We start from the raw sequence: 72,089 nt of genomic DNA on the forward strand, positions 1-72,089 counted from the left end.
ATAAAACTTCTGCTTGTAGATATCCAGTTTTCCCAGCACCATTTGTCAAAGAGGCTGTCTTTTTTCTCCAATGTATGTCTTTGGTATCTTTTCGAAAATCAAGAGGTTATAGTTGCATGAGTTTATTTCTGGATTCTCTATCCTGCTCCATTGATCTGCATGTCAATTTTATGTCAACTCCATCATCTTTTAGTTCCTTTGGCTTTATAGGCTCTGTACAATGACTTGAAATCAGTTATTCTGTTTGTTCCAGCTTTGAATTTTTTTGCTTAAAGATTTCTTTGGCTATCAGAGTCTTGTGTTGTTACCTAAAGTTTTGTCATATTGTTTCTAGTTCTGTGAGGAATGTCATTGATATTTTCATGGGGATTGAATTGAATCTATAAAATGCTTTGAGTAGTGTAGACATTTTAGCAACATTAATCTTCCAATCTGTGAATGTGGAAAGTCTTTTCATCTTTTAGTGTCTTCAATTTCTTTAATCAGTTTTTAATAATTTATATTGTGGTGGTCTTTTACTTCCTAAGTTAAATTTATTGCTAGGTATAAATTTTTTTGGTTATTGTGAATAGAATTACTTTCTTGATTTTTTTTCCTCAGCAAATTTCTTATTGATGTATGGAAAAGATACTGATTTTTGTGCTTGATTTTGTATCCTGTGATTATACTGGTTTTTTTAGTCTTGGTGGAGTCTTTAGGTTTTTCTATGTGTAGAATCTTATCATCTGTAAACAGGAAAAAAAAATTGACTTCCTCTTTTCCTATTTGTGTGTCTTTTTCTTGATTCTCTGGAGAGATTTTTCTTGCTACAACTTCTAGAATGATATTGAATGATAGTGGTGAGGGTGAACTTTGTTATGTTCTTGATCTTAAAGGAAACGTTTTCAGCTTTTTCCTCATTCACTGTGATGTTGGCTATGGGTTTGTTATATATACCTTTTACTTTGTTGAGGTATGATCTTTCTATATCTAATTTGCTCAGGGATTTTATCATGAAGGATGTTAAATTTAATCAAAAGCTTTTTCTTCATCTATTGAGATGATTGGATGATTTTTGTCCTTCATTTTGTTTATGTGATGTACTACACTTATTAAGTTGCATGTGTTGAACCATCATTGCATCACCAGAATGAAACTCACTTGATTGTAGTGTATGATATTTTTGATGTGCTGTTGCATTTGATTTGCTAGTATTTTGTTGAGGATTTTGTATCTATGTTCACCAGGGATATTGGTTTATAGTGTCATTGTTTGTCTTCTCAATTTATGGTAATAGGATAATGATTATCTCAAAGGAAGAGTTTGGAAAGTTTCCCTCCTTTTCAATTCTGTAGACTAGTTTGAGAAGCAATTAATGTCAGTTTTTCTTTAAAAGATTAAAAAATTCAGTAATAATGTTATGCAATCATGTGCGTCTCTTTTTTGGGGGAGACTTTATTACTGATTTAGTTTTATTATTTGTTGCTTATTTATTCTGGTGTTTAAATGACCTCTTTATTAAGTTTTGTTAAGGCACAAATGCTTGGAAATTTATCCATTTCTCTAGATTTTCCAATTTGCTATTATTTTGATTATTTTGAATTATTTTCAAAATAATTCTTAATGATCCTTTGGTGTTCTGTGGTACCAGTTTTAAGACGTCCTTTTTCATTTTTGTTATTATTATTCTTCTCTGTTCTTGTTAGTCTAGCACAAATTTGTGATTTTTGTTTTTTAAAAAATCCTTTATTTTATTAATTTTGTAAGTTTTTTTTAAAGATTTTATTTCATTTATTTCTGCCTTGATCTTTATTCTTTCTTTTCCTTAGACTGGTTTTGTTTGTTCTTGATTTTCTAAGTACTTGAGATGCGTATTAGGTTTGATCTGTTTATCTAATTTTTAAAAGTTTATTTTTTAATTTATTCATTTGTGCATACATTGTTTGGGCCATCTCTCCCCCTGCCCCCTCGCCCCCTCCCTCTCTAGCCCACCCCCCCTCGCTTCCAGGCAGAACCTGTTCTGCCTTCTCCAATTTTGTTGAAGAGAAGCAATAATAAGAAAGACATAGCATTTTTGCTAGCTTGAGGTAACAATAGAAATCCAGAGAGATTCCTAGCATTGCTTCCATGCATATGTGTATTGCAACCCAAAGTGATTCATCTCTCCCAGACCTCTTCACTACTTCCCCATCACCTTCCCATACTAGCCTCTGTCAGTCTAAGGTTTCTATATTAGGTCCACTACAGTGGGCACATTAAACACTTTCAAGTTTTAGGTTTCCTACGATTCCCTATCCCTCCTGTGTGTGTTCTCCCCTTAGCGTGTGACCCATGTCCAATAATATTACTGCATTTGTTTTAGGTCTATAATCTGCATTTGAGGGAGAACATATGATTTTTGGCCTTCTGAGCCTGGCTAACTTTGCTTAGGATGATGTTCTCCAGTCCATCCATTTACTTGTGAATGACAAAATTTTGTTCTTCTTCATGGCTGCATAAAATTCCATTGTGTATAAATAGCACATTTTCTTAATCCATTCTTCAGTGGTGGGGCATCTTGGCTGTTTCCATAACTTGGCCATTGTGAATAGTGCTGCAATAAACATGGGTGTGCAGGTGCCTATGCAATAACCTGTGTTGCATTCCTTTGGGTTTATCCCCAGGAGTGGTACTGCTGGATCATATGGCAGATCTATGTTTAGTTTTTTAAGTAGCCTCTGTATTGTTTTTGAGAGTGGTTGTACTATCTTACATTCCTACCAGCAGTGTATGAGGATTCCTTTTTCCCCACATCATTTATTATTGGTGGTGGTGTTTTTGATGACAGCTATTCTAACAGGGATGAGGTGGAATCTTAGTGTGGTTTTGATTTGCATTTCTTTTATAGCCAGAGATGGTGAGCATTTTTTCATGTGTTTTTTGGCTATTTGGATTTCTTCCTTTGAAAAAGTTATGTTTAGTTCAGTTGCCCATTTCTTTATTGGTTCATTGATTTTGGGGGTGATTAGTTTTTTGAGCTCCCTATATATTCTGGTTATCAGTCCTTCGTCTGATGTATAGCCAGCAAATATTTTCTTCCAGTCTGTAGGTGGTCTCTTCAGTTTAGAGACCATTTCTTTTGTTGTGCAGAAGCTTTTTAATTTCATTTTTCCCATTTGTCCATCCTTTTTCTTAGTGTCTGAACTGCTGGGGTTCTATTGAGGTAGTCCTTGTCTGTACCTCGTGCTTCCAAAGTATTCCCTACTCTTTTCTGTATTAGCTTCAGAGTTTCATGTCTGATTTTAAGGTCCTTGACCCATTTTCAGTTGATACTAGTATAGGGTGATGGACATGTATCTAGTGTCAGTTTTTTGCAGGCAGATAACCACTTGTCCTAGCATCATTTGTTGAAGAAGCTATTTTCCATTGTATGTTTTTGGTACCTTTATCAAAAATAAGGTGGGTATAGCTGTGTGGATTCATATCTGGGTCCTCTATTCTGTTCCACTGGTATTCATGTCTGTTTTGTGCCAGTACCATGCTGTTTTTATTGCTATTGCTTTGTAATATAGTTAGTTTGAAGTTGGGAATTGTGATACCTCTAGCCCTCTCTTTTTGCTGTGTATTTCCTTGGCTATTCACAGTCTGTTGTGTTTCCAAATGAACTTCAGGGTAGATATTTCAATGTCTGTGATGAATGTCATTGGGATTTTGATGGAAATTGTGTTAAACATGTCAATTGCTTTTAGTAGTATAGCGACTTTATACTATGGTGATTCTACCAATCCATGAGCGCAGAAGATCTTTGAACTTTCTGTAGTCTTCCTTGCTCTCTTTCTTCAGGGGTTTGTAGTTCTCCTTGTAGAAGTCATTCACATCCTCTTTTAAGTTTACTCCTAGGTATTTGATTTTTTTTTGAGGCTATTTTAAATGGAATTGTTTCATATATTCTTTCTCAATTTGCTCATTGTTGGTGTATAGAAAAGCTAATGATTTTTGTAAGTTGATTTTGCATCCTGCCACATTGCTGAAGCTGTTTATGGTGTCTAGGAGTTTCTGGGTAGAGTTTTTTGGGTCTTTGAGGTATTGTATCATGATGTCTGCAAATAAGGATATTTTGACAGTTTCTTTGCCTATTTGTATTCCATTTATTTCTTCTTCTTGCCTTATTGCTCTGGCTAAGAATTCCAGGACAATGTTAAATAGGAGTGGGGAGAGTGGGCACCCTTGCCTCATTCTTGATTTTAGGGAAAATGGTTTCAATTTTTCTCCATTAAGTTGATGTTGGCTATAGGCTTGTCATATATAGCCTTATATATATATATTCCTCCTATTTATAGTTTTCTTAGAGCATTTATCATGAAGAGGTGTTGAATCTTATCAGAGACTTTTTGTGCATCTATTGGGATGATCATGTGGTTTTTGTCTTTGCTTCCACTAATGTGCCATATTACATTTATGGATTTGCATATGTTGAACCACCTCTGCATCTCTGGGATGAAGCTGACTTGGTTGTGGTGAATGATGTTTCTGATATGTTGTTGGATTTGGCTTGCCATTATTTTATGGAGGATTTTTGCATCAGTGTTCACTAAGGAGATTGGCCTATAGTTCTCCTTTTGTAGGTATCTTTGTCTGGTTGTGGGATGAGTGTAATGCTGGCTTCATAGAATGAGTTAGGCAGTATTCCTTCCCTTTCTATTTTGTGGAACAGTTTAAGGAGGGTTGACATTAGTTCTTTAAATGTCTGATAGAATTGAGCTGAGAATCCATCAGGTCCTGGACTTTTCTTTTTTTGGAGACTCTTTAGATGCTGCTTCAATTTCATTTTGTGTTATAGACCTATTCAGGTGGTTAATATTCTCTTGGTTCAATTTTGGATGGTCATAAGTATCTAGAAATTTGTCCATTTCTTCAAGATTTTCAAATTTATTGGAATATAGTTTTTCAAAGTAGTCTCTGATGATTCCCTGGATTTCTGTGGTGTTTGTTTTTATTGCCACTTTTGTTTTTCTGATTTTACTGATTTGAGATTTTCCCTGCTCATTTTAGTCATATTTGCCAGGGGTCTATCAATCTTGTTTATTTTTTTCAAAGAACCAGATTTTTATTTCATTGATTCTTTGTGTGGATTTTTTAGTCTCTATTTCAGTAACTTTGGCTCTTATTTTTAATATTTCTCTCCTGCTTGTTTTGGGTTTTGCTTGTTCTTGTTTTTCTAGGAGTGTGATGTTTATTTGAGATACTTCTGTCCTTTTAATATATGCACTCATTGCTATATACTTTCCTCTTAGGACTGCCTTTGCTGTGTTCCATAGGTTCTGGTAGGTTGTATTTTCATTTTTATTAACTTCCAGGAAACTTTAAATTTCCTGAGGTCAATTTCATTGAGCAATGTATTGTTCAGCTTCCAATTGTTTGCATGTTTTTACTATTGTTTTTGTTGTTGAGTTCTGGTTTTAATTCATTGTGATGAGATAGAATGCATGGGATTATTTCTATTTTCTTATATTTGTTGAGGCTTGCTTTGTGCCTTAAGATATGATCAATTTTGGATAAAGTTTAATTGGCTGCTGAGAAGAATGTATATTGTGTAGATGTTGAATGAAATATTATATAGACATTAGTTAGGTCCATTTGATCTATGGTGTTATTTATTTTAGAAATTCTTTATTGATTTTTCGTTTGGATGACCTATCTATTGGTGATAGGGGGTTATTAAAGTCTCCCACTACCACTGTATTGGAGTCTATATGTGCTTTTAATTCCTTTAAAGAATGTTTGATGAAATTGGGTGCACTGAGATTGGGTTCATATAGGTTGATAATTGTTATTTCCTTTTTATTTATTTCCCTTTTTATTAGTATGGAGTGTCCTTCTTTATCTTGTTTAATCAATGTAAGTTTGAAGTCTACTTTGTCTGAGGTAAGTATTGCTACTCCTGGCTGTTTTGAGGGGACATTGGCTTGGTAAATCTTCTTCCAGCCTTTCACTCTAAGTCTGTGTTTGTTTCTGTCAATGAGATGGGTCTTCTGTAAACACAGATTGTTGTATCCTCCATTTTAATCCAGTTTGCCAAATGTTGTCTTTTGATGGGGGAGTTAAGTCCATTAACATTCAGTGTTAATATTGATAGGTATGTGGTGATTCCTGTCATTTAGTTGTTTTATTGTTTAATGGTTTGATTGTGTGCAGCTGAATCAATGTTACTCTTTGATTCCTTGTCTTTTCTTCTCCTGTGGCGTCATATTGCCTGTCCTCTCATTGTTTTGTTTGCTTTCATTTTGTTTTTGTGCAGAATTCCTTGGAGAATCTTTTGTAGTGGTGGCTCAATGGTCATATATTGTTTTAATTTCTGTGTACTGTGGAAGACTTTTATTGCTCTATCTATTTTGAATGATAGTTCAACCCTAGGATAGTACCGTATCCTAGGGTTGAAGTTATTTTCATTCAGTGCCCAGAATACCTCACTCCATGCCCTTCTTGCCTTTTAGGTTTCCCTTGACAAATCTGTTGTGATTTTGATGGGTTTACCTTATATCTTACTTGTTTTTCCTCCCTTACAGACTTCAATATTCTTTCTCTGTTCTCTGTGCTTATTGTTTTTATCATAATATATTGTGGGGAATTTCTATTTTGGTTAAGTTTGTTTGATGTCCTGGAGTCTTCCTGTACCTGAATGTGTATAACTTTCTCTAGATTTTTGAAATTTTCTGTTATTATTTTGTTGAATATATTACAAATCCTTTTTGCTTGTACCTCTTCTTCAATGCCCATGATTCTTGATGGAGCTGGTGAGTTCTTGCATATTCCTCTCACAGGTCTTGAGTTGTTTGACTAACTTTTCTTCAGTTTTTCTTTTAATTTTATTTTATCTTGAAGTTCTGCCATTCTGTCTTTGACTTGTTCTGGTCTGCTGGAGTGGCCTTCCATTGTGTTTTGTGCTTCTATTTGATTCTTTTTTCTGAGATTCTCCATATCATGGGTCACTTACTCTTTAATATTTTCTATTTTCATCTTTAATTCATTTATCTCTCTATTTACAGTGTTCTCTGTTTCACTTTGGTGATAATTTAGGGCTCCTATGAGTTCATTTATTTGTTTTTGTGTCTTTTTATATTCTTTACTTTTGGTGTCTTGAAATTTCTTGAGTGCATCTTGTACTTTTTGGCTAACCACGTCTAGTATCATCTCCATGAAATTCTCAGTGATTACTTGCAGGATTTCTTCTTTGAAGTTGTTCTTGTGGGCATTGCTGGATTTCTTGGTGTTATTTATCTTTGTTTTGTTGGTGTCAGCAACTGGTATCCATTTTCTTCATTTCCTTCTGGATCCTGTATTAAATTACTTTTATGGGAAGAGTGATTTCCAACCTTTTCTTCTTCCCATTGCTCCCTTGGTACTATGTAACTATGTTCTTGATAGGCTAGTTGGTGGTTTTAGTCACCTATTTATTTTACTTATTTAATTTTTGTTTTGTGGCTGTCTTGGGTTTTTAGCTAGGTTGGTGTGCTATTTCTGTCCCCGGTCTGTGTGTAATTTTGTAATAACTAATTCACAGGTTCAATACCCACCCAGTAGTTATGTAGAAGATCTCTTGGTGGTAACATCTATAAGCAGTGGGAGTTGTGGGATTAATGTTTGTAAGGCTAGCTATAGAAATTTGGGGAGTTGGATAGTGGCACTATAGGGAGATTCAGGAAGTGGCATGGGTGAGTTGGGGGAGTAGTGCAAGGTTGCTGGATTTTGTGGTCCTTGTGTGTGTTTGGATGTGTTTCTGTTGTTATAGTGGAGGGTGCTTGTGTCGGGAACTGCAGGAGTTTGGGGTTGTGTAAAGTTGGTGTAGTAGGATGTTCAGCAGGTGATGAATGTTTAGGAGGAGGGGTAGTCTGGTGACAAGTTGGGGGAGAATGTGAGGGGAAAGTGAAGACAGGGGGAGAGAGTACTGAGGGGGGCAGAATGAGTTGTTGGGGATAAGAATGATGGATTTTAGCATAGGAGAAGGAGGGAGAGTGAAGGGGGTGAAAGTAGGGATGAGAAGATTATGATGGTAAGATTGATAGTATAGAAAAAAAAAGAATAAAAATAAAAGTAGAAAACCCACAACAACAAAACCAACCAACAAACAAAAAAATCAATGGGGAAAAAAATGAATAAACAAACAAACAAAAAACCAGAAACAAACAAAAAATCACCAAGTTCAGGAACAATAGAATTTCAGTCTTAGTTTATGTTCTGGAGTTACTCCTCCGTCATCCAGTCCTGGTATTGGCATATAAGCAGAAGGTCTTATGTTGCCTCACCAGGTGATTGACTTGTGAGTAGTGTTTTGTTCTTTTGTCTACCAGTTAAATTGAAATTGTATGGTGAGGTAACTTTGCCAGATAATGCAGGGTGGTCAGAGTTATTGATTTCCCTAGGTGATAGCTATATTCCCCTTCAGCTGCAGCTGCTTTGTCAGCTCCTCCTCCAGTGAGGTGGAGCAATTCAAATTTGAATGCTGCTCTCAGGTCAGGAGATCATCTCTGTAGTTCACTAGTTGCCCTGCTTTGAAGGTGGCTTTTCACTGTCCTTGTTTACTGGGATTTCCATGCTGGGGGTTTACCTTTTTTCTCTGCTCTCTTTCTCTGGAGTAGGTTCAGTGTTCCACCAGCCCCCTCTGTTGTCAGTGTGTTATGATGGTTTGCTGTTTGTTTTTTCAGTTTTGCAAGGCAGTTTGGCTTTGGGTACTGCTTACTGGGTCAGGAGATGATCTTTGTGATCCACTATCTGCCCTGCTTTGGGGAATGGCTTATTGCCTGCCTGCTCTCTGCCTTCCTGCCTTTCCAGTTTTTGTTTACTGATAGCTTGCTCTGAGATTAGCTCCTTACTCCTCCCTCTTTCTCTGGTGCACTTTCAGTGTTCCTGCCCCCTCTGCTATTGTGCTTTTTGTTATTCAGCTTTTCTTGGGGGGGTCAGTCTGCCTAGGGGCTGTGCTGGTTTATCCCAGGGGTGGATAGGGGAATTCTGTGTGAGTGCCAAACAGGCACTCACCTGTTTGGTCTATTGAATATCTTGTGGGCAGGTTTGGAGCCAGCAGTGGCAACTATGGTGGCAGTAGCAGCCCTCAAATTTTCTTTGTGTAATATGTTGTGGGAAAGCTTTCCCATTCTAGGGGTTCAGGGCATTGAAGGTTTGATTCTGGTAGGTGCTTTATTTCCACTTGATGGAGGAGGAGAAAGAAGAAAAAAAAAGAAGATAAAAGAGGAAAAAAAACAGGTTTCTCCCCACAATTCTGAAATGCCAAGGTTCATAATTAGACAATGGATTGATTATTCCTGACAGCAATAAAATAGCACTGGTGTTGGTCACTGATAAGCCCTCTGGCATAGTTGTTTCAAGTGTTGAGGCCAGGTCTAGCATAGGAATGTACAGAAAACTCACTCTCCCCCAGTGACCCCACAACATAGGATATTTCTCCTGTGTTCTGTTCTTCAATGTCATGGGCCAAATGTGTTCCCTCAGTGATTGTATTTGGAGATGAGGCCTTTTAGGAAGTAATTCAAGTTAATGAGGATCTAAGAGTGGGTCCCTGATCTGATCTGATACTACATATTTACCACTTATTACCCTTTCTCATCCTGCCTGATGCTTTTGTCCTTTCACATCCTTAACAGATCCCTCTACCTTCACATCCTTCTTCCCACTATAGATCAGTACATGAGTGAAAACAACTGATACATGTTTTTGTGAAATATGTCTTTGTGAAATTGTGTTATTTTACTTAACTTGATGCTTTCTAGTTCCATTTATTTTCTTGCAAATGATGCAATTTCATTCTTCTTTATGGATGAATGAAAATCCATTGTGTATAAATACCACATTTTCTTTATCCATTCATTTTTTAATGGCACCTAGACTGATTCCATAACCTGCCTCTTTAATAAATGATGCTAAGAAAACTGGATATCCACATGTAGAAAACTGAAGTTAGATTCTCATCTCTTACTCTATATAAAAATTAATCTAAAATGGATCAAAGACCTTAAAGTAATACTGAAACTTTGAAACTACTAAAGGTAAACCTAGTGGAACCACTTCAGAGAAAGGCATAGTCAATGAGATTCTGAATAGGACTTCAGTAGCTAAGCAAAAATTGACAAATGGGATTGCATTTAATAAAAACCTATTCACAGCAATGGAAAAAATTACCAGAGTGAAGAAACAGCTTACATAATGGATGAAAATCTTTGTTAACCATTCTTCTGACAGAGTATTAATATCCAAAATAAATAAAGAACTAAAAAAATTGAACACCAAAAGTAAAAATAATTGTCAATAAATGAGCAAATGTACTGAAAACTTTCAAATGAAGAGATACAAATAGGCAATACATACATAAAAAATGTCCAGCATGTTTAATCATTAGGGAAATAAAAATCAAATTGACATTACATCTTACCCCAGCTGAATAGCTATCATCAAGAAAACAAAAATCAACTTTTGTTGGTTAGGGTACTGGAAAAAGAAGCCATTTTGCACTTCTGGTGGGAATGTAAATTTGTCCAGCCACTGTAAAATCAACATGGAGATTCCTCAAAAAACTAAAAATAGAACTTCTGTATCATCTAAGTATATACACAAAAGAATCAAAGTCAACTATATCATTCTTTTGAACTATTTATCAAGCATCTCATCCATTTTGATTTTTTTGGAATCTGTTACTAGAGAGTTATTATCTTTTGAAGGTATCATATTATTTTGTTTTTATTTTTTATGTTGATCCAGAAATCTGTTTTCTTATTTTATTTTTTTATTATTTTGCTTGGTGTACATTGTGGCATTTACAAAAGATCTTACAGTGTATCAAATATATCATAGTTGAATTCACCCCCTTCATCATTTTCCTTTATCCCCTCTCCCTGTATTCACAGAAGAGCTTCATCAGGCCACATTTTCCCACTTACATATGTGTGTACACAGTATTTTCACCAGAGTCACCCTCCCAAGCCCTTTTGCCACTTTGTTTCACACACACACACACACACACACACACACACACACACACTGGTACCAATCTCCAGGACAGGACCTGTTCAGCTCTCCTGGTCTCTGATTTTGTTAAAAAAAAAAAAAAAAGAAAAAGAGACATAAAAAGAGACATTTGTGTTTGCTTAAGATAGCTATACAAGGAGTTTCTTTGTTCTGTTTCCATGTGTACATGCATTATAACCCAAAATGGTTCATCTCTTCTATTTTTCTCTATTCTGCCTTAGTCCCCTTCTTGTTAAAAATATAGAATTTTTAGTAGGTTTAAAAATTCTATATTCATTTTTGTATAGGTATTACATCAATCATATTTACCTTCTTAACTTTCTTCTTTTACCCTCCCTCTTTCATATGTGACCTCCCCTTAACATGACCTGTTTTTCATAACATTGTGTTTGTGTTAGGTCTATATTCCACATATGAAAAAAAAAACAAGTGACCTTTGGCTTTCTGAACCATAAGATGATGTTCTCTGGTTCCATCCATTTACCTGCAAATGACAAAATTTGTTTTCTTTTTTATGGCTGAACAAAATTCCATTGTACATAAATCCCACATTTTCTTAATCCATTTATCAGTAATAGGGCATCTTGGCTGTTTCCATAGCTTAGCTATTGTGAATAATGTGCTGCAATAAACATGGGTGAGCAGGTGCCTTTATTGTAATCTGACTTACATTCCTCTGGGTGTATCCCTAAGAGTGATATTGTGGGATGATGTAGCTGTTTTGGTTTTAGTTTTTTGAGGAGCTTCTATACTGTTTTCCATAGTGGTTGTGCTAAGTTATATTCCCACCAACAGTGTATGAGAATTCCTTTTTCCCCACATCCTTTTAAATATATCATATTTAATTTGTTGTTGTTTGTGTTCTTGATGATAGCCATTCTAAAAGGAGTGAAGTAGAATCTTAATGTAGTTCTGATTTGCATTTCTTTTATGGCCAGGGATGTTAAGCATTTCTTCATCTACTTTTTGGCCACTTGTACTTCCTCCTTGGAAACACTCTGTTCATAGAAATGCCACAGGGAAACTCCCTGTATAGCTATCTTAAACAAACAAAACTAGTTTATTTTTTTCTACAAAATCGCAGAACAGGAGTTTGGGACAATTCCTGTCTGGGGAAGATGATGCCAATGGAAGAGAGGGAATGTGAGAAAGGGTGTAAGAGGGTGAGTGTACTGCAAATACTGTGTACATATATGTAAATGGAAAATGATACCTGTTGAAACTACTCCAGGAATGAGAGGAAGAGAGATAAAGGAGAATGATATAGTGGGTAAGTTCAAATATGATATATTTGATATATTGTAAGAACTTTTGTAAATACCACCAAGCACAATAAAAAAAAAGAGAAAAAATAAATTAAAAAAAAGAAAATGCTCTGTTCAATTCATTTGCCCATTTCTTCATTGGGTCATTGATTTTTGGGAAGTTTAGTTTTTTGAGATCCCTGTATATTCTGGTTATTAATATTTCATCAGATGTATACCTGGAAAAGATTTGATCCCATTCAGTGGCCTGGTTCTTCAGTCTGGTGGCAATTTCTTCTGTTGTGCAGGAGCTTTTTAATTTCTTTGTTTTTTTCCCTTTATTGTTGTGCTGGGTGGGGTACATTATGGCAGTTACACAGGTTCCTTTCTAAAAATTTATTAGTATAACTTAATTGTACAAAGGAGTTTCATTGTGATATTTACATATATTTAGAATGTACTGTGATGAAATTCATCTTATTTATCTTACTGTTTATTTATGTAATTTTTTGTTGTGCTGGGTGGGGATACATTGTAGCATTTACAAAGATTTTCATAATATTTTAAATATATCATAGTTAAATTTATCCTCTCCACCATTCTCCTTCATCCTCCTCTCCCCAGATTCCTGGACTAGTTTCAACAGGTATTGTTTTTTGCATTTAGTTCCAAAACAGGGAGATTTTGTGTTCTTTCCATGTATATATGTATTATAACCCCAATTGGTTTATCTCCTCTAATTTTCTTCATTCTGCCTTAGTCCTTTTCTTATGGTAGTTTCAGTAAGTTTAATATTTCTATATTCATTCTTGTATATCAACTCTGTTCAAGTTCTTAGTTTCCTACCCTTACTGAGCATGATCTCCCCTTAGTGTGACCAGTGTTTTGTAATATTGTTGCAATTGTGTTAGGCTTATATTCCACATATGAGAGAGACCATGCAGCTTTTGGCCTTCTGAGTCTGGCTAACTCCACTTAAAATGATACTCTCCAGTTCCATCCATTTACCTGAAAATAACAAAATTTCATTATTCTTTGTGGCTCATTAAAATTCCATTGTGTATGAATACCACATTTTCTTAATTCATTCTTCAGTAGTAAGGCATCTCGGATGTTTCCATAGCTTAACTATTGTGAATAGTGATGCAATAAACATGGGTGTACAGGTACTTTTGTTGTAAGCTGACTCGCAATCTGTTGAGTATATCCTTAGTAGTGGTATTGCTGGATTGTATGGCAGGTCTATATTTAGTTTTTAAGAAGCCTCCATACTGTTTTTCATGGTGGTTGTTCTAGTTTATATTCCCACTGTCAGTGGATGAGGGTTCCTAATCCCCATATCCTTGGCAACATTTGTTCTCATTTGTGTTCTTGATGGTAGCTATTATAACAGGAATGAGGTGGAATCTTAGTATGCATTTGATTTTTATTTCCTCCTTTCTGGTCAGAAATGGTAAGCATTGTTTCATGTGCACTTTAGCCATTGAGACTTCTTCCTTAGAAAAGGCTCTGTTCAGTTCATTTGTCCATTTCTTCATTGGGTTATTGATTTGGGGGGATTTTTTTTTTTGAGCTCCCTGTATATTCTGCCTATCACCTCTTGTCATATGTACAGCTGGCAAAGATTTTCTCCCATTCTGTGGATGGCCTCTTCAATTCAGAGACCATTTCTTTTGTTGTGCAAAAGCTTTTCAATTGAAAATAACCTTAAAAAAATCAAATACCTAGAAATGAACTTAACAAAGGATGTGAATGAACTCTGCAAAGAAAACTACAAATCGCTGAAGAAATAAATCAAGAAGACTACAGTAGATAAAAAGATTTTCCATGCTCATGAATTAGTAGAATCAACATAGTAAAAATGGCTATACTACCAAAAACAATTTACATGTTCAATGCAATTCTCATTAAAATCTCAATGACATTCATCACAGACATTGAAAAATCAACCCTTAAGTTCATCTGGAAACACAAAGGACCACAAATAGCCAAGGCAATACTGAGCAAACAGAGCAATGCTAGGGTTATCACAATACCCAACTTCAAATACTACAAAGCCATAGCAATAAAAACAGTATGGTACTGGTACAAAAACAGATATGGAACAGAATAGAAGACCTGGATATAAATCCACACAGCTACACCCACCTAATTGTTGACAAAGGTGCCAAAAACATATGATGGAGAAAAGACAGCTTCTTCAACAAATGTTGCTGGGAAAACTGGATATCTGCTTGCACAAAACTGAAACTAGATCCATGTCTTTCACACTGTACAAGTACCAACTTGAAGTGGATTAAAGATCTTAGTATAAGACCTGAAACTTAGAAGGTAGTGCAGGAAACAGCAGGAAATGCATTGGAAGCAATAGGCATAGGCAATGACTTCCTCAATAGATCTCAAATGGTTCAGAAACTAAGAGAAAGGATCAACAAATGGTTGCAAAGCTTTTTAATTTTTTATATTTAAATAAATTGGAAAATTTAGAAGAAATGGACAAATTTCTAGACAAATATTACCACCCAAAATTGAACCATGAGGATATAAATCATCCAAACAGGTTTATTTTGTTTTTAATTTCTCATGGTCCTTCACTGTGATTTTTACATATAGTGGACTGGCTATCTCTACCACATTAAAAATAGCCTTCTTGGGATGGCCTTCTTAGTGAGCAACACTGTCCTGAGATGTATCTTGGGGTATTGATATTATACAGTGTTGGCTTTATTTCTCTTTGGGCACTGTAGTATAGTCTCCCTGTTGCTTCTTTATCTCTGAATATCACATTTGAGTACTATACTATGATGCCTAAGAATTGAAGAGACTCATTGCCTATGCAGGTCATGCAAGAGTTGGGGGTTTCAGACAGGTAAGGTATAGAGAAAAGAATGTGTGGATAGTCCTTCAATGGGAGTGGTAGCTCCTATCAGATGATGTAAGTTTCATCAAGTACTGTTAATGTTTACCCTATTACTTGTAAGGGTCTCTGACACTGGTGGCACCATTACTGGTGTGGGGCCTGAAGCACTTGTCCTCTGACTACACAGTGATACAGGTCCAAGTTCTTATTTTTTTTCTTTTTCTTCTTTTTCTTTATTCATATATTCATATGTGCTTACATTGTTTGGGTCATTTCTCCACTCTGCCCCTTGCTTCCTCCTTCTTCTCCCCATACCCCTTGCTTCCAGGCAGAACCTGTTCTGCCCTTTTCTCCAAATTTGCTGAAGAGAAGATATAAGCAATAATAAGAAAGACAAATCACTTTCGCTAATTGATGTAAGGATAGCTATACAGAGAGATACCTAGCATTGCTTCCATGCACAAGTGTATTACAAACTGAATTCATTCATATCTACCTGACCTCTTCACTTCTTCTCAGTCACCTTCTCCTATTGACCTCTGTCACTTTAAGGTTACTGTATTAGCGCCTCTACACTGGGGACATCAGACACTTTCAAGTTTTTGGTTTCCTACCTATCCCCATTCCTCCCATATATGATCTCCCCTTAGCATGTGACCCAAGTTCAACAACATTACTGTCTTTGCCCTAGATCTAAAGTCCACATATGAAGGAGAACATATGATTTTTGGTCATATAAGCCTGACTAACCTCGCTCAGGATGATGTTCTCCAGTTCTATCCATTTACTTGTGAATGATAAGATTTCATTCTTCTTCATGGCTGAGTAAAATACCATTGTGAATAAATAACACATTTTCTTAATCCATTCGTTAGTAGCGGGGAGAGTGGGCACCCTTGTCTCTTTCCTGATTTTAGGGGAAATAGGTTTAGTTTTTCACCATTAAGTATGATGTTGGCTGTGGGTTTGTCATATATAGCCTTTACAATGTTGAGGTACTTTCCTTCTATTCCTAGTTTTCTTAGAGCTTTTATCATGAAGTGGTGTTGGATCATATCAAAGGCTTTTTCTGCATCTATTAAGATGATCATGTGGTTTTTGTCTTTGCTTCTATTAATGTACTATATTACATTTATAGATTTGCATATATTGAACCACCTCTGCATCTCTGGGATGAAGCCAATTTGGTCGTGGTGAATGATCTTTCTGATATGTTGTTGGATTCAAGTTGCCATTATTTTATGGAGGATTTTTGCATTGATGTTCATTAAGGAGATTGGCCTATAGTTCTCCTTTTTTGGAGGTGTCTTTGCTTGGCTTTGGGATGAGTGAAATACTTGCTTCATAAAATGAGTTAGGCAATGACCCACTGATCATTGAACAATGTATTATTCAGATTCAAATTGCTTGCATGTTTTCTACTGTTGCTTTTGTTGTTGAGTTCTAGTTTTAATGTATTGTGATCAGATAGAATGCATGGGATTATTTCTGTTTTCTTGGATTTGCTGAGGCTTGCTTTGTGCCCTAAGATATGATCAATTTTGGAGAAAATTTGATGGGCTGCTGAGAAGAATGTATATTGTGTGGAAGTTGTATGCAATATTTTATAGACATCAGCTTGGTCCATTTGATGTATGATATGATTTAGTTCTAGAATTTCTTTACTGATTTTTTGTTTGGATGATCTATCTATTGATAGTAAGGGGGTATTAAAGTCTCCCATTACCACTGTGTTGGACTCTATATATCCTTTTAGGTTCTTCAGAGTATGTTTGATGAAATTGGATGCATTGACTTTGGGTGCCTATAGGTTGATAATTGTTATTTCCTTTTGGTGTATTTCACCTTTTGTTAGTATGGAGTGTCCTTCTTTTTCTCATTTGATCAATGTAAATTTGAAATCTACTTTGTCTAAAATACGTATTGGTATTCCTGGCTGTTTTGGGGGGCCATTGGCTTGGTAAATCTTCTTCCAGCCTTTCACCCTAAGCCAGTGCTTTTTCTGTCATTGAGATAGGTCATCAGTAAACAACAGATTGTTGGATCTTCCTTTTTAATCCAGTTTGCCAAATGGTGTCTTTTGATGGGGGAGTTAAGTCCATTAACATTCAGTGTTAATATTGATACGTATGTGGTGATTCCTGACATTTAGTTGTTTTTTTTTGTTTAAGGGTTTGATTGTGTGCAACTGAATTAATGTTACTCTCTGATTCCTTGTCTTTTCTTCTCCTGTGGTTTTTGCCTGTCCTCTCATGGTTTTGTTTGGTTTCATTTTCTATGTGCAGAATTCCTTGAAGTATCTTTTGTAGTGTTAGCTTGGTGGTCATATATTGTTTTAGTTTCTGCTTATCATGGAAGACTCTTATTGTTCCATCGATTTTGAACAATAGTTTTGCTGGGTTGAAGTTGTTTTCATTCAGTGCCTGGAATACCTCACTCCATGTCCTTCTTGCTATTAAGATTTCTGTTGAGAAATCTGCTGTGATTTTGATGGGTTTACTTTGCATGTTATTTGTTTTTTTCTCTTTTACAGCCTTCAATATTTTCTCTATTCTCTGTGCTTATTGTTTTAATGATAATATGTCATGGAGTAGTTCTATTTTGGTCAAGTCTGCTTGGTGTCCTTGAGGCTTCCTGTACTTGAATGGGGGTAGCTTTCTGTAGATTTGGAAATTTTTCTGTTATTATTTTATTGAATATATTATGAATCCCTTTTGTTTGCACCTCTTCTCCTTCTTCAATGCCTGTGATTCTCAGGTTTAGTCTTTTGACGGAGTTGGTGGGTTCTTGCATATTCCTTTCACAGGTCTTGGATTGTTTGACTAATTGCTCTTCAGTTTTTCCTTTAATTCCATTTTATCTTCAAGTTCTGAGATTCTGTCTTCAACTTGTTCTAGTCTGCTGGAGTGGCCTTCCATTGTATTTCTGTTTCATTCTTTTTTCCAAGGTTTTCCATATCATGGGTCACTTCCTCTTTAATATTGTCTATTTTTGTCTTTAATTCATTTATCTCTCTATTTATAGCATTTTATGTTTCAGTTTGGTGTTTATTTGGGGCTCCTATGAGTTCATTTATTTATTTCTGTGTCTTCTCATATTCTTTATTTTTGGTGTCTTGAAATTCCTTGAATGCCTCTTGTATGTTTTGGTTGATCATGTCTAGTAATATCTCCATTAAATTCTCAGTGATTACTTGCAGGATTTCTTCTTTGAGGTTGTTCTTGTGGGCATTGTTGGGTTCCTTGGTGTAATTTGTCTTTGTTTTGTTTGATTTCGAAACTGGGTATCCATTTTCTTCATTTCCCTCTGAGTCCTGTATTAAATTATTTTGGGGGGAAGAATGGTTTCCATTCTTTTTTGTCTTCCCATGACTCCACTTGGTACTATGCAACTATGTTCTTGATAAGCTAGTTGGTGGTTTCAGTCACCTGTTTTCTTTCCCTTCTTTAATTTTGTTTTGTGGATGTACTGGGTTTGTAGCTAGTTTGTGTGAGCTATTTCTGGTCTCAGTGTAATTAATATTAGCTAATTCACTATAGTAAAACTAACACCACCAACAACAAAAAAACTGAAGCAATCAATGGGGAGAGATGAACAAACAAACACAAACAAACAATAAATAAAACAGACAAACAAACAATAATTTGAGGTTCAAGAACAATAGAATTTCAGTCTTAGTTTAAATTCTGGTGTTACTTCTCCAGCATCCAGTCCTGATGTTGGTATTTAAGCAGAAGCTCTGTTGAAGGCTCGCCAGGTGTTTGGGTAGTATTTCTATTTTTTTTTCTTCTTTCTTTCAGAGGCAGCTTCTTGGTCAGCCCCTCCCTCAGTGGGGTGTGGCCATTTAAGTTTGTATGTTGTCCTAGGTTCTGGAATCAGCTCTGTAGCCCACCAGCTGTCCTGCTTTGGAGTTGGATTTTCACTGTGCTTAATTACTTTCTTTGCCTTGTCCCCTTTCTCTGGTGCAAGGTCAGTGATCTATCAGCCAGCCCCCTGCTGTCAGAGTATTGTAATGGTTCATTGATTGTTTTTCAGTTTTTCAGCATTGTGTGATGTTGCTCACTGGCTCAGGAGATGAGTTTTGTGGACCACTACTTGCCACTGTGATAAGCAGTGGCTTATCACCTGCCCATTGTCACCCCCTTTGCCTTTCTAGACTTTGTTTACTGAAAATTTGCATAGAGATCAGCTCCTTGCTTCTCCCCTCCTTCTCTGGTGCACTTTCAAAGTTCCTGCCCTCTCTGCTGTGTGCTAGTTTTCAGTTCATTGTTTATTCAGGTTTTTTTTGTGTGTGTATTGGGGGGATGGGGTAGGTCTGCCCTGGGGCTATGCTGTTTATCCCAGAGGTGGCTAGGGGAATACCATGTGATGTTTTGTGCTCACCTGTTTGGTCTGCTTAATGTCTCCCAAGCAGGTTTGGAACTGGCGTCTGGAGGCCGAGGGAGCCCTCCTGTTTTCTCAGTGTAACGTGACATGGAGAAGCTTTCTATGGGCTAGGGGTTCAGTGTGTCAAAGTTTTACTCTCCTTGGTGTTTTTTATCCACCAAGTGTGGCTCCATCATCTCAGCAAGAGTTTTGATTCACAAAGCTCATGCTGTCTTCTTCTATGTCCTAGTCACCATCTTGGATCCTCTTCCCAAGTTCTTCATGGAGAGAGTCAGTTTTGCTACTGTGAGAATGCTTGACCAGGATAGGGACCTCAGTAGTACTACATGCAGCCACACATGTCTGGGGATAAGGTGAAAACTGGGCTTTTCTCCTCCCAACTGTTTCAGCTACAATGCTTGCTGAGAAATGAGTAAGAGTGGGTTGTGGCTGGTATCGTGCAAAATTTCTCTCAGGGCCTTACTTTTATCTGTGGGCCCAGAGACAGGGTGATAGTCATGTATTTTCTTCCCTTGACTCTTTCATCTGTATTTGTTTCTGGTAAGTGAGTTGAAATGCTAATGGAGCCAAGCAAAATTCCATCATGAGCTTCTGTTGGTTGTGGCTACTTAGGGATAGCATGAGGTTCATGTTTATTTTCTCCCCATTCCTTTAGCTAAAGGGTCCATGGTAAAATACTTCAGTTAGATAAGTTAGAGCAGAATGTAGCCAGCACCAGATAAGTTCCTCCCTGTAGCTCTTTACATCATGCATAGGGAGACAGCAAAGGGAATAAGGGTTTTCTCAAGATGCTCTGTACACAGAGGTATGCTGGGGTTAGGCTAATAGAGAATCATGGAATTCTTTCCTTGCCCCATTAGTGATAGGACCCTATGGGAGAGGTGAGAGGGAGAAGAAACCACATGGGCTATAAGTCCTGGAACACATGTGAAATCAACAGGACTGGCCATACCCCTGGTCTCAGAAGGCAAACTCCCTGTTTCCTGGGTCTTGAGAACCCTTTGTTCTGCATTGCAACACCCATCCACCATCTCCTGAGAGAAAGCACTCACCAGGGTTAAGTCAGAGTCTTTACAGACTTCTGAGAGGCAGCTATCCACTAAGCCAATACAGTGGAATGTGTATGGGTTATCAGGATTGGAAATATGCAGTGTTTTCTGAACTGATCAACAATCCCAATTCTTAAAATGGTTCATGGTTATAGTACACTAGCCATTGAGATACTTTTCCAAGAGACATCTGCTATGTAGATTTTCAGTTATTTAGTTAGGCTGCAAGCCTGTGATTGTTGTGAATGTTCCAATAGAAAGGCTTACTAATATCAAGCTGATAGATTTTGCTGGGCTTTATCTTTCACTCTTACCCAAGCAGAGGGAAGACACCCCCTGCTTAGACTATGAAGCTAGAGGTGTGTACCAGCATATTTTGTTTTTCTTACTGTATTTTTGTCCCATGTCTGGATTTCACAAGTTTCTGTTTTACTCCTGTTGATTACCATTGTTTTCCCATAATGACTCACTATGAAATGCAGCTATCCACTTATTGCTTTGGTTCATTATAGAAGATCAGGTAAGTGCTGGGTGCCTCTGTTCAGTCATCTTGAATTCCATGACATTGGTTTAAAAATGCTCAGTTAAACAACTGCTTTGGAATTTTTCTTGATATATAAATTATCTCAATGAATAATGTGAAATTTATGAAAAAAATTATATGAGATATTCAGAGGTACAGTGTCAAAGCTGTTTTAAAGCATCCTTGAGTAGATAGACAACCAATTACTTTCTTCTTATATTTCATCTACTGACCATCACACATTATTATTTGGGGAGAGTATCTATGACATAGAAATATCACTCTTTTCAGTAACTCTTCTCAAAGCCTTAGATATTTTCAGATTCTAATCACCTGGAAAGTGAAACACCAATTTTTCTCTAAGTTGACAAGAAAATAACTTCTGTAACAGGTACAAAGATCAATACTGAAGTTATCATATAGTATACAAAGTTTATTTTTCTTTACTCACCTCAAAAACTTCATTTTGACTTATATGGTTCTGGGTAGTACAAACAAAATAAAGCAAAAATCCTATATGTCTAAGGAAGCAAGACTTCCATAAAACCATAATATATGGTAGCAAGAATTCAAAAACAGAAATTCTAATATCTGTCATCTACTAAATTAACTGGGAAGGTTGGAAAATACATATCCTGGGTCTTCTTCCTACATCTAATGAACCAGAATTATCAGAGAGGATGCCTATGAGTTGTGTATAATTTTTTCCCATCTCATTATTATGAGCTCTTATACATAAATGTGCTCTCAGTACTGCTGCCCTGTTGTACAACACTGAGAAGTCAAAAAACCATATATTCATTGACCGTGTACTTGCTAGTATGGAGAATATCTTGACATATTTAAAGAAATAAGTGTTATGCTTACTTAATGATTTTAAATTCTTAGCCCCAAAGAAGACATTTGTCATTATTCTCTGTCCATGACTGAAACTGACTATATTTGTGTCAAACTTGTTTCAGCACCTCACAGCTGAGCTTGTTTAAGGAACAGACACTAAGTAGGCATTTGTCAGCGGTAGTCCAATACCACTCAGTTGCAAAGAAATAGATAAAATTGATCAAAACTCTTGTGAGGGAGTTCTGGGTGTGTTTGGAAGTGATATTTTGATAAATTTCTTGCTGGTTGTATGGGGGTTGAGGAGGGATGGACTCTTGGTATATGACCTAAAAGTAATGGACAGCTTCTCTCTGCAATAGTTATTGTAGGATAACCATCCCTTTGACAAACACAAAGCAAGCATCATGCACAACTGGACTGGTTAATAGTTTGATATACAAAAAAGTCTAAGTAATCAAAACTTCTTTAGGTTGGAAATTAGAGTAATTAAGAGAAAGTCTGGAAATTTACTTTGTGCTATTTATAGTGCTAATGTCTCAAACAGCAAAAGTGTGAATTTTCCTTTTCATTAGTAGCAATCATGAATCATGTGTACTTGTTTTCCTTGATCAAATTTATATGGTATCTTTAATTTAGTGTTCTTGATTATGTTAGAATAATTAAACTTGTTGAAGAAGACAAATTTTCCAAGCATTTAAAGTACAATAAATCCTTAAAATCGATAGAATAAACTACTTTCAAATAATTCATGTCTATTTGTTGGGATATACTGTTTAATAATGTAGGTGGGTTACATATACATTTGAGCTTATCTTTATGTTCAGCAGTTAAAATATTAAATGTGAAGAATCCTTGAAATAGCTATAAATCAGTTTCCTATTTTTTCATTTTCAAATATCAATTTCTTAGCTTCATATTTCTTACTCTAAAATGTTTACATTCACTTTTAATGTAAAGTGTCCATAAATAACATTGTATTGTTATTTATTCAATACTTTAAAATTTTTTTCACTCATTTTCTATACTTGTGCAAACTCATGGTAAAACTGTAAGAAATACCTTGAGCTCTATGTGAGTAATGTCCTGGAAAGTAACAGGAAGATTTATGGTTATTTACAGTGATAAATGATGTTTGAGACATTTCATCGCTCTCTCCTCACTATTGCAGGACATCATAGCAATGGAAATAAACTTTCCTATGTTTCTGCAAATCAGACTAGCTCTCTTTTACTCAAAGACCCCAAGAATCCCATAACTAGTAAGAGGGCATCTTTTTATAGTTGACTTTTTCAAGAATTGATTATTCTACTTTTTAGTGGTTACTTTGATAAACATATCCAATATTAACATCTAAATTTCTGTATTGCTACTATTATTTTTAATGAAGTAATTCTCTTCTATATAATAGGGGAATTATTGTTTCAGGAATACAGTCTTGTAGTCTGTGCTATACTGTAGCTTTTAGGATTTTGAACACCATGACACTTTGACTTTTATGTTCATATGAGACAAAGCAAATGACACAGCATTTTTATGGACACTTAGTTTTTTTGCTTTCTTATTTCATTGTTAAACTATTTGATCAGAAAATAAAATTTAATTTATCTTAGCATGTTTTATATTCTGAAGAATTATTTTTTCGAACATCATCACTGAAATTTACATTTTACTGTATGTTTTGGAAGATGAAAACATGCTACATATTGCTACAGTCACTATGGTATGGATATGTTGCTTAGCTATTCCAGTGAGATTTTGTCTACATTAGCTTGAATTTAGATGGTATCAGTGATCAGTGTTTTTTTTTGGAGACAATGGGGTGTGAACTTAGGGCCTCATGCTTGCTAGACAGGTGCTCTACCTCTTGAGCCACTCTGCCAGCCCAGGACAGTAAGTTTTAAGATAATATATTTACTATGAAAGTAGAAGTTAGTTTATATATTATGTCAGCAAAACTACTCGAAAACGGCTGTATTGTTCAAAATAAATTTTTAATAAATGTTTGAAAACAGCAGTGAATAACTGGAGAAATTTTGGATTCAAACAGACATTTCTATTTGAAAAATACCTTTCTTACTTTGCCCCCAAATACAAAGGAAAAACAAATTGTGGGTGATTCTTGTGAATATGCCATATTTTCTAAAATTTGATGTGATTTTCCTAATAAAGTGACTTGGAGGTATGAATAGGAATCAGGCTATCTTTGCTACCTGGTGTTGGTCTTTCCACCTTAACCAGAATATATCACCATGCTTGAACCTACTTTCCAAATGGAAGATATTGTTACAGCTAATATCATTAACAGTTATATGAAAAACAATAGTTATGAAATCATAATCTCTTGTAATTGATGTACTATCCTAAGTAGAAATTTAGTTCATAATGTATTGTATTACATTATGTAACATGTAATATGACTGTGTAGTATGACTGTGGAGAATGTCAATGTGAAAGATGTTGATAATTCATTTTGTCTTCTATCATGTACTATAATGCCTCTCATATAGTGATCTACCTATAATTTAGTGAATATCATTGGTGTGCTAAATCTTTTGGTAGTTACTCTATGTAACTTCTACTATGGAAGTTGAGTTAAGAATTAATGAGGAGGAGGTGGCTTAAATAATGTATACATGTGCAAGTAAATGTAAAAACGATAGAAGAAAAGGAAAAGAACCAAAAGGAAAAGAAGAATTAATGTTTGATGAATAGAAGAAAGGGGAAAAGAAGCCATTTTTGCAATCAAAGTGTGAGAAAATTAGTGTAATTAATGATGCGTATGGACAATAGCAGAATTACAGAGGCTGGCCTAACATATTATCTCTGCTAATATGCTGTAGATAAAGGTGGAAAGATGCTAAAAAAGAGAAAACATTAGAAAAAATAAAGTATCTGAGGAAATAAGTAACTACTCTTTGAAATATACCTAATGGAATTTAAGGGGTAATTATTGCTATTGAGCAACGTATTCACAAAACTGGAAGAATGTAGGATAGCATTGGACTACAATGGAAATATTTCTTCATGGATAACTGTTATTTATTCATATTTTAAAAATAAAGCAATGTCAGGAAACAATAAAGGACAGGAATGTAAAGCAGTTCATGATAAGGGGAAGGTAGTACAGGGAGCATTATAAATATTTACTTTATATAAAACTACCATCATTAAACTTTGTGTTCCCTAAGCTCAAATTAATGCACAACTCCTGTAATGTGGTCCTATGTATATATCATTTGGTCCTCTTCATGTTACCCGGCTTGAATTGGGGAAAAGAAGATCAGTGTAATTAAACAATGATATGCTAGCTGCTGCTGTTGATCAGAGCAATAATAAACTGTTGTCTGTCTCTGACCCAGGAGTCTTATGTTACTACCAATACCCATGAAATGGTGGCAGTCTAGCATGATAACCTGAAAACAGAGTAGCATTAGAGTTCCTTCAGCTGGGTAATACCCAGAATTACCTGAATGAGTTAGGTGCTTATTAACATGAGCCATATTTTATAATATGTTATCATCTTTCCCATGTTTGAGAATTTTCAAACAGATGGATAAATGTAACATTTACTAACTTACAGGCTCTCCCTAAAGGTACAACAGAACTATCCACTTTGGTATTAATATACAATTTTATATAGAAAAATAGGGTATGGAAATAGATTAGTGTAGAAATTTCATCATAAAGTTAGAAACTGAGCCAGACTTACATTTTCAAGGACCCAAGTAAGGCAGAAGTAACTTCAATAACTATTTTAAGAAGGCAGTTGAATGACTTTTTTGATACTTATTTGCATAAAAGCTATTTGTAATGTATTTGCTAAAATAAAAAGAGGGTTTTTAAAACCATAAATATGTATCTTATTCATATGAAAAACTTCTATGGCTGATGGGCTTATGATGACTTATTTAATTTTCCTCACTGAATTTTAAAAAATTTAAGAAAGTGTACTCCTCTCTAAGGAGTACAGAAACATTATTTTTAAGGTGTTTCTGCAGAACACATTATATCTCCACACATTACTGCAGACTCTAGACCACAAATCATGGCAGATTCTCACACTGAAATTGTGAAACTAAACATTGTTGTAAATGACTGCAGCCTCATATATTTCTGTGACCTAGTCTCTCACTTCTAATAATAGTCTTGTTATAATTGCACCACAAATGTGTCAGTTTTAAAATTTAGGATTATTTAGAAAAGTTTCAATTTAATATTGTAAAGTTTTTAAATAATTAAAAGTGTTTAAAAGAGAAATGGGGCAACTGAACTAAGAACTTTCTCAAAAGAAGAAATTCAAATGGCCAAAAAACACATGAAAAAATGCTCACTATCTCTAGCCATAAAGGAAATGCAAATTAAAATCACACTTAGATTCCACCTCACCCCTGTGAGAATAGCCATCATCAAAAACACCACCACCAACAGGCGAGGATGTGAAGAAAAAGGAACCCTCGTACACTGCTGGTGGGAATGCAAGCTAGTGCAAACACTCTGGAAAAAAACTTGGAGGCTTCTTAAAACATAAATCTGCCATTTGATCGAGCAATCCCACTCTTGGGGATATACCCAAAGGAATGCAACACAGGTTACTCTAAAGGTACCTGCACACCCATGTTTATTGCAGCATTATTCACAATAGCCAAGTTATGGAAACAACCAAGATTCCCACTCCTGACATATGGATTAAGAAAATGTGGTATTTGTACACAATGGAATTTTACTTGGCCATGAAGAAGAATGAAATCTTATCATTCGTAAATAAATGGATGGAACTGGAGAACACCATTCTGAGTGAGGTTAGCCAGGCTCAGAAGACCAAAAATTGTATGTTCTCCCTCATATGCAGACTTTAGATCTAGGGCAAATACAGCAATGTTGTTGGACTTGGGTCACATGACAAGGGAAGAGCACATATGGGAGGTATGGGGATAGGTAGTAAACCCAAAACATGAAAGCGTTTGATGTCCCCACTCCAGAGGAACTAATACAGAAACCTTAAAGCAACAGATGTCAACATGAGAAGGCAATCAGGAACCAGTGTAAAGATCAGTTAGAGATGAATCAACTTGGGTTGTAACACATTTGTACATGGAAGCAATACTAGGAGTCTCTCTGTATATCTATACTTAACTTAACCAGCAAAATCACTTTGTCTTTCTTATTATGCTTATGTCTTCTCTTCAACAAAATTAGAGATAAGGGCAGAACAGGTTCTGCCTAGAAGCTAGGTTGGTGGGGTAGAGAGTGGGGGACAAGGGCTGGGGTGGGGGGAGGGGAGAAATGACCCAAACAATGTATGCACATGTGAATAAATGAATAAAAAAAAACTATATCATAGGCTGGGCACCAGTGGCTTACACCTATAATTCTAGCTTCTTAGGAGGCAGAGATCAGGAGGATTGCTGTTCAAAGCCAGTCAGGGCAAGTAGTTTGTAAGACCTTATCTTGAACATACCTAACACACACAAAAAAGGGCTGGTGTAGTGACTCAAGGTGCAGGTCCTGAGTTCAAGCCTTAGCACTGCAAACAACAACAACAACAAAAACTATATCATAGGCTTTAAAACAGTTTAAATTTCTTTCCCTTTTTAAACATTCCTTTAAAAACATTTCTTTGCACTCTTAAGGGAATGCTTACTGTATATATGCAGCATCTTTGAGGAAATTCCTATGTGGTCAGTCTGGTCAAAAGTTATATAATAACACTATATAGTATATGCACTTCCTTTCTTTTAAAGGGCTCAGAGCATGTAGTTTTTATGGAGTTAACACATAATCTACGTGAGGTCAAACATATAATGATAAATGATAAATGAGATCAGTATTGGGATTCCTTCTCTTCCATTTAACCATTTTATGCATTAGAATATGAAAATATGAGAGCAAAGTCTAGTGTTTATGGAACATTGTATTCTAAGTAATGTCTCTTTATTTATTACCCATTACATTAGAGCATAATTTATTAAGGATCCAAGATTATCGTTGTCATTGATGATTTACTAGAAGAACACACAGGCATAGGACTTACATGCTGCTGGTTATGGCTCAATCACAACAAAAGGATAAAGATCAAACCATAAAAGAAAAAGATGCATGGGGGACAAAGTCTAGGAAGAACTAGTAGCAAGATTCCAGGTGTCTTCTCCCAGTGGAGTCATATGTGTTTGTACTACTCTTCCAGCAGTAGGATACGACAACATGAGTAAGGTGGTGGCCAATCTGTGAAGTTCACTTGCATCTTTGTCCTGGGTTTTTACTGGAAGTCTGTCATGTACATATAACTGACCTCAGACACTCAAATCCCAGCACCATCACCTCCCTGCCCACATTCTATGCCCCAAGCAAAAATAAGCATTCAACTTAAGTCACAGCATTAGAATAAACCACTGTTACTGTTGAGTGGCTCTAGATAAACTGACAAAGCAAGTTAGTGAAGATAAACTTATTGGCATAAATGAAGAACATTTGTGAGACAAAAAGGATCACAATGTTCTATAAAAAGTGATCTGGGGAAAAAATGCAGGAAAGGCACTCTTGGAGATATTTCTGGCATTTAAATTGCGATTGATAAAGTATTTTAAGATGATCCTAACTTGGGAAGGAGTGTGCAGTTTATCAGGACATAGAAGATCCTAACTTTGTATCATAAGTTATAGGCAAGTAGGAGGAAGTAACCAAATACCTTTGATGTTTTTTTCCCTTTCTCTATTTCCAAAATTCTTAAAGTTTTAATATTTTAAGCTACAGTATACTAAATAAATACTACTTTTATTAATATTTTCATTTTCCTATATATTATAGTAGAAAAATTTGAGAAAAGTTTTAAGGTCATGAGATAATGAAACCTTTTCCCATTAATTATAAAAATAATTTTTAGTTATGATAATAAGCACATAACATAAAAATTTGTTACCTTAACCATTCTAAGTGCACAGTTGAGTAACATTAAAAATATTCACATTGTTGAGCAATAGATCTTCAGAACTTTCTCATTTTGCAAAAGTGAAACTCAGTCACCATTAAATAATAATTCTCCATTTTGCCCTTCTCCTATCACCCAATAACCACCATTATACTTTCTGTTTCTATGAATTTAACTACTTTAGATACTTCATATATTTGGAATCAATTAGTAGTTGTCTTTTTGTGACTGACTTATTTCAATAGTGTAATGTCCTTCATTACATGTTGATCCTTTTAAAAGGTGAATACCATTCCATTTCCTTGGAAATGGATCCTTGGTATCCATGGGTATACGATTCCAAAGAGATCACCATTGAGGAAAAACTGTGATTGATCAAGACACATAAAATCCACTACTTTGCTGTGGATGCTTGACTTACTTTTCCTGTTACGCTGCCCAACTTCCACTGAAGGCATGCTACTTTTCAACAAATCTAAAATTTTCACTTTGCCACTTAAATTAACCATATTTACTTTAACCTTGCATAATAGGCACCATTTGCTTTTCTGGAAGCATATTTTCACAAAATTAAGCACAGGAAAGCACTCAGCAGATCACATAATTATTTAAACACAACTGCTGATAACATGGGGCTGACTGAGCTGTATCAACTGAGCTGTGCAGTGTGCATGCAGGAATTTAAAGCTTTTATTTGTAAAATCTCTTTTTATTTTTTATTTATTATTTTTTGACCATGCTAGGTCAAAATCACATGTAATAAATCCTCAAGTGGTAAAATAAGTTCTATAGAATGTGCACATTCAGTAGAGAAAATTTGTACATTCTGACACAATGCACACACATGTCCAGATAATATCATAGAGAAATATATCTTACAGATATTCCCTTTGTTTATTTACATGTTATATGAATTTCAAGCTTATTATCTAAATCATTATTAAAATATGGATTACTTTATAACCTTTCATGTTTCTAGGATTGATATTTTGCTCTGGAATTTGAATACTCATTCATCCATCAGATGTTTACTTGACTCCCATTTCGTTTCAGATTCTGTGCCAGGTGCTTGGAATACAGTGCTAGACAAGGTCTTTGTCATCTCAGAATACATTTATACATGAGAAGACAGCACACAAATAAGTACAGTAAATAAGCAAGTTAGCATGTTAGATGCTAGGACTCTGGAAAAACCCCCAAATCTAGAGCAAGTTAAAGCACATTTGATGTGCAGAGGAGAGTGGATAAATTGTAGGGATTAATAGGATGTCCAGGATCAGCTACATTGACCAAAACTTGGAGGTGGTGAAGGATTTGTCCTTGCAGATATTAAGGTGGAAATTATCCAAGCAGAGCAAAAAGCCAGTGCACAGTTCCTAAGTCAGGAGCAACCCTTACGTATTTGAAGAAATTAAGGAGTCCAGTGTGGATGGAACAGAGGCAATAGGGATAACAAGTGGAATAAGTGAGGTCAGAGAGGAAGGAGCCAGATTCTTGAGAGGACTTGGACTTTCATTCTGAGGTTGTAGCAAGGAAGTCACACTAGGATTTTGTGTAGAGGACTATGTGAATTGTTTCCCTTCATTAAATGATTCACTCCAGCCACATTGTTCAGAAATGTCCTGTAGCTACCATAGCTATCAAATAAAAGATTGGTGGAAAATGGAGAGGTTTCACTGTTGTTTGTGGATATGTGTGCAGAATAGAGAATACTGTGCTTTATAAATGAATGGATTTGGAGTTTGGGAGAGAAATAAAGGTTGATGACAATTTGGTTTGATTATTTACATGTATCAAATTGCCTGTATCTGATTCCCTCCAGTAATCCCTTTTTGATGTTCATGTCCTTTTTAAAAATATGGATTCCACATGTGAATGAAAACGTATCTGTCTTGTCTTTCTGTGACTCAATAGTCAACACTGAAAATATTTTAATATAACATTCTAGTATAGAATTAATATATGATAAAATAGTTCTTATTTAAAGAATCTACCCTATTAAGTTTAATAAAATACATTTTAAAGCATGATTATCATAAGCTCTGACATCTTTCTCCATTTCTTTCTCTGTCTTGACAAAGAAATGCCTGTTGGTTCTGTGACCTATCCAGTTGCATGTTCTCCTGTAGGTTGAGCATTCTCAAGGACTGATAAAACACTTTGAATGAAATGAACCCCATTCCTGACCCATTTCCTTAAAACATCACATAAACTCCACATCTTGAACACCTTGCTGTGGATGTACTTAGGTAGAATATCCCTTCTCTTGCTGATCATTGGGGGTATGCTGCAGCCTCTGTCTGATCTCAAGTTTGCAAAATAAGTGCTTTGGAGTGATAACCTTGATGGTAATATTGATGTCCTGAACTTTGGAAACCCAGCCAACACCATCTCAGTACAATTTGGGGCACTCTGTCTTAGGAATTTCCCAGACACTGTTTGTGGCCACTCTAGCCTCACTTTTGGCAGTACAAACAAATTATACTCAAATACTGTGTACACAGTATATAAATGGAAAAATGGTACCTATTGAAACTATTCCAGGAATGGGGGGAGGGGAGTATGAAGGAGACTAATGGAGGGGGTACATTGTAAATGCTGCAATGTATACCACCCAACACAATAAAAAATTGCATAGAAAATCTTTGCAAAATACAAAAGATATTTCATAAAAAACAAAAGAATAAACCATTGTAATAAACAAGCAATTATTCTTTGGTGCAGGATTTAAAATAGTCATTTTAATTAAAAGCAAGAAAATAACCACAGCCTTTGCCATTATTTTCCCTTCTTTTCTTTCTCCTTTCCTGGCTTCTCCTCCCTGTATTCTTTCTTTGTTTTCTTTCTTCCTTTTCCCTCTTTCCTCATTATTTTTTATGTATAACAAATTAATTTGATGTTTATTGTTTGAATAATCTTTTAATGCATTTATTTTTCTTTTGATGTCATATAATACATATCATTAAATTTCTATTTTTTCACTCCTTCAAATTTCGAGATTTGAGGTTTTTAAACTATAATTAAGATCATTTACAAGGAGCAAAATTTATTATTTTTATTTTGTCTTAACCATCAAAAACTATTAAATACAAATTTAAACAGTTTTCATGATTGTTTTTGTGTAGTGGAGATTGCTATCAACAAAGGCTATGGTTTGACTAAAGTCACCCTAAGTACTCCTCACTTAGAGAAATGTTACTGTGAGTAAAAGATCTAACTAATAATATATCAAGTAAATAATTTTGGAAACTTTAACTGAAATTTATAAAATAATTAACATATTGATAAGATAAATTGCCTGGCAACTCTACATCAGTCAAGTGCATTACAAATGCCCCTTTAGTGAACACTGACTGCTATCCCCAGATGTGTTTTACATGCTCCTATGAAGGGAAGTGCTTAAGAATTCTGCTCTGAATGAAAATTCACACGGATCTATTATATCATGTGTCCTCATAACATCTTCTCAAATTTAGGAAAAAAGCAAATGAGTATGAATAATAAATCAGTGAATACGTTTCAATTCTCTTTAATTTTTATGTTAGGTTAGAATTTAAGACTTCTTTAATATAGCAAGCTGTCACTTCTGTATGTTACTAAAATATCCCAGATTCAAGAGACTTATAATTTAGACTCATTTCCTCCATTCTTAAAAATTGAAAGCACTCAATCCTGTACATAAAACATTCTTCTTTCTTATAAAATAAAATCAAAATCATGCCTGTCTAAAAGCAGAAAATTTAGTTACATTGTGAATGTGACTCATTTAAAGCAGCTCTATTTTGTGCCTTGCAGTTTTAAATGGACCAACTTATTTAACTAACTGAACATAGACAGGTTTAGATGGAAAACCTAACAACTGGAGCAGTGTAATGATGATATCTTATAAATTTTCTTTCTTTGTAATTCATTGTAATTCATTGGCTTGTTTAGCTCTATTTTAAAATTTTTTTCTCTTCTATAGAAGTGATTTCTTGTAGACAGTAGGAAAGAATAAGGGTATTTGATGTGTTCTGCTCTGAATGTCTTAAGTAACATGCATCTACTTTATAGGTATTGATGAAATCATAAAATAATATAAAACAAAATTAATAAAATGGATGGAAAATTGCTTTCTCAGTTCTTTTTTGAGGAAAGTGTCAATGTTTATGAAAATAGTAAATTGACTGCAATAGCTAGACTAGTTCAAGTTATTGTTTTTTTGTAGCAGAATTGTTGGACTAAAATTGTTTGGAGGCATCCTCACTGGAGGTCTTTCTGAGGACAGCCTGTTATTGATGCCATATCAAAAAATGCAGGCTAATGTTCTGGGATCCTCTGCATATCAAAGCCAATAGAGCAGGCCTCAGTTTAGTACCCTGTTCTTGTCAATGTTAGATGGGTTGTATAAGCTTTGTCTGGCCAGCTTGTGAGATCACCCTTCCAAAAGAGACAAGAAGGGTGGACATGTTGTTTAAATAAGCATCAAAAGTGCCCTCTGCTTCTTTTTTCAGAGCCAAAAATTAGCATAAATATCTTAATTCTGTAAAAATGTACATTTCCTCAAATAGCAATAAGCAATACAGACGCTTTAGAAAAACAACTGGCATGTTACTTCTGACTTGAAAAAGTGTTAGCTTACCAGTTATAATACTTGTCTACTCATTATGGGTCATAGCATTGGTGTGGAGTCTTCCATTCTTCTTCATGGAAGTACCAACAGTAAGAGGGGCCAGTATGTTGGGGCTTTCAGTAGTGTTCAGGTCTTAGTTATGGCTCTATATAGTCAGGAACATGTCAAAGTACTTGGCAATATAATGACTAAGAACTGCTATGCCTGTTGGCAGAATGCAGGCCAGCATAAGGCTGCTCCATATGTGCTTCCAACAAAATGCTGATTTGCCAGATCTGTCAAGCAGACTCATACAGATTGGAGAGCCTATCCATGAGCATATCTGGCATGAAATAGTAAAATTGCCTCTCCTTTTCCACACATTTGAACTTTGGGACAAAATTCTAGGTTATTGAAATCCAGTCAAAATAATTTATGACTTACAATAATTGAGTTCAGGAGGAAACATTTGACATAAATTCATTTCAAGTTCCTCACATTTAGATAAGGAGACTGAAACTCAGAGAAATTAATATAATGCCCATAAAATTAAACATAATCTAAATTCTCCAATTCTTGGGTAACAAGTTCTCCTAATTGTACAAAAGTGAATTTATATTTCTGGGAGTTGAATGAGTAGATCCTTGATTTAGTCAACCTGTACTGATTGTTAACTAACAATATTCCATGGATCACATCAGGAACTAAAGATATGAAGGCAAATAGAATGAAGGGAGCTTATGGAACATTTATTCCAGGGTGGAAAGAGAAACAATAAATATGCAAATAAATTAATAAAATAATTTCAGGTGAAGAAAGGCTTCCAAATTATACAATCAGTCAAGTAACTAATAACAAACCAGTGTAAAGAAAGAATGGGGATTAGTGGCATTTCTGAGAAGATATTTGAGTGACATCTTGATAAAGATAAATCAATTGTACAATCTTAAGAAGTACATTTCAGCTGGGCAGCAGTGTCTCAGCTTGCATTCCCAGCTACTCAGGAGGCAGAGATTAGGAGGATCACAGTTTGGAGCCAGCCCAGGCAAATAGTTCTCGAGACCCTATTTCAAAAAAACCCTTCATGAAAAAGTCTGGCGGAGTGGCTCAAGGTGAAGTCTCTAAGTTAAAGCCCCAGTACCACAAACAAAACAAAACAAAACACACAAAAAAGTACATTTCAGACAAAAGGAACATAAAGTGTTAAGACTTTAAGGTGGAAAATAGTCCTCATGAAAAGGAATAAAATCAAAACAAGGACAGCAATAGTAGAGTTATAAGAAGGAAGCTTTTAATTGCATGAAGTGACAGAGGGAGCTGTTGTTCAGACCATGAAGAGTTTAATAAGATTGTTATTTTGTTTTAAATATGATGGAATTATTTCCTGGAGTGTTAAAGAGGAGACCTACATAAACTGATTTTCATTTAAAAAGATTATTGTACCAAGAAAATTAGGGAGGGATAAGAATGTATATATTTAGATCATTTTGGAGTTCATGCAGGAAAAATGGTGACTTGTCTTAGAGTTTTAATGTTAGAAATAGAAAAAAATAAGAATGGAGGTTAGATATGTTTTGTAGTCAAAGACTTTATTGATGAATGAGATTTGAGGAAAAGAAACATATCTGGGATTATTTGACATTTATTGATATAGAGAAAGCAGAGAGAGAAAAGCTGAAATTTTATAGGAGACGTGTAAAGATAATCCAGAGTTCTATTTTGACTGTAAAAAAATTGAGGCAGCCATTCAAAATTGATGAAGAAATGTTAAGAAGGCAATAGCAAATCAACCATGCAAATCAAAGGAGCAGTGAGTGGTATGCAGGCAGTTGTCTGAGTTGTTGGCATTTGCTTGGTATGTTTTGATTAGTACCTGTAGGTATATTAGAAATGCAGGGGAATGTTGTCCTTTTTCACTGCTACTTCTAGAGTATTTTCTCCATCATCTTTGAAAATCTACACCCCCAAATTCAAGCACACAATATTAGTCTATACTGTCTGATATTGTTCCTTCATGTAGCCCTCTACAGATTCCCAGATTTTTCTTTGTGATTCCCTGAAAAATTTATGATGCAATTTATTTTCTCTCTCCATTACTACTCTTGTTCTAAGTATCATAATTTTGAATATCCACTTGGGAAATCCTAACTTCAGAGTGTCATTACCAGTAATGATCTTCTGCTTCAAACATGATTTGAGATGGTAGAGTAGCTCAAGCAGTAGAACACCTACCTACCATGCATGAGTTCCTGAGTTCAAACTCCAGTACTGCCAAAATAACCCCAAACAAACAAACAAAAAAGCATGCCTATTTGCTTGCTCAATTTCCATCTAGATTTGCAAGCCCTTCTGGGAACTCAATTTCAGCATCCTATTTTCCATCCACCATTTTCTATTTTTCTAGTCATCCCTTTTACACTTGGGTTCCAGAAATTCTTCCATTAACATTTTATTTTTTTTTTCTCATTTTCCTTTCATGTTTTTCATAATGGTCCATCATGAATATGGCTTTCTTCCTTATACCTTTTCCTCATTTGCTGTACATTGTTTTTGCCTGAAAACTCAATATAAATTAACAAAACCATTCCCCTACTCTAAATTGGTCTCATGTCAAATGAATGTGGCTAGAAATAGCCATCCTTATATGTCTCAATTTATATTTCACAGCCACTAAATTTAAATGGCCCTTAGGTTGAATACCCATTGCCAATTCATTCTTTCACAGGTCCAGACAATTCTTTAACATTGTTTATCTCTTGCAACTCTTAACCCCTCTGTCTTTCCATCAGTCTAAGCTGATGACCTTGTTTTCTGTTTTACTGGAAGGAAAAATATTTCAGATGGAAAAATTTGGAGATCTCATCAAATCTGGTCAACTACCTGAATCTAGCATCCATGAACTCTTTCATTTTCCCATTATGGAAAAATCTTCATGCTCATGAGAAAAGGCCAATCCATTTGTGCACTAAATCTCATCCCTCCCAGACTATTCTGGTTATTGCTAGGAATCACACCTTCTCTTTTCGACATCACTACCTTACCCTCATACTAATCAATCCTGACATAATAAGCTGATGTCTTGGTAAGGCTCCTCTTCTTTGATGCTACATCTTCCTTCGGTATCACCCTGTATTTCTGGCGAACTCTTTACAAAACTGCTTAAAACAGCTCTCTGGATTCAGCCCCATAATCATCACACAAGGCTTTTGTACTTCTTGGTTGATTCTACCTTCCAAACATCCATTAAGTCCATTCATTACTCTCCATCTCCTCTATTGTCAAGACACTCTTGTCTCTTTGGCAATACTGGGGTTTGAACTCAGGGCTTCATGCTTGCTAGGTAGGCATTTTACTACTTGAGCTACTCTGCCAGCCCTCTTTTTGTGTTGGGTATTTTTGAGGTAAAGTCTCTAGAACTATTTGCCTGGGCTGGCTTCAAACTTCAATTCTCGTGATCTCTGCCTCCAAGCAATGCTAGAGGTATCACAATAGCTGACTTCAAACTATACTATATACTACATAGCAATAAAAAGAGCATGCTACTAGCACAAAAATAGACACGAAGACCAATGAAACAGAATAGAAGACATAAGTCTATGCAGCTACTCCACCTGATTTTTTGACAAAGATGCCCAAACATATGATAGAGAAAAGACAACCTCTTCAATAAATGTTGCATGTGGAAAACTGAAACTAGATTCATGCCTTTCACCTTTACAAATATCAACTAAAAGTGGATCAAGGATCTTAACATGAGGCCAGAAACATTAAAACTAGTACAGGAAAGAGTAGGGAGTATAGTGGAACATCTAAGCACAGAGATCATCTTCCTAAATAGAATTCAAATGACTCAGTAACTAAAAGAAAAGGTTGACAAATGGTATTACATGAAGCTAAAAAGGTTCTGCACAGCAAAGGAAATGGTCAACAGATTAAGGAGGCAGCCCACAGAATGGGAGAAAATCTTTACCAGCTGTATATCTGACAAGGTATTAATAATCAGAATATGCAGGAAGTTCAAAAAATTAAATTCCCAAAGAATCAATGACCCAATGAAGAAATGGGCAAATAAACTGAACAGAGCTTTTTCAAAGGAAGAAGTACAAATGGCCAAAAACAACACATGAAGAATTGCTCAGTATCTCTGGCTATAAAGCAAATACAAATCAAAACAATAAGACTTCATCTCATTCCTGTTAGAATGGCTATCATTAAGAGCACAAACAACAACAAATACTAGTGAGGATGAGGGTAAAAGGAATCTTCATACACAGTAGGTGGTAGGAATGTAAATTAATACAACCACTGTGGAAAACAGTATGGAGACTCCTTAAAAATCTAAAAAGTAGAACTACTATATGATCCAGGAATACCACTTCTAGACATATACCCAAAGGAATGTAAGTCAGAGTGCAATAAAGATGCTTGCACCCTCATGTTTATTGAAGCATTATTCACAATAGCCATGCTATGGAAACAACAAAGATGCCCTAAAAGCTGATGAATGGATTAAGCAAATATGCTACTTATGTGTAAAAGAATTTTATTTAGCTATAAAAAAGAATGAAGTTCTTTCATTCTCAGGTAAATGGATGGAACTGGAGAACAACATCTTAAGTGAAGTTAGCCAGCTTTATAAAGGCAAAGTCACATGTTTTGTCCTATATTTTGAAAATAGATCCAATAGAAATACAAGCATTATCATACCTACATATAAATATATACAGATCATATTTCCAAAAGTGGTATTGCTAAAGGAGACTAAGGGGGAAGGAAGAAAAAAATGATAGGGAATGAAATGAAAAACATCGTATCTTTGTAAGGAAAAGTCATAACAAAGCATGCTGAAAACTTGAACAATATAGGATAGGCAGAAAAGGTGAAGAATAGTGGAAGGTGTGAGACAGACTTAAGCACAATATAATTACAGTTAAAATATCAAGGCAAAATCCCCATTGGAAAATGAACAGATGCCTAAAAGCTAAGAACAAGAATATAAAACAGATCATGTTCAGAGAGGACACTGGTGGGAGGGGGAAGGTAAAAAAAAGAGGGAAAAGGTGGGTGAGTGTGGTTGATGTACATTCTATACAGGAATGAATATGGAACATTGAAACCTATTGAAGTCACCTTACAGAGGGGAATAGAGGAGGAAGGGGAACAATGGACGGGATAAACCAATTTGGGCTATAAAACATGTATGTATGGAAATGTCACAGTGAAACCCCTTATATAGCTATCATATAACCACAATTTTTTTTTAATGAAGGACAGGAAGGTAAAATAGGGAGTGGGTTCCAGTGGGAGGAGTAAGGGCAAAAGGAAAGGGTAAAGGAGACCAAATGTGGTGGTTATATTTTGTATTCATGTATAAAAACAGAGAAGAAACCTGTTGAAATTGTTCTATGAAGGATAGAGGGGGAATAAGGGAAAAAAAGGAATGATTCTAATTAAGTTATTGCAAGCACATACATAAATGTCACAATGCATTCCCCTATACAACTGTATGTAATATTCTAATACCATTTTTTTTAAAAAGAAAAAGAATTGAATGGAGCATGAAGATCTGGATATGGAAACTGAAGAAGATTCTATTTTGTGACATTATTTAACGTCTAACATTATTTTTGTATTTCTTGCCATTTGAGAATTTTTACAACCTTGTAAAAAGCTGAAGTCTCAGACCTGAAATGTAATTTATAACATAATGGGTATAGTTTTTCATATTTAAGATAATTGTCATTTTACTTTTTTTATTGCACTCAGAAATTAATACAGGCATATAAAATCTAAACATTTTTACAAATTAGTATCTTAGCCAGTTTTATTTTTATGCATTGCAGGTTTTTTAATCAATAGTGGGATTCAAGTGAAACAATTAAATTATTTTCTAAAGTCAAATAAAGATGTTTACATAATTTTTCAGTGTTTTTATTATTACATTTTGGTTGTTTGTTTTATTTAGAAAGTATTATCTAGACATTCAAAATAATTTCTAGCACTCCAAATATGATGAACTTAATAAGCTTTCTTTCATACAGACTAATTTCATTTACCAATAGAAGATGAAAAGTTATACTTAAAGAAATAAATAATTATTTAATGTCACACATCAGCCCTGAAGATTGATAGAAAAATTATTTCTCAGAATTACTCCCCCCACTGATTACCCACACAACACTCACTGCTTGGATATTTTGGCTATCCTATCTCTATATCAATCATCTACTCATCTATCTATGTGTCATCTATAAATTTTTACTTGTTGCCAATTTATAAATTATGAGAAAAATCATTAAAAGTGCCATGGAGAAGAATTATCACAGTCCTGTGCTGGGATAAAATGTAGTGGAAGGGAGAATAACATTGCCTTGCCAGATATTCCATGATGTTTTCCCTTTCCTATAAATTACAACTTAGTCTTCTTGTTACCACAGCCCAACTGCTGATTACCTGTCAACTCAAAAAACATACCCTAGACAGTTTCAGGGTAGTTCACTCACAACTGCTAATCCTTTTGAATATACTGGTGATTCAAAAATCTAGACTTGGCAATACACTTACAAATACTTTCCAGAGTTATGATAATGCATTATTTTTTTAACCAGACTTGTTTTTATTTTTCTTTAAAAATTAATAGTCTTATCATTCTCTTTTATTTAAATTATTTTATTACATTTATCTAAAATACTAAGCTCTTATGCATGAATCCCCCAAGAATAATTTACGGCAGTTCTATTTGGTTAAATATTCCTTGTAGAGAAGGTGATTACATTATTTATTTGAACCAATTTACATATGCTAGGGGATCTAGATAAAGTAAGTCCTAGCTTGTAAGATAGTACTATTGACATTGATTTCAGAAGATCTTTATATAATTCAATTTTTAAAGCTTTTGCTGAATTTTATTTTATTATTTATAAATTATAAGCTTCATATGACTTCATGTTATGTATTAATATAGATTCAATTTTGAATGACATTTGTAAAATGAACTTGAATTTCCCTATGTTCATTATGCATTCTTCCATTTATTTGACATGTTAATGTCATATTAAATGTATTTTAATTAACTGTACTTTAATTTAATTTACATTAATGGTTTTCTTATTGTTAGTTCTTCATTGTAAGATACATGTCTTTAACATTCATAATTATAGACAGTCATACATATATAACTACCCATAAATGTATACAAAAAAGTCCATATTTAAAGACTATCCACATGTAATTCAGAGCCTTAGGAAGTAACCTAAATGAATGAATGAAGTGTTTCCAAGTCATGGAATAGAACACTTCTCTTTAGAAAAATAGTCATTTATCTCTACTAATGTTTCTGTTATACATAAGAGTCCAAACTCCTCAGAATCTTTGGGACAATATATTTGAGTCATCAGTACCATGAAGTCCCTGAATATTTATAATGACAGAAAGTTTCTTATACCTTTTGTTTGTGAGATATAATTATACAGACCATCTGTTTTACATGTAGCTTTAATTTCCTTCTTCTAGATATGAATTTATTTAAAAGTTGAAGTTATTGAAAATATTACTGCAGTATAACCAATTTATTTGAATGGACAAACAGAATTTTGAAATTCTGCAAGAAAATATATGGTGTATACATAAGGGTATATATTTATTGAAAAGACATAGAGAGAGAACGATCAGTAACATAGAAGACATTATTGAAACCTCACCCACATTGTCATTTACCATTTTCACACAGCTGTTATGATGTGGTTGTTCCCTTTGAAGCCAGCACCTACATCTGTTTGTCAATGGTCTGTCCCAAGCTGCCAAAATGTTTTGCCTACATGCACAGATTGCTGCTCACAGACAATTGGAAGTATCTTGGAATTTGCTATTCCTGTGGGGGCTGTTAACCAATGACTGATTTGTACTCCTTTGTCTCTGATGTCACCTGAACTGTCTTCAGAGTTGTCATGGCAAGATAAGGCAAAATTATCTACCATACATGGGATTTTATTTTTAGTTCTAATATCTACTGGGTTGATTTTGGGGATTCTGAAATAAAAAGAGGCCCAGTTTTCAATGATATGCATTTACCAGAGTTATGTTAAAAGAATGATGTGGAAAGAAATCAAAGTAGTAAGAAAAGTGTAGTTGTGATTAAAAAAAAAAACATAATACACAAACTATGAAGCTCTTACTGGCCAACCAGCACCAGCTGTGAGTGGTTTCCTGATGGACTCTTGTTTTACAAGAGTCCTTGTCTCTCCTTGCTGACCACTGACTTTACCTTCACCATAGTCTAGTTAAAAGCCAGCCTGGATTTGATATTGATCTATGCCCACCTCCCAGAAAAAGTTATTTCCTTTGAGAACCCCTTCCCATCCAAGAATCTTCCCAGGTTTTAGACCACAAATTCAAGCAGTTCAACACCTGACTGAGGACAAGGCAGACATGCAGTTCGCATCATCCAGCAGCACTTTTTCAGAAAATGCATGAATGGCCTTCAATGGTATCAGGTTCTGCAGCAGTGGTGCCAAAGGAAACCCCACCACTGATCCTCTCTGGCACTTGCTGGGTTGGCTCCACAGCTGCCCGTTAGTACTGGTGGTGACCTCTAAGGCTTAGGCTTTCCTGTGTTCTGTTCACTGTTGTATATATGTCTCTGCCTCTCCAATGGCACTCTTCTTCAATCTCACATGGTATGGTTTTTACTTCTGTGTATTTAATTTAAAAAAATCACAGTTTAGACATAAAAGCAAACAAAAATAGAGAATGGCCCAGAGGAGATTTCCTTGACTATAACGGTAAGAAATGTGTCTGTATAGATTATACCACCATTCTGAAGGGCATGGAAATAGAGTTCCTGTTATGTCTTAATTTGCAGTGTCAGAGATTTTATAGATCTGGTCTATTTAATATCAATGAGCACAATAGAATCCACAATTTCAGGATTGGGAAAGGTAGCACTTAGTAGAAGTAAGGTTGACAAGAACACCACAGTGGATAGTATGTATTTGGACCTATAGGGGGTTATGGTGATGACTATTAGACCATGGCTTTCTAAGGATGACCAAAAAGGGCATCGTTTATACATATATATAATAATATAACTATACATAGATTAATTACATGTAGTGTCTATTTTGTGTATATACTCACACATACACAGAGAAAGTTCAATCTTGGATGAAGAGAAGTCTTATGTCAGTCACCTCAAAGGCTGTTCCCTCACTAGTTTCTAGATAGGAGCCTATTTCCCAACTAAGAACCATTTCTAGCAAGGGTGGAGGCTGGGTTCATTTGAGGAAGACCCCTGCAGTGCCATGGAAAGCATATGGAGATGTATTCCTCCAGTTCTTTATCAAAGGTAATTCTATAGTCATTTGCATGAGTAACTTTACACTGGAGCAAAAGAGATACCCATGTATTTGAAGAGATGCTGGATATTATATATGAACAGATGTTGGTGTGAGGGGACCTCAAATGCTATCATGGAATTCTTGCTTAGGTGGGAAGGCAAATAAAGTCCAAAGAGTACACAGACTTGCCTAGGGTTTATTTCTTTCTCTGCGAGTATATAATTGACATGCATATGCTTAACAGTTGGAGGAAACTTTAAGTTGGCTCCTTGATCTATATGAACTATGATAAAGGCCATCACGATAGAGAAGATCATGGAGAAGACATGCAATTTAACTCAAAAAGCTATTCTCAATAGCAGATTTCAGAGAATTAAAGGATCTGGATTAGTGGCTTCTAGCATATATCCATTAATTCCTCAATTGGTCCCCTGATCAAAGCAGCTGGATTGTTCAAATGGCAATGACAATAAAATGACAGTAGCTTAGAATATCACAATCCCTTGTCAATTTTCTGTATCTAAAACACTTCTAACCTGGACTTTGTTGCCTGAGGAAGAGACTTTCCCACTGCAAAGCAAATGAGGGCATCAAGTTCAGTTTCCTTGACAGAGCCTAGAGTGCTTAGAGAAGTAATTTGCCTTTAGTTGATGCTTAATTCTGATACTTATCTAAATGAATGTTGTGTGCTAAACCAACTTGAGCCTTTGCCAGGTATTTCATAAGTCTTTAGTAACACATGGATTTTTCTAATATAATATTTACTATAATAGTTTATATGAAATATTTTATTGTAATAAATTTGGTATTATAAAATCAGATATTACTAAAGAATTTTTATTCAAAACAACATATACATCTTTGAGTCTTCATTTAATGTATCTAATACATTAAATTTGCTCTTTTTATAGGTAAAAAGTACATCTCTCAAAACCTACTTCCCTTTAGAAGTTTTACTTATTCCCTTAAAATTGGATGAGTGCTTTACAAGACTGTCTAAGCTCATACACTGCCTATTTTATGGTTTTGAATTTATGGTTTTCAAAACAACTCTCTTTTTAGCTGTATCTTTGAGATACTAGCACTAATTTTTCATTAGTTAAAGGTGGATACTCATGGGAATTTCAGGGTGCAATTTTCTCTCAACCAGATGTTCATTCTAAAATCATCCACTAACAGTGAATACACTTATTACTATTTTCTTTCTGTGTTCATGCTTATTAATGAGATCAAGATGTAGGATTGGATATTTAAGCAAGGAGTGATGGCACACACCTGCAACCAAAGCACTAAAGAGTCTGAGGCATGAGGATCATAAGCCTAAGACCAGTCTTGGCTACATAGGGAAACCTTATCTCAAAAAAGAAAAAAAAGGCATTTAAACTACTAAATAAAAATATATTCACAAAACTAGTTTTCAAATCAAAAACTTATCTAGGTTACTATGAAGGATTTATTCTATTTTCATGTTAAAAGGAAATTTTTATGAAAATTTCAAAGTATGAAGGTTGACATTATATAAATGGAGAGGAATTATTTCTCCAAATTTATACCTTGTGTATAAATATTTTTCCTGTTTTTTTCTGATTTTGTTTTCTCTCATTACATTCCTTACTATGATTGTTAAAAGAGTAACACCTTCTGCATTGATTGAAACTATGTTATTTATACTTTCCACTCATATTTGCACATTTTTCTCAAAAGTTTAAGTTGCCTAAAATATAATCCATATGTTGTTTTACTTAGTGGCATTAGAAAATCATGTGTTTGAAGTCTCTGCAAGTATGTGACTAAAATTAGGATCATATATTCCCTGTATATTTGGAAAGACTTTTGTAAATTGAATTGTTCCTTTAAATTCCAAATAAAGGTGCTACACTCCTTTGACTAGCAGTCTTCCATTTTCTTCCCTTTTAATGGTGTCCTAATAAATTTTTGATTCCTCCTAAAAAATTCCAAATATTCTTTTATGGTATAAATATTAATTTGGGTTGATAGACTACTCCTTTGGAACTGATGTCTATTGTTGAGATTGGTAGAATTCTTCATGATTTTAATATTGAAATTGCAGAAATTAAAATGTTGAACCAAAAATGGCATGTCTTTTAAAGATTGAAAGTAGAATCCCTTGAAATTATATGTGTGCTTTTAAAGATCCATAAATCATTCTTTTAAAATAAAATCTGTCCTGATTTTATTCACTTACAAAAGAGAATAACCCCAAAGCATTAATACAGTAATTATGATTTCTTAATGAACTGAGTCCAAAATGTCTTTAAAGCAATCTTTTTCTAGTGAAATTTGAAAGTATCCATAATTAATATCAACTGAATAGATACTTCAGATATGTGTTATTCAGTAGTGGAACTATACTAATGAAAAGACAAATTTATATAGCAAGTAGTAGTAGGGAACAGAGGTGGTTACTGTCAAACTTTAAATTAGCATTTCCTCTATAAATCATAAATAAAATAAATCAAATGTTCTTTCTTTTTTTTTGAACTCAGGACTTTGCACTTGAAAGTAGGCACTCTTATCGTTTGAGCCACACTTCCAGTCCATCTTACTCTGGTTGTTTTAGAGATGGGGAGTCTCACAAACTATTTGCCCAAGATGGCCTAGAATCAAGACCATAGGAACCTGGCTGAGGATGATATATCAAATATTCAAACACTGGCCTAGAATCAAGATCTCCCTATCTCAAGTTTCCCAGGTAGCTAGGATTACAAGCATGAACCATAGGAACCTGGCTGAGGATGATATATCAAATATTCAAACCTACAATGAGAGAACTGAGGAGAAAGTGCAAGCAGCTCATTATTGGCTCCTTTGCAATTTTTTCCTCTTCCTATTAAAGTTAACTGATTCACTTATCAAAACTCTTTAGTACTTGATTGTTTACTTTCTCCTTTGTTCTGTTTTCATTTTTATCAAATAATTACAACCATGACAATGAATTCTAGCTAAGTATTGTCTTGTCCCTTAATAAATGAGGGCAGCTGGAAAAATAACATCAGGATTGAATAGAAATAGTAAGTGATCGATAACAAAGTCAATTTGTAATCCATATGCTGTTCCAAAGGAGTGTAAACACATAAGGAGTTTATTCAGGTTGAAGAGACCAGGGTTTTGGGACAGGTTATCTGCATGGCCCAGGAAGTAAATTCACAGTAGTATTTCAACAAGATGATAAAGGTCAATGGTGACCCCAGACAAGCTGCCATTGAAATGATCTAAAAGCAACAAATGATAGTGGAAAGGTTCCAGATAATTGAATTGGTGTTCAATGTAGTGCTCAAGCTCCAGAGAAATTAACACGCTAAAAATGGGAAAATTAGGCCAGTTGACAATAAAATAACCAAACTCAAAATGGGAAGTTTAGGCAGGCTTAGTTAGAATACAGGTGGCACTTATTTGCCTCCAGCAACCAATGTATTAGATTTACCAATCATGCACAAAAGATTCTAGTTTTCTAAGGAGGACTAAGTGTTAGATTTGTGCTGTTTCGTAAGATAGCCACTAAGTTCATACAGCAAGTTATGTTAGACTTACATTAATTAGAGTGAATCCACATTAAAATCTGCAACTGGATTTTAACATTCACTAGATATTCTCACGTTCTCCGTGGTGGATTGTAGCTTTTTGGTTAATATATTATGTATACTTCCACCACTAAAGACAATTTACTTGGTACTGTTTGGGGTGCAACCCATTAATGGCTTCAGGGATAACTTTAGTGATTAAAAAATAACATACTAATAGGGAGTGTAATATATTTAAAGGCTTCAAACAAATATAGATTAAAGAATGGACCAAAATTTAGAAGAGCCACAAATACAGTTGTTCATATTTCTAGGAAAAGCAGTTAGAGAATAGGTACTTTTTCCAAAAAATCTGCAAAACAGAACAAAATGAAAAATAAAATAACAAGACATTTCTGTGATGAAGCCATATATATTTTTTTAACAATCTTAAAACTGGTACCAAACAAGAAAGAATGCTGAAAGTTGATATATAAACTGAAAATAAATTAAACTACAATGTTGCTTAGAACTTTATCACTTGAAATTTCACTTTTGTTCACAATGTAGGAATTCATAGCACACTACTGCTCCTTCGGTAATAACTGGAAAAATTACATATACTTTTTAAACACAAAATTTCTATATGAAAAAGAAATCTGAAGGAGATAGAATCCAGTGAATCATGAACACTTTCTCGGTGAGTACTCTCTGATGATCACTGGAAGCATTTGCTGGTCATGGGACAGGTGACCAAAGGATTGGTTATATCTTTGAAAGGGGTCTTTGCTGAAATAAAGCAGAACTATTTCTTAGAGGTTTGAAAACCACATGGGATGGCCTGGTGGACTGGAGTGTAGTAAGTCCAAAAGGAAGTTATTTTACCTACCTAACAGGACTTCTTATGTGACTTTTAGTGAATGTGGTGGAAGTAATATGGGAAGCTGGAATCTTTCCTGCAAAGGGGTGATCTCTAAAACATTACATTGCTTAGGTACAAAAAATCCGTTAGAGGGAGAGCTCTATAATGTGCACAGTTCAGAATTTCCCTCTAAGAATTTTAGCATAGAGTTTAACTTAAACTGATTTAATTGTAGCGCAATCTTAACCCAGCAGAATTCCCAATTAAATGGAAATGATCAAAATCCATTATTCTCTGATGAACAAAGGAAAGAGATTTGTATCCTCTACAAAAATAAAATTTACTTTAATTTCCTTGGTTCATTTAAGTACAAATGTCCAATATAAAATTTCAAAAATCAGATATGTGAAGAATAATTAAAATCTGATTTATAATCCAGAGAAAAATGGTCAATAGAAGCAGACTTAAAAATGATTCCAATGTTAGAATTAGCAAATACACTTTGACCACAACTACTATAAATATAGTAAAAAGTAGAAGGAAAAATGAACAAAACAGATGAAAAGTTCAAGGACTTTAACAAATTAATAGTGAAGACTCAAAAAGTAGTTTTAGAATTAATTGAAAGTATGATTAAAAATTGAGATTTAAGGTTTAAGAACATAGTAGACAGAAGATATCAACAATGGGCACAATGAAACATTGGAACATTGTAACCAAAATTTCCGCCTTCATTTCTGATAATTTTTTCTTTCCTTTAATTTAAAATAAATCAAATTTTAACTTATACATAAAACTGACAAATTATACATATGAAGGGGTACCACATGATGTTTCAATACATGAATATATTGTGTAATGTTTAAATTAGATTAAACATATCTGTCTCCTCTAATATTTATCAATTTTATGGTGAAAGCATTTAAAATCCTGTCTTGGAGCTTTTTTAAATATACAGATTATATTGTTGTTATTTATAGTCCCCTATTGTGTAATAGCATACATAGTACCCACTGATCAACCTTCCTCTGTTACTTCTTCTGCCTATAGACTATACATTTTAATTAAAGAAAACATCAAGATTACTGATGAATTGATTAATTATTGTTGAGTATATTATATACATAATGTAAGTGAAGAGTCTCCCTGAAGGACAAAAATCCTATATGTGATTTTTCAGGACCAGCCATAGGGAATTATAGTGCTTTGCGCTGCAGGCCTCAAGTGAGGAGGTGACTATCTGTTTTCAGACATGGTGTCCATCAGTCCACTGAGGCATTCTAGAGGAAAGTTTAGTCAAAGACTCAGCTTCTATCCTAAGCCCAAAACTATGTCCACATGCATGTCTGCATTCCTAGTCCATGAGCCTCTGTTAAAGTCAACTTTATTAGCAATTGCATTGGTTGTAGACTACTGAGTGCAAATAAAGAGATTATTTAGAATAAAACAAAACAAAACACAAAGAAGATCCAACTTTAAGATTTCTGAGAGAGTCACATCTTTTTTATCGAGGCATAACTTCACATCTGAATGGTGGTACGTTATGGTAATTTGATAAAAATACACAATATATAATAATCAAGTCGGGGTAATAAGCATTTCCATCTCTTCAACCACTAAACATTCAATATGTTGGTAATTTTGTACTCTTATTTTTAGTCATTTTGAAATATATTGTAGATTGTTTTAAACAATAGTTATCCTTCTGTGCTAAAGAAGAACCAGAAGTGATTCCTCCCTTCACTGTTTTGGTACTCTATCCTTCTTTCCTTCAATCTGCCCTCCTCAATCTCTAGTGACCACTATTTTATTTCATTCCTTTACAAGATTAGAGAGCCACACATGTGACTAATAGGAACATTGTCTTAATCATTGGCCCAGAAGCCATCTTAGCTTTTAGAGTGGAATCTTCATATTTATTTATTTTTGCAGTATGGAGCTTGAACTCAGGGCCTACTCCTTAAACTAGTCTATCAGCCCTTTCTTGTGTGTTTTTTTTTTTTTTTTTTTTGAGATAGGGTCATGCTAACTATTTGTGGGGCTGACTTTGAAACATGATCCGCCTGATCTCTGCCTCCTGAATAGCTGGGATTATAGGCATGAGCTACCGGTGCCCAGCTATAGTGGAATCTTATAACCAGGATCTTTTCCCCATTCCTGCTCATGCCTTCCTACTTTGTACAGTAACACTATCATTGTATCTGTTTTGGTTTGAATACGATGTATCAGTGTTAAAGGCTTGACTGCCGGGTAAGAGAAATGATTGGACGCTCAGGGCTCTTGCCCAATCGATGGATTAATATCCTGATGGATTCCTAATATGATGGCATTATTAGGAGATGGGGCTAAGCTAGAGGAAGTAGGTCACTGCGAGCAGGCGCTGGATAGGTATATCAGTCCCTTCCTTTCTCCCTTTCTGCTTCCTGACCACCACGAGTTCAGCAGTTCCTCTTCCTGCTGCCAGGATATTCTGCCCCATATCGTGTCCAAATTAATGGAGCCAACTGACCTCTGAAACCTCTGAAATTATAAGCAAAAATAAATAAATCTTTCTTCTTTTAAAGTTGTTTTTCTCAGGTATTTGTCACAGCAACAAAAGGCTAACTAACATAGTACTCATATCATATTATCCTTCCTACACACACAAAAAATCCACTTGCTAGCTTAAATGGCCATCTCTTACGCAATTAGAGATATTTTTTCTCCAATCTATCAATCCTTACACTTTTATTTGCTTCATTCGATGAAATTAAGGTGTTAGCCGTGAACATTAGAATGATATTGTGGTAATAGTAATACTGGAGCTTCTGAGGAAAATTCATTTCCTGTCTCTTTCAGCCTCCAGATTTCATTATTCCTTGGTTTGTGGCCTTCCTTTTCTATCTTCAAAGGTACAGGCAATATAGTATCTTTCAGACTCCTCGAATCACTGTATCTCTTTCAGTAAGTCATGAAATGTTCTTGCTTTTAAGGACTAGGTAGATTATGGGCTTATTGGAATGTAATCGTTCAGGAATATCTCCCCTTCTCCAGATTCTTGTACTTAATCACAACTACAAGTCCCTTTTTCTATGTAAGGTAACACATTCTCAGATGCCAGCAATTAGGGGTGTGGACATCCTCAAGGGTCCATAGCAATACTTATAATGTATATTGTTAAGTAATATCGGTTTAAGGTCAGTTTTTTGTTGGTGTTGTTATTGTTCATTTATTCACATGTGCATACATTGTTTGGGTGTTTTCGCCACCCTACGTCCCTGCCCACCCTTCCCCCACTCAGTTCCAGGCAGGTCTCGTTCTGCCTTTATCACTGATTTTGTTGAAGAAAAGACATAAGTATAATAAGGAAGATAAAGCATTTTTGCTAATTGAGTTAAGGATAGCTATACAGAGATTCCTACTATTGCTTTTGTGTACCCATGTGTTACGTCCCATGTTGATTCAACTCTAACTGATATTTACATTGGTTCCTGGTCCTTTGCTCATGATAACATGTCATTTTAAGGTTTCTGTATTAGTTCCTCTGGACTGGGTACATCAAACGCTTTCATGTTTTGGGTTTTCTACCTATTCCTATATCTCCCGTTTGTGTTCTTCCCTTGTCATGTGATTCAAGTCCAACCACATTGCTGCATTTGCCCTATATCTAAAGTCCACATATGACGGAAAGCATACGATATTAGATCTGAGCCTGGCTGACCTCACTCACAATGATGTTCTCCAGTTCCATCCATTTACCTGCAAATGATAAGATTTCATTTTTCTTCATGGCTGAGTAAAATTCCATTGTGTATAAATACCACATTTTCTTGATCTATTCATCAGTAGTGGGGCATCTTGGTTGTCTCCATAACTTAGCTATTGTGAACAGCACTGCAATAAATATGGGTGTGCAGGTGCCTCTGGTGTAACCTGTGTTGCATTCCTTTGAGTATATCCCCAGGAGTGGGATTGCTGGATCATATGGCAGGTCTATGTTTCAATTTTTAAGAAGTCTCTATATTTTTTCCAGAGTTGTTGCACCAGCTTGCATTCTCACCAGCATTGGATTAGGGTTCTTTTTTCTCCACATCCTCACCAACACATATTGTTGGTGGTGTTTTTGATGATGGCTATTGTAATAGGGGTGAGGTGGAATCTCTGTGTGGTTTTGATTTGCATTTCCTTTATGGCCAGAGATAGTGAGCATTTTATCATGTGATTTTTGGCCATTTGAATTTCTTCTTTTGAAAAAAGTCTGTTTAGTTCAATTGCCCATTTCTTAATTGGTTCATTGATTTTAGGAGAGTAGTTTCTTAAGTTCCCTGTATATTATGGTTATCAGTCCCTTGTCTGATGTATAACTGGTAAATATTTTCTCCCATTTTGTGGGTAGTCTCTTCAGTTTAGAAATCATTTCTTTTGTTGTGCAGAAGCTTTTTAATTTTATGAAGTCCCACTTATTCATCCTTTCTCTTAGTTGCTGGGCTGCTGGGGTTCTATTGAGGAAGTCTTTGCCTATACCTATTTCTTCCAGAGTGTTTCCTTCCCCTTCCTTTAGTAACTTCAGAGTTTCAGGTCTGATATTTAGATCCTTGATCCATTTTGAGTTGATACTAGTACAGGGTGATAGACATGGATCTAGTTTGAGTTTCTTGCAGATGGGTAACCACTTTTCCCAGCAACATTTGTTGAAGAAGCTGTCTTTTCTCCATTGTATATTTTTGGTACCTTTGTCAAAAATGAGGTGGGTATAGTTGTGTGGATTCATATCTGGGTCCTCTATTCTGTTCCACTAGTCTTCATGTCTGTTTTTGTGCCAGTACCAGGCTGTTTTTATTGCTATTGCTTTGTAATACAGTTTGAAGTCAGGTATTGTGATACCTCCAGCATTGCTCTTTTTGCTGAGTATTGCCTTAGCTATTCGCGGTCTTGTGTTTCCAAATGAACTTTAGGGTACATTTTTAAACTCTGTGATGAAAGTCATTGGGATTTTGATGGGAATTGCATTAAACATGTAGATTGCTTTCGGTAGTATAGCCATTTTTACTATGTTAATTCTACTGATCCATAAGCATGGGAGGTCTTTCCATCTTCTGTAATCTTCCTCGATCTCTTTTTTCAGGAGTTTGTAATTCTCCTTGTAGAGGTCATTCACATCCTTTGTTAAATTTACTCCTAGGTATTTGATTATTTTGAGGCTATTGTGAATGGAATTGTTTCCATGTGTTCCTTATCAGTTTGTTCATTGTTGGTTTATAGAAAAGCTAATGATTTTTGTAAGTTGATTTTGTATCCTGCCACCTTACTGTAGCTGTTTATGGTGTCTAAGAGTTTTTGGGTAGATTTTTTTGGTCTTTAATGTATAGGATCATATCATCTGCAAATAAGAATATTTTGACAGTTTCTTTACCTATTTGTATTCCTTTTATTTCTTCTTCTTCTTGCCTAATTGCTCTGGCTAGAAATTCCAGTACTATGTTGAATAGGAGTGGGGATAGTGGGCACTCTTGTCTCATTCTTGATTTTAGGGGGAGTGGTTTCAGTTTTTCACCATTAAGTATGATTTTGGCTGTAGGTTTGCCACATATAGCCTTTACAATGTTGAGGTACATTCCTTCTATTCCTAGTTTTCTTAGAGCTTTTATCATGAAATGGTGTTGGATATTGTTGAAGGCTTTTTCTGCATCTATTGAGATGATCATGTGGTTTTTGTCTTTGCTTCTATTAATGTGCTGTATTACATTTATAGATTTGTATATGTTGAACCCTGCATCCCTGGGATGAAGCCAACCTGGTCGTGGTGAATGATCTTTCTGATATGTTGTTGGATTTGGTTTGCCATTATTTTATTGAGGATTTTTGCATCGATATTCATTAAGGAAATTGGCCTGTAGTTCTCCTTTTTGGAGGTGTCTTTGTCTGGTTTTGGCATGAGAGCACTGTTGGCTTCATAAAAAAAGTTAGGCAGTGTTCCTTCCCTTTCTATTTCATGGAACAGTTTAAGGAGGGTTGGTATTAGTTCTTCTTTAAATGTCTGATAGAATTCAGCAGTGAATCCATCAGGTCCTGGACTTTTCTTTTTTGGGAGGCTCTTGATGGCAGCTTCAATTTCTTTTTGTGTTATAGAGCTATTCACGTGATTAATATCTTCTTGGTTCAGTTTTGGGTGATTATATGTTTCTAGAAATCTGTCCATTTTTTCAAGATTTTCAAATTTATTAGAGTATAGGCTCTCAAAGTAGTTTCTGATGATTTCCTGGATTTCCGTGGTGTTTGTTGTTATTTCTCTTAATGTCAGTTTTATTTGTCTGTCTTGCTAGATTTGAGGGTAAGAATCACAATTATGTATAGTATGATTTGATGTTAGCCTTTTCTTTTTTACCTTAGCAGTAAAATATTAGATTTTACATAATTGAAATGATATATGTTATATCTCTTTCTTGAATATTGGAAGTGCATTTTTATGAAACCCTATGTGCATACCTCTTTGATAGGGTCTGTTTCATATAATCTGTATTCAATTTTTTTTCTTTAAGCATTGGGAGTTGTGAACTTTTATCTCAGGAAAAAGTTACTTGAGCTTATTAATAATTGTCAGAAATTTTAGTGACATCTGTCATGTAGAGTCTAACTCTGTACTTATATTGACTCTGGACTTGGCCATGTAAAAACAGTAGATATGGTCAAAGTACAGGCTATAAGCACTAGCATACTGGGCTTGCCACTTGGAAGTCCCTGAAATAGAAACTTAGGCTATACTATGAAGTAATGTGGTGGGTGGAAAGACAGCATCCATAAACTTCCAAGCCCAATCAGGCTGCAGGTCTATCTGTGAAGCCATTTGAGACTTCTCAACCCTGATGAAGCCATCAGGCTAACCTAGACGAGGCCAGGAAATTATCAGAATTACTGACTCTGTGAAGTCATGAGAAATAATGGTTTTTATTTTAAGCCACTGTATTTTTGTGTGATTTGGTGTGTAGCAATAGCTTGCAGAAACAGAAATGTGTACAGAGAAGAAAGTAATGCCACAGAAGCAAAAACCCGAAACACATGCCATTAACATTAGGGCTGGGTAGTAGGAAAGAAGATGGTAGAGGTGATTAGATTCTTTATTTTAAAATTAAAAGAACAGTGAAGAAATTGCTGTGTCAGGAGAAAGGGCAACTGATGGGATAAAGTTGTGGAAGAGTTGGTAAAAATGTTGCCTTTGGTAACTTAGAATACAGAAAATTTATGTAGTGAATGCACGGAATTTAGTTAAGATTTCCTGGCAGAATTTTCAAAGCACCAATTGGTTTCATTTAGTAGCATTATGGAGTATTGAAAAAGAGAAATGAGCCAAAGAATAAAATAGTCTCATTGAAGGCAGAATTTTAGAAGTTAAAATATGAAATTGTTTCATAGCCCCAATTCCTCCAAAGTGCAAAAGACATGCAAACTAATAAATGTAAAAGGGTAGAGAGTTTTACCTGAAAGATCCCTTGCTGAGGATTCTAAAGTATTTAAGACAGTGTTTAACCTTTTCAGTTAAACAAAGGGTTCTTAAGAATTTTAAAGGCATTGTTCCATAGAAGTCTGTCTTGTGGGCTAAAGTAGAGAGAAGCTAATGTAAACAAAAGGTTATGAATGTAGCTTTTTCAGTGAGGAGTGAACTTACATTCATAGGAAACTCTCAAAAATGTCTAGGGATTGTGTCAGCATGGATTAAAAGTCAGGGATGTAGTCTTTTATCAGAAAGGGGGTGTTATCTGCCATCAGCTCCCAGAATTCTATGCTTGTAGTAGGCCTATTCACTTGGAAATGATATGAAATTGAAACCTTCAAAAAGACAGCCAGTAGCTTTCTGGGCAAGAAGAATGATTAAAACTTGGCACATTTATGTTAAAAGAAGTTTATCTCATAGCACACAGCCCAGAGCCTGATGGGTCAGTAAGGAGCAGGAGGGATGAAATGGTTAGAAAATTCTTCCAGGTGTAGAACCAAAAGGAGCATGCTTATTGTTCTTATCCTGTCCATATACATCTGTTGTTTGTTGGGTGTGTGTGTGGGATGGGGGTGGATCCCTTTTCAGCTCATTAGTCTCTGCTTGATTAACTTCATCTAAGGGACTTCTTTCAAAGAACTGCTCTAAAGAGCCTCATCCACCCACATCTGATTTAGATGATGAGATTCTGAGTGTCAAAACTGAGTCTGGTTTTGTAATGGAATGAAGACTTCTGAAGATCTTGCAAGGTGTGAGTGTATATTACATGTAAAATATAAATGATGGAGGTCAGAGGATGAGCTGTAAGCAGATTAATAATGACCAGGGATGCTTTACCTTTCCTATGAAGAGGTGGCATTAAAATCCATTTGCATATTTATATTATGCTTGTCATATGTCTTGTTTTGGTCAAAGATTTGCATAAAATGTAATAGAAGGAGATAGTTGACAAATGCCTGCATATCGGTCTAGCCATGTAAAGAAGCTTAGTTTACAGACTGCATGACAAAAGGCCACAGGTAGAGAAATCTCAGCCATTAATCACCCCAGAAATGTAAACTGCACTCTAGTCCAATTCAAGCTCCTGGAAGACTGCAGGTGATTCCACACCAACAGATTTGAAAATCAGTTCTAAATTTATGTATATTTTGTAAAACTTAAATTAGCAACTTTTTCTGTTGCTTTTATCTGCTTAACAACCCATCCCAAAATGAAGTACCTTAAAACTCTCAAAATTTGTTGACTCAACAAATTGGGGCTAGACATGACAAACAGTAATTATTCCTACTTTTTAGCTCCTCCAGTTGTAATTATAGTCCCTTCCACCTTCATGAAATTGTGAACTTATGTATCTTCTTTTCATTATGCTATTGTGTAATGATTTATGTCACTTACTGTGTCACATCATAATTTCTGGGCTTGGTCTATTTTTAATACATTATTTTTATTTAGTGTTTAATAATTCTGTTTTTGAGTTTGTTTTTCTTTTCTTTTCTACTTTTTAAATCACTTTTCTGAAGTGTAGTTGATATACAAAAGTCTTAACATGCACAACGTACACAAGTTCATGGGTTTGAATATGAGCATATACTTCTGAAGCCATTTCCACAAATGCTTCTCCAATTACATGGTTATTTATTTTATAATAATAAAAAAATTTAATATCCATATTTCTCAGCACACTATTTAGCTGCCTATAGGTTATTTTTTCCTCAGTGGTCTTTTAGTTTTTCTTTGATCCCATAGTTATTTAGCAGAGTGCTTTTCAAAATTGAAAGTGTCCCATGATGATCTCTAGTTTCAGGAACTAGAGACCATCATGTTATGTTAAATAAGCCAGACTAAGAAGTGCAAATGTGCTTTTTCTCTTGGGGATGCTGGCCCAAACCCATATCAGAGCTATGCTGGAAGCATAACTAGGAAGATTATAGTTCAGTTTGGTCCCTGCATAAATGAGAGGCCCTATTTGAAAAATACCTAAAACAAAAAGAGATTGTGGGGGGTGGTACAGTTCAAGTAATAGCTCTCCTACCTAGCAAACACAATGCCCTGAGTTAAATACTGAGTTAAGTACTGGGGGTCAAAAAAAAAAATCCTACAAAGGCAAATTACTTTCATTTAAACCTCAACTTTGCCAATTAAATAGCTTGGTCAGCATGGATAAATTCATTATATACTTATGCTTCAGCATCTATATCAGTAAAATTATGATAATAATATAAATTATAGGTCCTTTAGAAGGGTTAGATTATTTAGGATAGTACCCAAAAAGTAATTCAATTTAAGTAATAACTATTTTTGTCAAATGAGAAACTAAAATTTTAGACCAAGGAAAGGAATGAAACCTTGAATTTAAAATTACATTAATGAATTAAAAATTCCTCTAAACAGTCTTCTTTTATTATATACTTTTATCCTCCTCATAACTAGCCTTATTTGTTTGGTGTTAGGTCCCTGGCATTCTTGGGGAAGGCAGAAGATCCTGAGGGTAGGACTGAAACCAGACCCCCTGATTTATGACTGCTTGTTTTTCCCTGCCTGATTGTTTCTCGGCTTGAAAAACAACTCAGGAACTTCCAGTTACTCAACCAGCCAGGCATGTGGACCTGTTCCATCTGGTGATCACAGATAATCAGAGACAAGAAACTCCCTTCCCCATGGCTTGGACCCTCCTATAAAACACACCACTCATTTCATCCAAGCCGCTCCTCCCTGACCTGGGGGGTGGGGCAGCCATGCGGTCTGGATCCCAATAAATCTTTCCTTTCCACAAATGGTGTGGTCTTTATTTAGCAGTACCTTACATCTGGTGCTGAAACCTGGGAAAGGTTAATAAGACACTCCACCCTGGGGCTGCTCCCTTGGCCTTTGTGTCCTGCCCTCTCCTAAACCCAGACTGCTGAATTGACCCCATGTGCCTCAGGACTGTGGATTTCAGACCTTACTGCCTTGCCTTGCTGGCTTTCCTATCCATCATTAACCTTTCTTTTCCACTGTTCTCCACCTGACCTACTCTTCTCCTCAGACTCGGTAAGTGTCACTCTCCTTGGGGCTGCCTGATCTCTCTCTTTCTCTGGTCCAGGAAGTTACAGGCACTGCACCAGGCACTCCTCTTTCTGCCTGCTGGGTTGCCTGGCTATCCAGTTGGGACATTTTCCATTGGACAGCAACCCAGGCTGGGGACACCTGTCCTTGGGAACCCATTTGGGTGACACTCACACTCTCCTTCCCTTTCTCTCTCCTGCTCTCCCTCTCTGTTTTCCTTTTCTCCGCCTAGGGTGAGAGCTCAACAGCCCCTCCAGCTTACTTTGACCAAACAGCAACTGGACGATTCTGCTCTCCTTGCCTGAGTCATGTAAGGGAGGCTAGATCTTGACCTAGATCTATATTGGCCTGAAGGGTAAACTCACCAAGGCACCTGCCTCACTCTCACTCTCTCTCTCTCTCTTCTATTTTGCTCTACATTATGGAGACCTCCCTCTCTACATTAGATGTGTCCACTGGGATGCCTTCTCCACAACCTCCCCCTTGATCTCCAAGATGATATATAACCTAAGTGACTGATCTATTACTGCAACACTGTTTGGCCTCAGTAGAAGCTAGACAATCAATTATTCACAATGGCCTGAAAATGGTACTTTTGATCTTCACACTCTTCTAGGTGTTGACAATTTCTGCCATTGCAATGGCTAGTGACCTGAAATTCTATTGTCCAAGCTTTCCTTTCTCTCTGCTCTCAACCCTCCCTGCTCCAATCTTGTAACACTGTTCAAATCCTCCTTGCCAATAACAAAACCACCCCCTTAAAGTCTGTGTCTCTCCCTCCCACTGAACCCGTCAGAAGACTCTTTTCTTACTTGTGACCTCACGGGCTCTGTCTCCTCACTTTCCAACTCCTCCTGTCAGTCCTCTACATCAATCTCTTCTCCCACCCTATCCTTCCATGACTCAGACCACCCTTATTCCACCCCTGCTGGCTCTCCCAAACATCTGCCACCTTATTCCCCTTCTACAATAATTACAATTGACCCTGAGCCATCAGCTCCTCAGGAACCAACACTGCAGCCTTGCCCTCAGCCCCTGCTACACCCTCACCCTTCTCCTCCCACCTGTGTTTCATACCCACTCCCATTCCTCCTCCCAAGCACACCCAGCCCATCTATATGCTCATCTGCCTCCTTGTGGAGCTACAGACTGCTTCCCATGGGGCAGTCAATTTTAACAAACTTAGAGAAATTATCCAGCATCCAACTGAAAACCCCACCGACTTTTTGGGATGCCTGACAGAAACCCTAACCCACTATACTTTATCTTAACTCTCATTTATCTTAACTCTGGGAGGTGACAGGATCTGACAGCATTATCAGAGTTCATGTGCCCTTTTCCATGACTGATCTCTCTCAAATTGAAAAGAGATTTAACTCCTTTTCTAATGACTCACTCACCTATATTAAAGAATTTAAATACCTAACCCAATTATTCTCAACTCTCACTTTATTTCCCAAAACTTCCCTGATACTAAAAAAAAAAAAAAAAAAAAAAAAAAAAAACTTAGGCAGGGAATGGCCCTCAAACCCTCCAGGGAGATCTTGTGAAAATGGCATTTAAGGTATTTAATAACCGAGATGAGGCTTGAAACCAGTGAAAGGCCCAGCTCTTGATGGCTGCTGTGAGGCTACCTCCTCCAACTTCGAGATGGGCCGGACAACAACGCACACCTCCAGGGGCCTGCTTCAAGTGCAACCAGATGGGACACTGGACAAAAAACTGCCCTTCACCTCACCCTCCACCAGGACCCTGTCTGCAATGTGGCCAGAATGGACACTGGAAGGACGACTGTCCCTCTTTGTCTCTGCAAGGTAGGTCAGTCTCCCACTCCCACTCTCAACAGAGTGAAGGCCTCATGGACCTCTTGGGCCTGGCGACAGAAGACTGATGTGGCCCTGGGACCTTGGCCCCCTTCAAGATCACCTCAGAGGAGCCCAGGGTGACCGTCCAAGTAGCAGGTAGGCCTCAATCATTTACTTAGTGCTACCTGACTTTTCAGGTAAGGTTTATCCTTCACAGATCTCTGTGGTGGGGGTGGACCATCCCCTCCACCAGCCAAAAAGGAAAGACAGTTTTATTTAAATTTAAAATTCTTATAAAAGTTAATTTTAAAATACAAGTTATAAAGGAAAATACTGAAAAAAATATAGACAGGTAAACTCCAGTGTATGATAAAGTTAAAGCTGACTATAATTTAAAGTTGCCTAAAAGATTTTTAAAGTCAAAATCAAATTCTCTATGTCTATAAAATAACAAGGTTATCTTAATATTGTTCTGCTCTGAATAACATCTACAAAAAAACTGTTACAGGAAAAGATTTTATCAAAGAAATTATTTCTGCTAATCTTGTAAGCTTTAAATACTACTAAATCAGAGTTCATTTACATATTTGCTCATATACTTTAAATGACCATCTTGGAACAGTGTGGTGTCCATACTTTCTCTAAATATGGTAGAAACATTTACAAAATTAAAAATGTAGGTTTATATAAAATAATGAGCTAAAGCTCTCTTTTATCCAAAAGTGCTACATTTAACCTGCATTCTGACAGTCAGCCTCTATTTGCCTTTAAAGATTGCACAAACCCTTCATAACAACTAACCTGTTCAGTTTTGCCACAAGAATTTAAAGACAGCCCTCATCTTTGTGGACAGATCCTAACCAGAGACTCATTAGGTTGGTACTACCTGGAGGCTACCCTTCTTCATGATGTACTTCTGTGCAGAGCCACAGAGCCTCTTATCTGCAGGGCAACTAACTCCTTTTTAAAACTTTCTGGTCTCTGGGGATACAAAGTCTCTAAGGAGAAGGCTCAATTATGTCTCCCTCATGTCACCTATCTAGGTATGTTCTTAAAGGGACAGATTCACTCCCTGAGTCATGAGTAAATCAACCCAATCCTCTGTTTCCCGCTCCCCCATACCATAAAAGCAACTTAAAGCTTTCTTGGGAGTTACAGGATTTCACAGAATCTGGATCCCTAAATATACAGCCTTCAGCAGACACCTTTTTATGCTCCTCCTAATATTCCTATTTGGGTCTTAAATAATGTATGGCCACCCATTTCTCTTAGAAAACTTGCCTCCAGCAGACTCTGCTCCTCTGGCTGACTACCTTATCTTAACCTCCTCTGGGAACTTCTCAGACAGCAGGCAGACCAGATCCTGCCCCACCCCTCAGAGGGCCCCATAACAATTTCTGTTAAACCACGGGATCTTGTTCTCCTCAAGGATCTTCAACCCTCTCCATTGGGACCTCAGTGGACCAGCCCTCATCTGGTCATCCTCACAAAGCTCACCAACATCAAAGCTCAACAAGACCCTCCAGCGGCAGCACCTTTCAAGGGTAAAACGTTGCCCACCAACTTTAGGCTCTTCCACTTAGCAAAGGATGAGTACTCTTGTGTACCGCTGGGCCCCACAGGGCTACACCTCTCCTGCAAACTCTTCCCTCTTCCACTCCTGCATAAGTTCTTAGTCTTCATCTGGCTCTTGATCTGCTTTCCCTTCACAGCCCAGAAATCCTCCTCTTGTGACCCATGCATGCACATTGTGTGGGCAGGAAGTACTGTTACTAAGACTTTACTGTTCCACACTTACTATTCCTGTGCAGGCTCTGTTATTGGGTCATGCACTCACAATCACACCATCTATCAAGTCTGTTCCCATGATAATCAATTTACCTGCTTCAACCCCACTAATCACCCTGTGGAGCAACAGTTAGAACTCAGGAGTGGCCACTTCGCTGGGAACATTGTTACTCAAACCCAGGTGTTTGATCCTGAAAAACCAGTGTCATTGTTGTCTGATGCATGTGTGGCCATAGACAAACTATGCCAACGTACAGGCTGTGGCTGTGGGGGCCTGGGGTGGGAAAGGACTTATACATCAAATGAAAATATATGTGATATATGTGATATATGTGATATATGTGCCAGGGAGACAACTCTTGGCCATGTAATAATGAGGGTTATCATTTTTACCCTTATTGGAGTTGTGTTTCATGGGCCACCTGGCACGGGGCTAAAAACTTAGCCCTCCTTCAAAAGGGAACTACTCACCTAACTGCAGTCAAGGCACCTGTAACTCAGTAAATTTCACTGTACTTAAGCCATCTGATTGGACACAGAAACAGATAATTAGCATAAGGAGAGATGGCCAAGGCTTTGACCATGGGACTCTGTTACACCTTAAGTTAACAACTGTTACCCATGAGAGTTCCCCATACCAGGTCTTCCACTCCTTTTATGAGGAAATGCCAGATAACTTCCCCATCTCTGTTACAACTAAAAACTTGTTCCTCACACTGGCTGAATCTGTAGCCCAGACACTAAATGTCACTTTGTTCTATGTGAGCAGGGGAGCCAACATAGGAGACTACTGGCCCTGGGAGGCAAGGGAGTTAGACCCAGGGGGCCTTTCAATGAAAGTGCCTTCCATGACACAGGGCAGGTGTCTAGCTCCTTAAAACTTCTATTATTGGGGATTAATGCATCTCCCGCCATGGAAAATAATTCTCCACCCTAGTGGGGGAACTAACTTGTCTAGGACAAAAGTTTTACAATGACACAGCCCAAGAGACTCAGTGGTGGGGTACTCCAAACCATATGGAACCCCAGCCTCACCCACTGGCCAACTTTTCTAATCTCAAAACAGTATGCACAATACTTCCCTGCTTCCTTCCCTTGGTTGTACGATCTATTAGGTCCATTATAGAGGCTACTATAGAAAGAAAAATAGCTGCACATGTAATGATGCTATGGAAATACAAACCCTTAAACCAGGAAAATGCTCTTTAACCCAAGATGCCTCCAGGATTATTCAGGGAACTCAGCAGACAGACTTCCCACCAGATGCTACTACAACCTTCTCCCAACAACTGGCCTTGTCTGCAAATGAAGCCTGGGAAAAACCATCAGCCTCCACTCCTGGGGACCTCACAAATTTCCAAATTTCAGCCGAACCCCCCTTAATGATGCCCCCACTCAGCACAAAGCAGCTAGATCGATATCAACAAAAGGCTGGAATGTTAGATCCCTGGCATTAGTGGAGCAGGCAGAAGGTCCTGAAGCTAGCACTGAAATCATACCCCCTGATTTATGACTGCTTGTTTTTCCCTGTCTGATTGTTTCTTGGCTTGCAAAACAACTCAGGAACTTCCAGTTACTCAAGTAGCCAGGCATGTCTACCTGTTCCATCTAGTGGTCATAGATAATCAGAGACCAGAAACTCTCTCCCTCCTCCATGGCTTGGCCCCTCCTATAAAACATACCACTCATTTCATCCAAGCCACTGCTCCCTGACCTCTGGGGGTGGGGCAGCAATGTGGTCTGGATCCCAATAAATCTTTCCTTTCCACACATGGCGTGGTCTTTATTCGGCAGTACCTTACACTTGGAATGGTCTCTAAATGGATGACTATGTATGGGTACATTTACACAAAAAGAAGGGAGGCAGGGCTTGCATTGTGGTATCACTTTCTCAATTTTAAGAAGGAATTTAATAGAGGTATAAACTGCATTAGTTAACAAAAAGTATTTCCTTTTGGAATATCTCTTTATTTCCCAACCAGTTAATAATTTAAGAGGATTTAGTTAATCAGAATGACTTATAATATTCTGATGTCCATCTGGCTCACTTAAAATTTTTACAATGTGATTCAGATGACTGCATGTTAACTATTGTATTTTTACAAAAATCTAGACCGACAGATTAACACTTCTCTGATAAAAATTTTCAGAAATTTTTCTGAGCTGACATGTTCCCTTTTGTCCAGTTGTCTGATTAGATATGTATGGCTCTGTAGCTGGAGAGCTTGGTTAATTAGTATATTGTAGTGAGTCAGGGCTGACTTCCCACATGGGGGCTCTTGGCTCTGCTCTGATTCACATCCGCAGGCTGCAATCTGCCCCTCTAGGAGTCTGACAAATGGTGTATTATTGGTCAAAAGAAGGGGCTGGCAAGGTAGTGTAAGTGCATTAGTATAAATCTGTCACCATTACTGGGGGAAAATATCATACTCCTGGCTTGCTGCTGGTGTATTACAATGATTATCTTTACTTATGAAAGGCATCAGATTTTGGCCCACATCTAACAATTAAGGTTCCTTGTGATCCTAGTTCTTGCTCAGGAATCAGGAATGACTGGTTTTATTTGAAATAGCTGGCTTACAAGCATAATAAATTTTATATTCATTAGTCTAAAACAGGGACAGAAAATGTTAATGTAAAGTCTTCTATGCAATGCTCAACATGGAGGAAGTGGGAAACATTTGGATTTAAATGGAGAAAGACATTTCCCTAGTACATTGATCTGCTGACTACCAGAACTTGTGAAATCTATTAAAGCAACTATAAATAGACTTGCAACAGCCCCAGGCCTCTGATGTATTCCTTCCAAGGAAAATATGTCAGCTATTCTCTCTGGGTTATTCAGAAATCTCCCTATACTCTTCCCAGATTTTTATTTATTTATTTATTGGAACTGGGTATAAAACCCAGGACTTCATGCTTGCAAGGTAAGTGGTCTATCACTCACTTGACCACAACCCCAATCCTTTTGCTTTTTTAGTTTGTTTTCCAGATAAAGTCTCACACTAACTTCCCTGGCTCTCCTCCAACCATTATCCTTTTAGCTCTTCCTCCATAGCAGTAGCTGGAAATATAGACTGAAATCACTACAGCTGGTCTTCCAGATTTTTTAAAATTTTATTTTATGTTTGAGTTAGCAGACGTTATTTATACAAAGGAATTTCATTTTGATAATTCCAAACATGTAGTTTACTCAGTGAACATATTCACCATCTCCTTTATATTCACATTCTTCCTCTCCCCCTGACTTTTTATTATGTTGCCTGCAAATGAATGCAAACAAAACATAATATAAATGTAACTATTGGAAAATAGATATGATAGATACTGTCTTTAATTATCTATGTGGGGCCTATGAAGGAGTAAGAAAACATCTATATTTTTAAAACTTTTTAATCTGAAAATTAAAGCCTTATATTAATCAAACAGTTCACTTAAATAATCTGTGACAATTTGAGTTTCACTAATATATCTTTTTTCTTTTTCAGAAAAAAAAATCTAAATTAAAAATTTTTGTTAGGTTTCAATTTTTGCACACATGCTCAACAACCATGTTTTAATATAATACTTTTCAGTATTAACATTCCGCCTAAAAGATAACAACTTCATTGACCACTCACTGCTAAGCAAAGACTTGTGAATGATTATAAGTTAGTGAAGAATGGTAATTGCATCACTATTTGGAACTAGTATTTCATGGTAGCATTCCTTTAGAAAGAGTAGCATTTGAAACCCTTACTTTAAAGTAAGTTTTTCAAAGTCCTTATTAGAAATGTTTTCATTGTAGCAACAACAGAAAAAAGAAAAAAAAAAGAAAAGAAAGATAGGAAGAAAGAGAGAAGGGGAGAGAGATTTAATTTATGGTATTTATGTATTTCAGCAAGTAGATTATCTGATATCTTGATCTTCAAGGATTAGATATGATGCTAGAACACTCACCTAAAGCAATTCCCCACTATACCCTGTGGCGGGAATTAGGAAAAGAGTGTTCAGCCAAATTAAATCATCACCAAAAGCAAGATGGAGCTGAAATTGAATAATTCACTTAACAATCATGATCAGCAAGAGCTGCAATGCCATGATGAAGGCAGCTGTGCTACTGTTAACTAGGTCATGCTCGATAATTCAGTTAACTCTCTGAAACTTAGTTTCTGCATCTGTAAAGTGTTTTGTGTGCATGTGTGTATTCTGTTCTGATAAGGCTGAATAAAATTGTTAAGAGTATAAAATCTGGAGTTAGATATCTGAGCTCAAAACCTAGATTTGCTGTTATTTATATATCCTTTGTGAATTTCGCATAAGTAATAATCTTTTTGCACTCAGTTTGTTCAATTGGTTAGGTGGAAATAATAATAGCACTTGTTATTATGTAAGATTGCTGCCATTGTACATACAGATGTGTACACACACAAACACACAGTACTTTCGATGATATCCAGTGTGTATTTAACTGTATAAAAGTATTAGCTATTATTATTCTGTTACTAGTAACTTGGAGGCTTCTAACTTAGAAGCCAAAATGGAGCTTAAACTCTACATTATTACTTTTGCTTTAATTGAATATGTCTCAATTCTTGGCACATATTCATTAGTTAATAGTATTTGAAAATTGATTAAATATACTTTTACTTTTGCATTTCTCAATGATTATGTATAATGGGATTTATTCCATTTAATTATGATTTATGCTAATATTAGTAATGATAAATAATAGTCAGCATCCACTGAGAGTCAACTCTGAGCCAAAAGCAGCTCTGTTGCTCTTTTATTGGTTGGTTGGAGATAACCAACCAACCAATAACTCTACAAGACAGGAAATATTAACTCTTGTTTTAAAGATTAAGAATTTGTGATTTTATGATTAATCTCAATAGTATTTTAATGATAATTTCAAACTATCATCTTCTCCACAGCAAGACAGCTGCTAAGACCTTTGTACAACTGGGAACCAGTGTGAATTTGGGTTTTCTTCTGGGGGAGAAACATCGTTTTTTCACTAGTGCTGGAAATTCAACTGTAAGGAGCAGAAAAGTTCTATGGGTGACTATGGAAACTCATAGAGAAAGTTGACATCAACCCTGAATATCTCATCTTTCTGGCAATCCTGTGCCCAAGAAGATGCTCTGAAAGATGAATGATAAATGGATGGGTGATGCACCTTTTCCACTGTACATGAAAGAGAATGATGAGGAAGGACAATTCTTGGATCTTCCATTATCTGCCCTCTGGTAGAACAAGTGACATGTTTCCAGGACTACATCAATAGGGCCTGCTTCAACAATTATTCTCAGTAGGACTCCATGGTACTATATATACCCAGGGAGACAACAAAAGCTAATACAGTAAAAATGCCCAGCAATTGGACACAGGAAAACTTATGAGAGCAATTATAGCATATAGAGAAGAGATAAGCAGTAGAAGAAATAGAAAATTTCATTGTTTTGTAAAAATTCCTTAAAATTCTTAAATTCTAGGAAAGAAGTGAGCATTTCTACTAACATTAGGTATAAATGATGAAGAAAAAAAATCCCATATGCCTTACAAACAATTCTGTAAGTGTTAACTCAGTGAGATCATATCTGCTGATTATGGGGAGAAAGGCACACTAAACCAAGACACTCATAGCTAGTATAGATATGATATATCATTTGTCTCGGTGGAACTGTAACACTTGAAGAAGTTCAAGAATTTATGACACCTGAGAAAAGCTGAAAGAATTCTAACTGAACCATAAATGTAACAGTTCAGAACTGGGTATAGAATACAAGGAAAATAAACAATGGTAAATTGTTTGGAAATGATTGATTGATACAAGATGCTCAGGGAGAAGTGAGGAGAAGTGAAATCATTTTGGTTTCATCCAGGCAGCGTTTTGTAGGAGTGCAGAAGAGGATAGGTAAAACAGGAGAATATCAGACAATTCTAAACTTTTAATCTTTATGTTCATATTATCAGGGTAAATAGTGTATTTAAGTGAGTAAATGGATGACATGTTATTTTGTAATAATAATAAAGAAATATTTGTCTAGAGCAGATATTGGAACTTTGACATTAGCAGAATAAGGATAACCCAAATTAAAACAATGGAAAAAGCAGAAAGAATCACACATTGGTGTAACTAGGAAAAGTAACCTAAAGACGAAGAGAAATAAAGGAAATATTATAAAATATTGAGCTTACAATACATGAAAATAAAATAAAGTTTATACAAATATAACAGTTGCTGATAAATTTAACAAAACAGATATAGACATATGTAATGGAACTATAAATTCCTAATAAGTATACAATAGGAGCTGAAGAAATAGTACAATGGTTTTAGATGGAAAACATACTATCATAAAACTAAAAATTTCCCTATAAATAGAAATATTATATTTATCAGATATGTATTAATATAAGATTTTACTGTACACTTGCTTTTACTGTAAATGTAAATTAAATTAAAATGTAATTTTAATTTAAAAAATTTACATCTAAAAAAATGTAAATTGCTCTAATTCCAATTATAACCTCAGTGGGAATTTTTTGGAAACTGGACAAAGTAGTAAGACATTTATAAGAAGAAATGTATTTAAGAAGATCCAGAAAATTATATGCATATACATAATCATTCACACATGAAAAAGGTTTTGTTGGATGTGTGGAGATATGTACTCATGACACAAGAATTACCTTGTCGGATGTCAGTTAATAAACCCTATAGGTTAATTGATCAATGAAACAGTGTAAAGAATATAAAATGTATTTTAGCATATGCAAAAATTTATGACAGAATTGATCAATTCAGTGGAAATGATACTATTAACCAAATGTACTAGCATGTATGCCTAGCCATAAGAACAGATGAAATCTGACTCTATTATTTTACCACATGCAAATAATTTTAGACAGGTTAAAAGGTTATACATAAAAATAAATCTAAGATCAGATTATATTTAAAAGATATCAACAAAATAAATGCATATCTGATTATAGAAAATATTTATGTAGAAAATATGTTATAGGAATTTAATAAGGCAATGACAGATTTTAAAATAATTATAATATATATTGCAGAAAATTGTTAAATAATCTGTAATCTAAAATAGATAAAAGCTTTATAATGTACATTTTATAGAAAAAAGAAGCAACGATGAACATGTTGCATATATAGCCTATTTATACAAGGCTAACCAACCTTGTCCAAGAAGCATGTGAAAGATCAAATTCGCTTTGTAGTCACTAAATTGAAATAACATTAAGATATATTATCCCCATGTGTAAACTTAGAGATTCCAAATAGTTTTAGAATCTATTGCTGTAAAGTTTAATGTTTAAATGTCATGTGCACTTATTGATGGTGAATATGAATTGTTATCTGCCTTTAGGAGGCCAATCTGGAAATATCTAGTAAAATTAAAAACTACCAATATATTTCACTGCAGTAATGTCACTTCTAGTGAACACTTTCTTAGAAATGTATGTAATGGTAGCAAGGATGTAAATGTACAGATATTTATTGTGACATTTCTTGTAATTTAAAAATATTCATGCCATCAAAAGGGAAATGGTTGCTCAAGTTAGGTGATAGAGACACTTAGAAATATTATGAATATTGATTATTGCTGTTAGCTGAATTTGGGAAGTTTTCTTAGATTTTCTTTTACTGTATAAGAATACTTGCATGAGATCTACCTCTGAACAAATTGTAAGCATTTTACTTACACAATGTTGTATTGCAGATCTGCAGAATTTATTGATCTTGCATAAATTAGACTTTATGCTTGATTAGAAATTCCATATTTCTTCCTCCCACCACTTTCTCTGATTGTATGAACACCAAAAAATGACTATTTTGGATGCATCATACCAGTGAATCCATGTAGTATTTGTCCTTCTGTGACTAACTTATTTCACTTACCATAATGTCCTCAAGGCTCATCTATGTTGTTTCACATTGCAAAATTTCCTTCTTTTTAAAACATTTGTCCTCTTTTAAAAGGGTTCTATTCAGCAAAGAAACTAATCGACAGAATATAAAGGCAACTTACTGAATAGGAGAAAATATTTGCAACCACACATCACATATATATTAATTTCCAAAATATGTATGGAATTCATTTAAAATTACTAACTCAAATAGAAATGGACTGAATGCTACAATGTACCCCCACCCAGCATAGCCATAAGAATATTTAAAGAAACACTTGAATATACAGTTTTTCAAAAGAGATATATAAATGTTCCATAGATAGACAAAAGTCTGCTCAAGGTCTTTGTTCATTAGGGAAATACAAAACAAAACTACCCTAATGGGTAGTTCACACCCATTAGGGTTGAACACTATTAAAAAATCATAAAATAACAAGTGTTGGTGAGGATGTGGCTAAACTGGAACCTTGTATATTGCATGTGAAATTATGCATCCACTACAGAAAAGAGTGTGAAGAGCCCTCAATAAATTAAAAATAGAACTACAATATGATGCTGCAATCCCACTCATTGGTACTTATAAAAATGAATTGAAATGAGGCTCTTTAAGAGATATTACTAGTCCAGAGTTCATTGCAGCATTACTCACAATAGCCAAAAAATGGAAACAACCTGTCTGTATCAATGACCATCCAGCAATAGATGAATTGAATAAAGAAAATGGGAGATTGTGAGCACAAACACACTCACACATACACACTCTTACACAGAGGACTCTTATTCAACCTTAAAAAGAAATGTTGAGTATTTTGACAAAACACTTTCATGAGGAAAATGAAATTTGTGTAGTGTAATCTTACTTTAATAAAATGACATATTTATATATACAATATATAATAATATGACAATGAAGAGAGATGAGTTCAGTAAAAAATGGTTAGAATAAAGATTGCAATAAATATAAAATACATAAATGCAGTGATAACTATGTCTAATGCCTCCACATACGTGTGTGTGCACATATCTGCATAGCTATAAGGAATTTATTTATGCAAAGTGAAATAAAGTTATTGGCATACAGAAGATCTTTCAAATGCTTGAGAGCATGTCTTCTGAACTTCAAAATGTAAAAACATTTTCCTAGCAAGTTGCAGTAACAAATAAAAAGCAAAAAAATCAAGTGTTTCCTCTAATCATAAAAAGAAGTTATTGTGTCAGACATATGAGAAAAGATTCACAAAACTGTGATGAGATTTGTGTGAATGACCATAAAGTTTATGTATCACTTTGTCCTGCATTATGTTTGCAACAAAGTCCCTTCAAATGTTAGCTAAAGTTCACTCAATAATAGCCAATAGTCAGTGCTGAACTGTTGAACACCATAGACTAGGCTACTTTGAAAATGATTAAAAATAGCATTTTAGTAAATTAATGAATAATTACAATGTTAACTAATACTAGGAGAATTAAAAATTATGCCAAATATACTTACATTAGAAATGAGTACCATGAGCTATATTTGACCACCTCTAAAAAAATTGTATTCTTGTTCTTTTCATCAACCAAACAGTTATTAATCACAAAGTCATTTGGGATCTCCCTTCTCACACTGGTTACACTAAGGGGAGATCATGCACTGGAGGGGTAGGGAAACTAAGAACTTGAATAGGGTTGATACACTCTTTATATAAGAATGAATATAGAAATCTTAAACCGACTGAAATTACCATAAGAAAAGGACTAAGGCAGAATGAAGAAAATTAGAGGATATAAGCCAGTTGGAGTTATATTACATACACACATACATGGAAATACCAAAGGAAAACTCCCTGTGTAGCTACATTTATTTTATTTTATTTTTTTATTGTTTTATTATTCATATGTGCATACAATGCTTGGGTCATTTCTCCCCCCTGCCCTCACCCCATCCCTTTAACACCCACTCTGCCCCTTCCCTCCCCCTCCCACCCCCTTGATACCTGGCAGCAACTATTTTGCACTTATCTCTATTTTTGTTGAAGAGAGAGTATAAGCAATAATAGGAAGGAACAAGGGTTTTTGCTACTTGAGATAAGGATAGCTATACAGGGAGTGACACACATTAATTTCCTGTGTGTGTGTGTTACCTTCTAGGTTAATTCTTTTTGATCTAAACTTTTCTCTAGTTCCTGGTCCCCTTTTCCTATGGGCCTCAGTTGTTTTTAAGGTATCTGCTTTAGTTTCTCTGCGTTAAGGGCAACAAATGCTAGCTAGTTTTTTAGGTGTCTTACCTATCCTCCACCTTCCTTGAGTGCTCTAGCTTTTATCATGTGCTCAAAGTCCAATACCCTTGTTGTGTTTGCCCTTGATCTAATGTCCACATATGAGGGAGAACATATGATTTTTGGTCTTTTGGGCCAGGCTAACCTCACTCAGAATGATGTTCTCCAATTCCATCCATTTACCAGCAAATGATAACATTTCGTTCTTCTTCATGGATGCATAAAATTCCATTGTGTATCGATACCACATTTTCTTGACCCATTTGTCAGTGGTGGGGCATCTTGGCTGCTTCCATAACTTGGCTATTGTGAATAGTGCTGCAATAAACGTGGGTGTGCAGGTGCCTCTGAAGTAACCTCTGTCACAGTCTTTTGAGTATATCCCCAAGAGTGGTATTGCTGGATCAAATGGTAGATCAATGTCTATCTTTTTAAGTAGCTTCCAATTCTTTTATCCAGAGTGGTTGTACTAGTTTACATTCCCACCAACAGTGTAAGAGGGTTCCATTTTCCCTGCATCCTCTCCAACACCTGTTGTTGGTGGTGTTGCTAATGATGGCTATTCTAACAGGGGTGAGGTGGAATCTTAATGTGGTTTTAATTTGCATTTCCTTTATTGCTAGAGATGGTGAGCATTTTTTCATGTGTTTTTTGGCCATTTGAATTTCTTCTTTTGAGAA

This window comes from Castor canadensis, chromosome 4 (genome assembly GCF_047511655.1).
Source record: "Castor canadensis chromosome 4, mCasCan1.hap1v2, whole genome shotgun sequence".
Taxonomy (NCBI): Eukaryota; Metazoa; Chordata; class Mammalia; order Rodentia; family Castoridae; genus Castor; species Castor canadensis.